General features: G+C 33.7%; 1 protein-coding gene across 1 annotated transcript; it reads left to right on the forward strand.

Moving 5' to 3' along the window:
• The first annotated feature begins 5,941 nt into the window (after positions 1 to 5,941).
• Positions 5,942 to 34,452, forward strand: LOC149532350 (putative ADP-ribosylation factor GTPase-activating protein AGD8). The gene is made up of 7 exons (XM_089806929.1): positions 5,942 to 6,113; positions 6,292 to 6,410; positions 7,993 to 8,449; positions 8,719 to 8,979; positions 10,119 to 10,244; positions 10,614 to 10,715; positions 33,814 to 34,452. Exons 1-7 carry the CDS (start codon positions 6,042 to 6,044, stop codon positions 33,919 to 33,921), a joined length of 1,245 nt encoding a protein of 414 aa, XP_089663055.1. The 5' UTR covers positions 5,942 to 6,041; the 3' UTR covers positions 33,922 to 34,452.
• Positions 34,453 to 72,089: the final 37,637 nt, after the last annotated feature.

Raw genomic sequence — 72,089 nt, forward strand, 5'->3', positions numbered from 1 at the left:
CATTTTAGACTTTTACCTGTTTCCTTTTCAACTCTTGCTAAGTACCATTCAAACATTTGAAAAGCATTATATTTCTATTTCAAAATCATAACTGTCATCAACAAATAACATTATGTACTTATATCCCTTGAAGCTTTGCACTTCAATTGGTCCACACAAATTAGTATCAATAATCTCTAGTAGTCTTTTAGAGGTATAGGTTTTACTCTTAAAACTTAACCTCGTCATTTTGCCTAACTGACATTGTTTGCACATTACATTTTCAAGCTTTTTAACATAGGCAAACCTCTAACTTTCTTCATGTTACCGATACTAACCAAGTTATCAAAGTTAACATGACACAACCTCTTGTGCCATAGCCATACATCATCAAATTTTACAACAAGACAAGTAACATCTTCTATATCAAGATAGAATAGATTACTTCTAGTTTGATCACCTTTTCCACTCAGTTTCCCATTAGTGTCATATATCTTAGCAATCTTATTTTCAAATTCAAGCTTGCATCCCAGATTATTCAGTTATGACACACTCAACAAGTTATAGTTTAGTCCTTCAACATAGTAAGCATTGTCATGTGAAATCTTATTTTTGAGTTTGATAGAACCTTTTCCTTTTATCAAACATGGTGCATCATTACCAAATCTTACACTATTTCCATCATAACAATTCAGGGTAATGAACTTACTTTTGTCTCTAGTCATGTAATATGAACATCCGCTATTAATGATCCATCTATCATTCTTGTTCACACAAGTCACAAGTGCAGTTGCCTCATCTTCATCAAATTCGTCCTTTGTTGCAACATATACCACCTCATCATCATGTTCATCAAAATCATTCTCCTCAATAATGTAGCAAGACTTCTTGCCTTTGTCTTTGTAATCCTTGTTGTCTTCATCTCTTCTACTCTTGTATTTGTCACCACCTTTTTAGTTCTTCTTCTCTGGGCATCTAGCAGCAATATGCCCAACCTCACTACAATTGAAACAAATGATGGATAACTTACCTTTGAACTTGCCTTTACCTTTACCTTTATAGAATCTTCTTGCTAGTAGTGCTTCAAGTTATTCAACATCCTCTTCATCTATATCACTGTCACTAGACACATACTTCTTCTTTCTTCTTCTTCTTCTTCTCTTCAGGTTCCTTTAATGACACCTTTTCTTTGAAAGAATAAAGAATATTCAATCTTTTAAGGTTTGTAATTATCAAAGGCAGTGAGTCTCCCTACCAGACGTTCAAGTGATAGTTTATTCCCTGGAATACATCTTAGTTCTTGAATTGCAAAAACTCTAATAGTATATATAGGTAGCAGTGTTCTTAAAACTTTGCTTAAAACAATTTCATCATCCATATTATTAGTAGCTCCTCTTATTGCACTAACAACTTATTTTATGCTTTTAGCATATTGAGCAATATTCTCATCTTCTTCCATTTTCATATCATCAAACTTAACTCTAGGACTTTTAGCTTTGGCTCTTAGAACATTTGCATCTCCTCCATAGATAGTGGTTAGGGCATCCCACATTTTCTTTGCACTGTCAAGTCCTTTGATATCATCAAACTCAACATAACTTAGGGTAGAGGCAATCTCCAACATTGCCTGGTTGTGTTCTTTCTTCTTTCTCATATCTTCAGCAGTTGGGGCACCATCAGGATCAACATGTTCCACAGAAATGGTAGATTGTGCATGATCTCCAAGTCCTCCAAGGTGTAGCTTCATCAAACTTTGCCATGCAGGAAAGTTATCTCTATTGAGCTTGGGTACTTCTCTTTTACACATCTCGATCTTTGTGCTTCTACTACTTTCAAACTAGTTCTCTTAAGCAAATAGCTCTGATACCAATTGTTGGAATTCTTTAAAATAATTGTGGGGGGGGGGGGGGGGGGGGGGTTGAATCAGTTATCCAAGGTCCAGATGTATAAATAAAAATTTTCATAGCTTAATGAACCCATAAAACATTCATACTCATGCATGCATCCATAAGATTATGTGATCACTAAAACTTGTAGGTTATTATCAAATCAACTTGTGGAAATGTAAAGCATGAAACATAACAGATTCATCAACACATTTGACACAATGATTTATGTGGAAACCCAATTTGGAAAAAACCACCAGTAACATACTACTCTTTTTCACTCTTCTTAAGTGATGCCTTGTGAAAGGTCAACCCTATCAAAGGTTACAATACACACTATTAAATGTGACCCGATTAAGGGATTTTAATCACCTTGTTAGAAGTGAGCCTTGTTAGAGAACTTTTGGTCATTCACTTGGAATGCCACCTAATGAAAGGATTTACAAATGACTATTAGGTCAACCTTAATCCAAAGGATTTACCCTACACTTATACAATTGTTAAAGAGTAACAATAGAGCTTTGATTTGATACAACTTACAACTTCTCTTATAGATTATAGATCTCTGTTTAGTCCTCAATTCTGCTTGGCCTTCATACTTTGCAGCTCTGATAGCTTGTTCACCCCTTCAAGCATTCATCTCTTTAAGTCTTCTTGCTTAGCATGCCATTGCAGACTCTTCTTTTAGGTCACGTTGATGAAGCAAAAACCCTTGACTCCTTGTCTCTCTTAGGTTCTCGAACATAACAACTTTGCTTCATGACCAAACATTCATATAAGTAGGAAATTAAAATATTTTTCCGCTCATTTTCTATTTTCAAAATTTAGGATTTGGATAGATTAGGTAGGATACAATGTATCTACCCCATATCTCATATTTCTTCTAGAAACTTCTCCTAAAATCCATTTGAATTTTCCCTAAAAATAATTTATCTCAAATTCTGTCCCATCGGCTCATCAACCTTATCTTCCATTTGGTTCACAAAATCCAAGAAAACAAACTTGTCAGCTCAAATTCATTGAATCTTTGATCTTTTAAATAATGTAGTAGCTTGATATTATCAACCTTCTGATGCTCAACACATACTGCGTTGCTTGACATCCACTGTGAAATTACTCAGCACTTACTAAAGGTTTACCGAATGCTCGACATCAACTAAACTTTACTCGGCATCAACTATTTTTTCTTGACATACACTAGAATGAACTTTTACTTGGCTCCAACTAATTTTCTGTTCGGCTTGCACTAACTTTGCTTGACACCTACTATCCACTTAGTCAACCTTGGCAGACAAACTATGTGTAACTTGTTCTAGTAAACTTTCTAAGTGTAACCAAGCCTTTGTAACCTTAAGTAGATTATCAATACATCATGTCATCATTATCTTAGCTGATCCTTGTATTTCATTACATAATCATAACTCAACCTTTCCTCTAGGTGCTATTGTTACCTCTTATTGATCAAATCCTCTTCATCAATCAAATAAGTGATAGTACTTGAATCTTATAAGTAATTGTCTTACCAACAAATAGTAGGTTTGATATTAGTGACAAAACAATGATTGAAACACAGTCTTCTTCAATAATCTCCTTCTTCCAATCATCTTTCTCACCAATGATCTTTTCAATAAGATCTCAACATCTCACTCTCTTACATATCCCCCTTCTCTCTCTCTCTCTCTCACACACACACACACACACACACACACACACACATTCCATATCATATCCCTAATCTCGAGCTCTCTCACTATTTCTATCATATCCCCTAATATATCTCTCTCTCTCTCTCTCTCTCTCTCTCTCACACACACACACACACACACACACACACACATTCTCTCCACCTCTCTCACTCTTTCTATTTATCTCATATTTCTTCTACAAATTTCTCCTAGAATCTATTTGAATTTGCTTAAAAATAATTTACCTCAAATTCTATCCCATCAGCTCATCAACCTTATCTTCCACTTGGTTCACAAAATCCAAACTAAACAAACTTGTCGGCTTAGATTCATTGAATCTTTGATCTTTTTAAATAATGCAATAGCTCGATATTATCAACCTCCCGATGCTTGACACATACTGCGTTGCTCGACATCCACAGTGAAATTAGTCAGCACTTACTAAAGTTTACTGATGCTCGACATCAACTAAACTTTACTTGGCATCAACTGTTTTGCTCGACATACACTAGAATTAACTTTTACTCAGCTCCAACTAATTTTCTGTTCGGCTTGCACTAACTTTTCTTGACACCTACTATCCACTTAGTCAAGTTTGGCAGACAAACTATGTGTAACTTGCTCTACTAAAATTTCTAAGTGTAACCAACCTTTGTAACCTTAAGTAGATTATTTATACATCATGTCATCATTGTCTTAACCGATCCTTGTACTTCATTACATAATCATAACTCAACCTTTCCTCTGAGTGCTATTGTTACCTCTTATTGATCAAATCCTCTTCATCAATCAAATAAGTGATAGTACTTGAATCTTATAAGCAATTGTCTTACCAACAAATAGCAAGTTTGATATCAGTGACAAAACAATGGTTGAAACACATAGTCTTCTTCAATAATCTCCTTCTTCCAATCATCTTTTTCATCAATGATCTTTTCAATCAGATCTCAACATCTCACTCTCTTACATATCTCATCTCTCTCTTTCTCCTATCTCCTTCTCTCTCTCTCTCTCTCTCTCTCACACACACACACACACACACACACTTTTCATATCATATCCCTAATCTCTCACTCTCTCACTCTCTCACTCTCTCTCACTCACTCACTATTTCTATCATATCCCCTAATCTCTCTCTCTCTCTCTCTCTCACACACACACACACACTCTCTCTCTCTCTCTCTCTCTCTCTCTCTCTCTCATATCCTCTAATTTTTCTCTCCATCACATCCTCTCTCTCTCTCTCTCTCACACACACACACACACACACACACACACACACACATTCTCTCTTTGTCCTATCCCTCTCTCTCTCCCCCCCCCCCCCTCTCTCTCTCTCATTCTCTCCATCTCTCTCACTCTTTCTATCATATCCTCTAATCTCCCATATTCTCTCTCTCTCTCTCTCTCTCTCTCTCTCTCTCTCTCCCTCCCTCCTATACCATAATCTCTCTCATATCCCAGGTATCCTCTTTCTCCTCTCTCTCTCTCTCTCTCTCACACACACACACACACCCCCATTCACTCTCCCTCTTTGTATCCCCTTCTATCTCTTTTCCTTATCCTCCCTCTCTCTCTCTCTCTCTCTCTCTCTCCCTCCCTCCTTCAATCTACCTTTGTGTAGTAGTAAACTAGAACCTGATCAAGTTTTGTATAACCCAATCGAGTTATTTGTCCATATGGACAATGCAATTAGAACTCAATAACCCGATTGGGTTATACACAACCTGATCAATTTATTGAAAATTGCAAGTAAAACAACATGCCAATGGTTATTATGTCGTTTTAGTGCAGTTTGGACCAGATTCTACTGCTATTCACATTTATTTGTATACTAGGTATGCAAGTTTAAGTTTTTTTGTGCTTGGAAATGCTAAATTTGATATTTTTCATGTGCCAATTCTATGGGTTTCACCTGCCTGATCCATTAACAAAGGATGGGAGTTAAGTAACTATAACGATAGGTCGCCTTACTATTCTAGGGGCAACAACTACAGAAGATTGAAAATGGAAAGAAATATGGAATTTGTTTAGCACATTCTGCTGGTCCCATAGACTGTTGTGGTCTCATAGAAATCATTAGAATCACATTCATTCATTCATATTCCCTGGCACCTCCTCTGATGCAAATGCTAGTTATTAGAACATTGTAATGTTGCCTTGTAATGACCAAATCAGTATAAATACATAAGAATAATATACAAAATTGAACTAAATAAAATAAACACACCATCAGATTCCCAAATACAGCTAGCACGTAGCACAATATGAATGAATTTTTAAATCATGAAGAATTAATTACGCCAAAAGCAATGCACGAACAACAGTGAAAGCAACGCAATAACGCGCTGAACAGCTACATTAAAACAATGTATTTCGTCAGAACAGAATGCTCGGAACTGAGGAGGACATAGCACTTTAACGGTGTTTGTGGACCCTTTCAACAAGGGCCGAGATACAGAGGCGGAGCTGCAACCACCATTCTTCGTCGATGGCTAGCATTGAAGATTTCAGTGACAAAAATGCTGTATTCCGAAAGCTCAAGGCAAAGTCTGAGAACAAGGTACGATATAATCATATGCATGGGTATAACTTATTAGCTGCAATTCGCGGAAATGGTTTTCTTTTAAACCTTTTGGACCCAAATGGGTTTCTGAATTGGACGGTTTGAAATCAGATCCATCGACATGTAATGTGTAATTGTATAGATCTGATCTGATCTGTGGCATCTACGTGTACAGATGTGCTTCGACTGTAACACAAGAAATCCTACATGGGCATCCGTCACATACGGGATTTTCATATGCCTGGACTGTTCTGCGGTCCACAGGAGCCTTGGAGTCCATATCAGCTTTGTCAGGTATAACAAATCATTATGTATTTTGGATGCTGATTTGCTTATGGCTTTCTTTTGTTATAACTAATTGCCTCTTAGGAAAAATCTTAGGGAAAGAAGTCCGATGCGATGTCCAGAGTAGTCACAAATGGGATCTTGATAAATATCCCAAGCCGTTTGTAATGTCAATTGAAATGCCATATCATATAGATCCCAGGGAAATTGTCACCTGTGTTGAGATAAAATATGCCTGTTTTCTAAATATTCGTGAAAGCTAGTCTGAGACGGTATCGGATTACCACATTACCAGATTAGTCACAATTGGGATCTCGGTAATTATACTAAATTTGGGAAAGTCAACATTAGTGCAATAGTTAAAGTGGCCAGATTTGTGAATCTTAGTTGAATTGGTCTTATCCATTGTAATCACATTATCAGATAAGTCATGAGTGGGATTTAAAAAAATATTCCAGCTTGTGTGAAAGCAAATCTTAGTGCAGTGCAAATTCAAGCTGTCAGATTTGTAAATTTTACTCTTGATGATAGCGGTAAGATAAAATTTTGCGAATATGCAGATGAATTGCGAGTTTTCCTACTAATTGAATCTTCTTTAAAATTCCAACCCCAGTGAAATCAGAGACGGTGTTCCTACATTGTCGGATAGTCACAAAATTTCTAATTAATTTAGATTTTGGCAATATCCCCATTTTTGAAATATTAATCTTAGCCGAATTTCAGAAGAGGTGGCTTGATCTGTATAATTCAGTGAAACATTTCTGTTACATTGTTTCAAAAGTGTTAGATATATAACTCGTTTTCTTATAGATTGGGATTATATATCACAATCTTAGCGTGGGTAAATCTTATTGAAATGGTAATCAAGGCCATCTGATTTATAGATATTACTGAAAGAACTTGAGTACAGTGTTAGCAAAATATGGTCGAACTCACACATTTTCAATAAACTGGGTTTTTAACAATATTCCTACCTTGATAGGAGCAATTCTTAGTGAAATATTAGACAATGCGGTTTAATTTGGACATCTCAGTGAAATTAGGCTTATACAGTATTATCATCAAATTACAGATTTTCTGTTTACTTGGGCTTTTCAATAATGATCATAATGTTTTGAAGGAATGTCTTTCTGAAATATCAAGTAAAGAGGTCTCATAGTGAATCCTGGTGAATTGTCAACCTGATAGTATTACTATAAGCGATAATGTGAAAGAACGTAATGTTTCTCACTAACTGGGGTTTTCTGGGTTGAGAGTTGAGGCTTTGAGGAAATCTGAGCATCTCCCGACATAATCAGGAAATATTCTCCTTTCTTCTGGCAATGCACTTAGGTGCAGATCCCTTTCTTGGGAGATGTACTCATGTGCTAACTTGGATGTATAATCTATAATTTTATAAATTACATATATGCTTCTGAGACCTTACTGCATGATGTAACCCATGTGGATGATATAAAACTGGGGTTCAATTACCAAATGCAGAGATCAGGAGCAAAGCACACCACTTTTCAGTTTTGCAGTTTAAGCAGTTTTTCTTTAATTAAAGCAATATTTTGCCTGAAATTCTAATATTTTGTATTATGCTCACTAGATCTACAAATCTGGATTCATGGACTCCTGAACAGTTGAAGATAATGAGCTTTGGGGGTAATGGTCGAGGACATACATTCTTTAAGCAGCATGGTTGGACTGATGGAGGTAGAATAGAAGCAAAATATACATCAAGAGCAGCTGAACTTTATAGACAACTTCTTGCAAAGGAAGTTGCTAAAAGTGTATCAAATGGAACAATCCACTTATCTTCTTCATTGCCCAAAGCTTCACAAGCAAACCACGAGGCTAATGGATTCTCTGGGGAAAAGATGTCTACCTTGACAAATGATTTTTTCTTTGACCAACAACTTGCTTCACCTGAAGTGACCCCTTCAAAGCCTGAAGTATGTGTCTCACATCCAGTTACGACAAACACAGTCAAGAAACCATTGGGAGCAAGGAGAACTGTTGGAAATAAGACTGGCGGACTTGGTGTCAAAAAACTTACAACAAAGGTATCTGTATTAATTTAAAGGGCATGGAAGCTAGGTTACTCGATAACTGTAACAGTTTCATGATATTTATATATTTTTCTCTTCAAAAAGATATAAATGATCATGTTTATTCTTTACTAAGAAAGATATTAATTAATATGTTTATATCTTTATTTAGAAAGATATAAATTATTTTGTTTTTATCCTTATTCAGAAAGATATAAACATTCCTATAACATTTTTCAGTTTGATGTTAATTGTTTTGTCTACTGACTTGATATCCATAACAGCCAAACGAGAACCTCTATGATCAAAAGCCAGAGGAACCCACATCTACCCCCATTCCATCAACTGCTACTACAGCAGCACCTAGTGCATCTCGGCCTTCTCGGTTCAGCTACATGGAGAATAACACAGAAAAAGAGTCAAATGGTGGAGGAAGCCAATTTTCTGGTCATGTCCCTCCTCCTGCGCCTACAAATTTCTTTGCTGAATTTGGAATGAATGCGGGGAATCAAAAGAAAACAAATGCAAGCCGATCTAAAGTACAGGTAAACAAATTTAATATATCTAGTTTTCTTTTATCTAATACCAAAATAAGAAGGTTTATTATTAAATCTATCATTTAATTTTTTATAATAAGAACTTCTAACCTGAAAAGAGCCATAAATTTAACTGTTTGTCTTGTAAGAAACACTTGAAAGTAATTATCTTATTCTTTCAATATGCAACCTTTAGAACATTAACCTGAGAAGAACCGTGATTTTAATGTCTGTTTTTTAACAGATTTTTTCAGAGTAGACATCCATGCCTCCATATATGATGTAAACAGTTATTCTTGGAGGAAATGTAGTGATATTATCTTGAAACTCAGACTGTTATATCTTTATCTTGTCCCCATTCAGGTACCAAGAAGTTTGATTCATGCATATGGGCATGAAATAAGAATAAGATGGCATCAGTGAACCACATGATACAACCATACAGATTTTCCAAATTTATTTGGAGAACAAAGATATAACTTCTCTGTTTAGGTTTCGCTTTTGTCCTTATTGGTGATTCCTAAAATGATGCCTTGGGTATCTAGGAGAGGCTTGAGAAAGTGGGTGTAACTTCTAATCACATATATACATGTATTTTGTCAATTTTGTGCAGTGGTGCTTGTTTTCAGATCACCCACATGTATAGTAATTAGAGTAAGTAGTAAATTGTTTTTGGAACAAGGGAATTTTTTCCTGGCCATTTTCTTTCATTTTTCACAAAAACTCATCGTTTAATCATATTATGAAATTTTATCTTCATATATTGTGTAATATTATTGACTAGGATCAGTGAATCAGCTATGGAAAGCTTTGAGGATGAAACTATTATTGTTAAAAGTGATTTGCTAAAGGAGGCTAGGGACTGACAAGTGGAGGCCAACTCTCCTTATGTAAATTTTTGTCAGTTGCAATAAAACGGATTGGGATTTGCATAATTGACATTGGATTGAATAGTAGACAGATAAAAGAAAGTGATTTAAGATTTTGGTTTTTAGCCTTTTAAATATAAAAGGTTTCCTTATAATTTCTTCTCCAATAAGCTATAATATGTTCATTGTTTTCTAATAGAAAGTAAACTCAAAGCTTTTGTACTATTTTCAATTACACATTTTTTAATGTCCTTGTAAGCCTTTATGCTTTTTTGGCAGATTGAGGAGACCAATGAAGCAAGACAGAAATTTGCAAATGCAAAGTCAATATCGTCTTCACAATTCTTTGGTGACCAGAACAAAGCAGGCGATCCAGAAGCAAAAGTTCGCTTGCAGAAGTTTTCAGTAAGTTTTTCTAGTTTCTCTTTGTTCTTGTTGGTATTTGAGAAAAGTTGCTGATTAGAGTATTGTTTGTAATCCCAATGGTATGGTTGTAGTTTTGAAATCATAAGCAAGCATGAAGATGTGCATGGCATATTCCTATCCTTAGTTGCTTCACATTTTTTGAGCTTCCAGTCTAAAATAACCATGGCAATTTTTTTGAAATGCTCTAGGCCTCGTTTTTCCTTTTTGCATTTGCTAATTGATATATTTTCACCTCAGTAGAAACTAACTCTAATGATCTTAAGATGTGAATTTAAAAGTTTTTAACTACATTTTTTAGTGATATGTACCTATAGGCTAAACACTAAACAGCCATATTTCTGTTTGTAGGGTTCAACTGGCATATCAAGTGATCAGTTTTTTGGGCACGATGAAGATGATTCTCCACTGGATCTGACAGCAAGTGAGCTCATCACAAGGATATCATTCCAGGTACAATTTTATCCTTTCGAAAAATATTTTCTTCCTGGATGGAATTTTTACTAATGTCTTCAGTGAGATCTTAGAATATAAATAATATAAGCTTTATCTTCATTGGTTTTTTAAAGCATCCACAGAAAAAAATGTCACTATTTTAAACATTCTATGGAGACTGTACATAAAACTTTGTAATATGTTGTCCGTTTAGTACTTCATTTGAATACGCACTAAAAGTTTCCATGGAAAAAATGTGTTACTATACAATAAATTTTAAACCAGCTATGGAAATTGTATAGAAAACTTACGATAAATGGTTCTTGTGGTACCTCATTCGAATCCATATAAAAGCCATTGGTGTCATGGGCAGCTTCTAAATAAGGAAAAAGCTGTTGAGTAATTGAACTATTTGCTGCAAAGTTCAAGACCTAACTAGATTGTCGGATTCAGTTTAAGAGGTTATGTTTAATGATCGGTTTCACCTTCAGTTTAATAATTGATGAATGAAATTCTTGTGGGAATTTTATTGATGCAAAGAGTCAGATTTGGTATTTTATTTTCTCTGCTTCATCTGATGTAAAGCTGATTTTCACTAATCGTTATCATATATTATGTGTTGTGCTATCAATTCACAACCTACATATTTTAATGTGTTTTCTGATGCATTCTACAAATTGATGCCTTTGCAATTCTATACATCGAATTCAGATGTTTTCAAATATTGGCAATTTATGAATTGGGTGCTAACCTGAGAAAGAATTTGAATTCCTTGTGACTGCTGGGTAAATTTGAAAAAACAAAAATTACCATGCTTTTCACAATATTAGATCTGTCAGCATGATGAGATGAGTTCATTTTTGAAAAAAATATTTCATATTTTCTAATTCTGGGAGTTCCTTCAGAGACGAGAAGTTTACTGGTTTGCAATTTATTATTTTTCCTAAATATGATATAAATATTCTTGACGAATTCTCTTTCCTGAAAGTATATAACCTATTCATTCCAATTGGAGAAAGATTTGATGTAATGTGGATTGTTGCCTAGAACTGTGGCTTGAGGCTATTCTCCATTCTAAGATTACCTATTCCCCTGTGATCAAAACAGTGATTAGAATTATGCGCTTTTTCATGTCTTACAGATTCACATTACAAGAATCTGACAGTCTTCTTTCAAGACATTTACTCACAAAGAATTTTAAATATATTTTTAATACAGGTCTAGGTATTTTACCAATTTCCAGAATCGATTGAGTTCAAGGTCCTCCAAACCTATCCTTTCCATGAGATGTCTCTCTTCACTCTTCTAGTATGTATGAACACTTTAGAACATAGCATAAATGTGGGATTCAAAGCTGGGCTGCCCCATTATTACCTCTGCTTATATTGTTGATATTTCCTTCTCATTCCTTTCTAAAAGTGTTTGGGGACACTCAAAAAATCCTATTTTATATTACTGGTTTTTTGTCTATCACTCCTACATTAGAATCTATCATCCACATTCACTTAAGTGAAAAGGAGACCAAATCAAATGGAAGAAAGCGCCTCCAAGTCCAGTACAGAACAGATCATAACAACAATCAATAAGGCGTTATTTCAACAGAATTGCAACAATGAACAGTCCTTGAGATTGCAGCAACTGTACATGCTGCTGGCTCATCCTTGTTATGTTTGAATTAAATTACAAAAGATATAGGAGTTTTGCCATTGAAGTGAAACATATGCAGGGATGTGTACACTATATCAGAATATATAGAAGCATTTAGTAAATTACAATAGTTCATGCAGCCACCATGTGATTGTCTCATCGACTGTAAAATCCAAAGGTCAGTTATCGATGCATCCCACTGTAGACCTTGCAGTGAGAAAGGTGTTCTAGTGCAAGGTGATGACTTGGCGATGGGAAATAAAAAATCCTGAAATCACCCATGTTGAGGTTCTCAAAAAGGGATGAAGTTCTATTCTCTATATTAAAAAATAGATATACAAAATAATTCAACATTTTATCACAAGATTAGAGGAAATGAACAAAGCAAAACAGGTGTCTTGGGTTCTGAATAGTCTCCTCTCTATCATATCTGGTTCTGAAAAAACAAATCTTTTAGTTTTACTGCAAAATTTCCTCTCAGCTCCATGTATATGGCGTCCATGATGCACTTAATGCTTTTTCTTATTCCATTTTCCATGTGTCTCCTGCAACAATGCATATATTCATGATAGGATTTCCATTCTCAATCTCTAATTGTAAGGATCTACAGGGAGCAGAAAATCTGTCAGTTATACTTCATTTCGCTGTCCTGTTGACCAAATTTTCAATTTCTGTGTTTCTCACTTGTTTCATTAGGAAGGATCCACATATGAATACCCAAGTTGCGCAAACTTCCTTTTCCAATCTTTTTCAAATTTTCTATTCTTTTGCCTGATTTTGGTTCTTTTGCTGCAAATTCTGTTTGATGGAGAAAATAATTGCTTTTGGCAGAATTCTCAGAAGAGTTTCATTTCACATATCCAATTTTGCAATGGCAAGTCGAGCCTCAAGTGTTTAAATTTCTAAACAATTCCTTTTCTTTGTTATATTATTCTTCCACGCCTTGCAAAATAAACCTCTTTATATTATTTTTAATGGAGACCAATTTTGAGGTTAAATTTCATTTGTAACCTCTTTCTGGTTGATTCATTTAATCTCAGAGTTTATGAAAACACTTGGAACATCAGCTAGTCCAGACAAGAAGACCTTTTTATATACATATATTCAGTACACATCAAATTGTTTTTTAAAAGCAGTCCACAAGTGCAGAAGTTATAATAATATGTAAGAATTAAACATAAAAGAATATAAAGCTGGTAAGTTATTCAGTAAGAGTCATGTGAACACCATCAAATAAGTTCAATATGGTGTATTTTCAGTTACATTGGAAACACCTGTAGAAAATACGAAAGCATGTCTGCAGTACCATATTGCATTTACATGTAGATGCATATAAGTTTCAATACTATTATACCACAATAGCAAGATGATCATAGATGAAGGATTTATATCCTTTGTTAATTTAGCTTTCTGCATGCAATTAGTGAGAGTGAAATTGAAAGGCACCCTGCCCTTGAAAGAGGAATATTAATCCTCTGAAGGTTTGGGATATTTTTGACTTGGGTTTATTTGATGGAACAGCTCAAGTATGCACTCTAATACAACAAGAGATCTTGGAAATATAAACTGGGGCAGTTATGCCACACTCTAGTCATCTCCAAACAAATTTGAATGTGTAGTGCACAAACTACCTCAATCCTGCACCAGTGATGGATGACAATCTCCATGACTTGTAATTAAGGAGTCAAAATAAAAAAACTTTTATAAACATGCAGATTATAAAAGAATTGCATGCCACACAACATTGGAGAAGCCCTCAACTGTGCAAAAAATTTGAGGAAGAGTGAGCAAGGCTCATCATCCACAGTTGTACATATTCTACAATGCCTTAACATGTCTTAGAGTTGCAACACAATGTAGATTGTCTTGAAGGTAACATGACTTGTGGCAAACTCACAACTGTGTAAAGAGGAAGGACAACCATATTCAACTAGAAAGAACCAGTGTTACACTGGTGCTGGGAGATGTCGGGACGAATTTCGAGGATGAGGGGACAAAGTGCCTCAATTTTGGATGGCTAGGGGGGGGGTGGCGGCGTAGGAAGGGGGATGGGGGTGCATTCTATACATATAGAACTTGAAATGTGAGTTATGAAATGATGTTTTAGTATAAAATACCATATTGAAATACTTAAACATAGCAAAATTGCAACACAGACCAGAACCGTTGAACATTCAACATATTAATATAGTGCATACTTGATAGTAACATTCAAAAATCAAATTCAAATAGAAATTTGGATTATCAGCAAATAGGATTTATCTTAGTTCTATCAAATACCATAAAGATGATCAATGAGTAGGATCATGCATGAGATGAATAATGATTGATATCAAAATGAGTACAAAATCATGTCAAAATGTAGTGAAGGGAGGCCTCTAATTATCCCCCAAGCCAAAGTCTGCTTCATTGGAACTACTGGACTCCTCATGCTCAAGTTCCACCAAAGGAATGCCAACCAGCCCTACATATGTTTCTGCTGCAATCTCCTGATCAATCTGAAATGGATGCTTTGGCTTTACATACCATTGTGCTGATGGGCTCTCCTTGTATATGTGTGTTGTGAGCTATGATGCACAAAGGATTGTGTACAACTAGCTTCTCCGCTCTTAGAGGTGAGTTTGTTCCTCTTAATAGAATGGATGAAGCTATAAGTAGACCATTTCCTCTTTGCAGCCAAGGAACTAGAAACCTGAGATAGCAATTAAATGGCCAGTGTGAGAAAAGTTGAAAACCTATGCTCCACGGAGTTTCCGGGGTGGGGATGTTTTAGAGGACGGGAACGTGTTTTCAGAACGGGTACAGGTTGAAGCAAAAATTTAGGGGACGGGACCTCAGGGGATAGCGATTAAAAACATAGGGGATTTTTTTTTATATATAGAGACAAAATTCGAATATGCGTATCATAACATTGATAAATCATTCACCATAGACAATTTAGAAGATCAATACATGGAATTTAATCAAATGGCAAATACTAAATACTTCCATTATAACAATATGTCAATATCACATACATATCTAGCAAAAATCAAAATGCCTAAAGGCTCCAAGTACCATGCTGAAATCAGAATGAAATAAAGAGAAGTCCAACTAAAATAGATAGTAAATACTAAATGCAATCTTTCTTCACTAAGAACAATCTTTCCTCGCTAAAAACAATCTTTCCTTATTGCTGCTATTGCTCTTATGTTTTTTTTCTTCCACTTAGCAAGTATGTCAAATTTAAAAATGATTAGAAGAGTTAGTGTTTTAATTGACCATATATGGGTTGCATATTTTTATTATGTCTTTAAGAAGACTAGGGGCCATGCAGACAGAAAAAATTAGAAAAAAATGTTTTTGGGTGGCATTTTGCCTTTACCAGATTGGCTGGAAAAAAGGGGACGGCCAGCAGTTTTGGGAATGGATAGGGGACGGCAATTTTTACTATTAGGTATGTTTATGACATGCTGTCATGGTTTATGTTCAATGACTTTGGTTTACAAAATTTACAGGTTACTCGGATGTGGCGAAGATGGATATCAGAACTATGGTACAAAAGCATCTGAATTTGTGGTGGAAAACCATCCCTAGTACTGTTGGCCGTCCCCAATTTTTCTTGTCAAAAAAATGGCTGTTTCGAGGACGTTTCCGAATTTGCCAAAAAGGGGATGACTCAAGGGACGGTCAAAATCTGTCCCCGCGTCCCCGTTTCGTCCCCCGTACAGGTACAACCCCAAAACCATATGGGATGCGTCCTTGTGGAACATAGTTGAAAACTCTTAAGTTTCCTTGAAACTTATAAAGTTTAAACATTTCTTGAATACACAATTTAATAAATAGGTTCTAAAGTTGAGGAACTAGAAAATTGAGATAGGAAACAAATAGCCAGTGTGGTAATCTTTGATCTCTATAATCCATGGCATTTCCACCACAAATTCAGATGCTTTTGTACCATAGTTCTGATATCCATCTTCGCCACATCCGAGTAACCTGTAAATTTTGTAAACCAAAGTCATTGAACATAAACCATGACAGCATGTCATAAACATACCTAATAGTAAAAATAAAGAATATTGAATTGCCAATTACTTGCAAGAGCAGCAAATTCCGTCCGCTCAAGGCAAAACTTACCAACAATATCATTAGTAAACATCTTAGCAGTGCACTTGAAGAAACCTGCCTCCACCTCATCATCCTCAAGTGGTGTAACTCTACTATGCCCAGCCATGTACCACTTAGGATTCAATGCATAGGCAGCCATGTGCAAAGGAGTGTTCACCATCTCCCATTTGCGGTGAATGATTGACTAAAGGTTCTCATTGTAGAATGTTAAAATGGAGGCCCTCTCTCGCACAACCCTCATTTGGCCAAGCATAGAATTGATGCACTCATAAACCTCTCGAAGGGTAGGTGCATCCCATCACTATATCTAATCACCTCAAAAACCACAGTAATGATGGAGACTATGTATTTGGCATCACTCCAAAATTGAAAGCTCTTCATTGTCTCCTTCACCCTCTTCCCATGCTCTATCTTGGCCTCAACCCACCAATTTCATTCTTGTGTTATAACCTAAGTTACCGATGCTGATGCAAGTGCGGGGTGCTGATGCATAGATTTTTTTTTTGGGATTTTGGATGCATTTGGGTGTGTCCATACATATATGTATGCAAAGAAATACAAGAAATATACAAATATAAACCATTGTGTAGCAATTAGCATAATCAAATTTGTTTAGCGTACTGGGTAAAGAAACAATGCATACAGATAGTAGAATAGAATAATAGATAAGAATAGCAAAACTGCTTTGATTATATTCGCATACGCCAGTATATTACATTAGGTTCTGATATATGATGATTACAATGATCCCGAAGGGAGATATAAATACTATTCGAGGAGCCTTCTCGAAGGTATCTGTCGGCCACATACAACATGTCAACTACAATAATAGAACCTTCTGGATACATCCCGATACCTGTCGGCCTGACGGCATACATACCGATACATTGACAGAACCCTCCCGATGCCTCGTTGGGAACATCTTGGTACACTGTTGGGAACCTCCCGATACCCCGTCGGGAACATCCGGATACACCATCGGGAACCTTTCGATACCCTGTCGGGAACATCCTGATACACCGTCGGGAACCTCCAGATACCCCATCGGGAACATCCCGATACATTGTTTCCTAACGACAAAATTGAAATAACAGCAATAGGAGAATGAATGGCCTCTTTTAGGGCCATTTTAGGGTTGTGAGACAAATAGGAGAAAAAATATAATAAAAAAACTTATTAAACATATGTTTTAATAAGTCACTTAAGGGATGGGGTGCTCAAAATAGTTGGATGCTCAACGGATTCTCTCCCAAGCATCCTGCGCACATCCATAGGAGGGAAGCAAGATCTCTGGTAGCATCCATGACACATCCTAACGCCTCCGAGCATCAGAATGCACCTGCTTCTGCCCTATTTGCAAATGCATCGGTAACTTAGGTTATAACCATGACTTGCAATTGTTATAAGATAGGGTTGCCATTGTACCAAAAGATGAACTTGTCAATGCCCGATACAACCACTAGACTTATAGAACACAGGAGGCGGTTTAGCCATGTGACGAATCTCGAAGGGGAATGTTCGAGGTTAGTCCAACAATCCCCCCCCAACATTACCGAAGGAGATTCGAACCTATGACCAAGCTCTGATACCACTTGTTACAAGCTAGGGTCACTGTTGCACCAAAAAATCGATTTGTCAATGCCCAATACAACCATTAGACTTATAGAACACAGGAGGTGGTTAAGCCATGTCATGAATCTCGAAGGGGAATGTTAGCGGTTAGTCTAGCAGTAGTGGCTCTTGCAACTCAAGCATTCTCTCCAATAGAATGCTATATGTTACATATCTAGTCTCAATTGCTTAAAACAACTCCTTTGCGAAGCTCCTAAAGAGTGCACGTGAAGTGTGGTCGCTGTAGATTAACATATCTCACATCATTGAAAACTCCTCTAATCCAGCCAATCTTCCCCATCCTTGCGTACATTGTTGATGGCATGCACTCAACATGGAGTTTACCGAATATTCTATAGGCTGCCTCAAAAAGCCTCCTTGCAGCTCTGTACACATGTTGCATCTGCCACTACTTGGACCACATTTTGTGGCCCAACCTCCTCAATAGCCTCCCTAAGGATGTGAAACTGAAAATCAACATATTTGTGATGTTGTGAACAAACAATTTCCTTTAGAGAGTATGGGCCCTCTATGCCTGTAACCATGTTGTCAATGAGTGGATGATGGCTAATGGCTGTCCGCCCATCTAACTATGCTACAACCAAACTCTATCCATCACACATTCATCTGCTCCATCAAAACATTGACTTGGTTATACTAGTTATCCAAGATTGTGTTCCTCAATTTGTATTCACTTGGTGGCACAAATGATGCCTCCCCCCTCTTTTGCCACCAAGGACATCATCTCCTTATAATAAGGAGATTGAACTACATGCAATTGTATGCCATGGCAGAGGAGAACCTACCAAGGGCAACATCTCACTGATCCTTCATGTGCATATTAACAATCAGCTATGGGGTTACTCGAACTTCCTGCCTTGCGTTTCCCCTTGCTGCCCTCCCATATTGAGCTTGAAATGGACGAAGGTCCAAAAATTGATTTTGACACAGTTCTTACTCTTTGATGCATGGTATGAGTAGAAGTATGTTGTTGCCTTTGTAACTATTGTATTGCTTGAATGTGTTGCATAGCAGCCAAAGATTTGGCACCGAAACTCCATTATCATCAAGAATGCCCCAAAGCTTGTTTATCTCAATTCTAAACTTGACATTTTTAGTTTGTAACAAAAATTCGCCTTTATTCACATCATATCCTTTCCAAAAGAGCAAGTGCGCATTAACTCTAGCAAACCATTATGCGCCACAATAATTGCATTTCTAGTTTCTTGTGCCACCACTTGTAGGCTTTTGGGCTAAGCCTAGTACTCTTATTGCAAATTGTTTAAGAGGAGACTTCGGATCATAAGGATCCTTAGAAAATTTTGCCAAAATCTTAGAGAGGCAATTTATAGAAGGTGGTCTTGCCACAACGTTAGTAGATTCGGCTTCCGGATCAGCCCCATTGTAGTTGCCTCATGCTTAGGTTCAAACTCTAATAGACTTGCACCATCAAAATTCATTTCCATCTCATCTCCACTATATTCTTTGCTATGAGAGGCCATTTTGACATTTCGCAAAATATAAAGAATCTGCCTAATTAGTAATTTAAAAAATAAAAAATAAAAATAAAGTGTTAAGAAACTAGTTTAAACTTTGAAGTTTCAACCTGATTTAGAAATTCAAACTTGTTACAAACTTCCAAATTGAAGATAGTACACAAGAAAACTCAAACATTGAATAACAAAAATGAAAATAATTTTAACAAGAAACAATGAAACAGAATTTGGAAACAACAATGCATTCAACAATTACTATTTAGTTTTAGAAATAAGTCCAAAAAATAAAAAAATCTAAAACCCCTACCTTGTGCTTGATGATTCTTCTTACTCTTGATCTTCTTTCACTTGCAATCACTTGTCCAATCACTCTCCAGTCACCTTTTGGACCCCTCTCATTCTTCTCTCAGCTGTAACAAACAATACCAAATCCAAATGTGAGATAGAAATGAAGTTTATGGGGCTTATAAGGGCTTAGATGTCCCAAAATGGGACCCACAATATTTTAGGGTTCAAACAGAACCAATTAAGAAAAAGTAATGTTTATTTTTTAAAAGAAACATTTTTTTTTTGCTTGACATGGGCTACCAACAGGGGCACACCCAGATGTCCCTGATGCATTCGAGGGACTCCTGGGAGTCCCCCAGACACATTGGGGACATCTAGGCGTCCCTGTCTAAAGTGTGTCTCGGCAGCAACCTGGTGGCAGAGTAGCGGTACTTGGGTACTATTAAGTACCCCTCCCCAAGATGTCCCCGCTCTAGGTACTTTTGGGTTTGACCTTGCGTGCGCATCCCTGGGTTTCATTGGAAAGAACGAAGAGGACTCATACCCCTAACTCTATAGATGATGAACTCTCACATTTTCCATTACAAAGGAGAGTAACCCAACACAAGGCTTAAAAAGGTAGAAAGCATGTCCCTTTGGCACTCCTGGAGCCCTCTCTCACCTTCGGAGCTTGCATGGAACATACAGCTACAACTACTCTCTAAATTAAAAGAAAAACTGCAACATACATACACAACTGTCCTATGATGGAGATGATGAACTCTCACATTCTCCATTACAAAGGAGAGTAATCCAACACAAGCCTAAAAACTGGCAGAAAACATAGAGTTACACATTTTCTTGTTTCCAGACAATTAATTCAAAATTTTCAGATTCAACAAAATGGAAAATTATGTAACAAACCAGGATTATGTAATTATTTTTGTTACATAATTAATCCTACTACCCCCAGGATTATGTAATTATTGTTGTTACATAAATAATCTTACTACCCCCAGGATTATGCAATTATTGATACAGCGACTGAGAAAGCAAAGTGAACAGACCAGACTAGTGAGATTGCTTGTAATTTTACCTAGCAACAACATTGTGACCCTGTGCTCTTGTAGAAAACTTGTTCAACTCATCCTCCTTTTGATAGAGCATCAACTATCCATCTTTGCAAGCTCTCTTGGCTAAAATCCTCTTCTATATCCTAGTTCTCTAAGCTTATTTCAATTTAACAAGTAGATCATATATTCACAGACATAGCTTTATTGTTTGTGGGGAGGCCAGAATTTTTATTTATAGCCTTTAACCAAGGGGCCAAAGAGAATTCTATGGGTGTGCCAGGAATAGTAGGAGTCTGGCTTCTAAGTACCATAAAAGATGAAGCAATAGGAGACATGATAATTAGCAGTGGGGGTTAGCTAGGTAGTTGCATGTAGCTTAAAGATTGGAGATACAAGATGGGCAAGCAATGGCAATGCCAAGGCAGAAGTAGAGACCTTTGAATATGCCATTTCTTTATCTGAAATGCAGGTACTAAAACCTTGTCCTGTGCTGAAGTTTTTTCCTTCGTCCACATTGGAGTCTAAGCCAATAACATGAGAAAGGTTATGAAAATAATTCTCCTTCAACGGAGAACCCATGTATCCTTACGCCATGGGTTCTGCAACTGGGTTACTCATTTCAATTGAAGGCTTATTAATGAGAAAGTAACTCAAGTTAATGGAGGTGTTATGGATTTCAGTATTGCCACAATGACTGTATGAGTTTATGCAGTAGGATTTGGTGTACTATTAATATCCAATTGCAATTTTGATCACTTTCACAGTGTATTTGCAATCAACTGTGGCACCAAATGCCACCTTGCTTTTGATGAAGTCAATTAGTTATGTCCTCATCATTTATTGCAAATAAATAAAGTTCAGTATTGCCCTCCCAAGGTACATGCTCCAGACTTCCCTTTTTATAGAATTAATAAATCCAACCAAATGTCTCTGCAGGTTTCAAAATCAGAAAACATCCAACAAAAACAAATATTCCCTGATCGGTGCATAAGCTGATAACAAACCAAGATATCGAAGGGAAGAATGTGCTCTCTGATACTCCTTGGAATATTCCTTGCTTTTGAGCCATTAGCTTCTCTTTTTATAGAATTAATAAATCCAACCAAATGTCTCTGCAGGTTTCAAAATCAGAAAACATCCAACAAAAACAAATATTCCCTGATCGGTGCATAAGCTGATAAAAAACCAAGATATCGAAGGGAAGAATGTGTTCTCTGATACTCCTTGGAACATTCCTTGCTTTTGAGCCATTAGCTTTTCCGATTCTCCCCTAACAAATTGTTTGCATGCCTCTATGTTGGCTAATGTGGAAGTTGCATACTGGGTAAACTTACAAGGCAACTTTGACCTGGATAACTAGGTATAGATCATATATCCCCCACCATACAGCTAGCTTTACTTCATTGGCCTACTCTAGTGGAAAACAAGGTATTGTAGCTGCTTTAACCTGAGCTTAAGTTGTTGGCTACCATTCATTGTAAATCAGACATGCATTCGTAGTCCACTTCGGCAGAACCAATTTAAACTGATCTGTCACAAATTTAATATTCTATAAGTAAGAAACATGTAAAAATCACCCATGGCTTGTGCATCGTCAACCTGTTTTATTAGAGGTCAAGATTAATCTACCCTATTTAGGGACATTTTCCAGAATTATGATGAAGGGTTTTACGAACTGAATTTACATGTCCAGTGATTCTAAATTTATAAACTGTTAAAAAAATTGTATCATATGATTAGATAGGGACAAGAAATCACATCTTATAAGACAACAAGCTTTTCCGTTCATTTATAGTTTAAACAAGAGCTCCTGTGAGAGCTGGAGTCCCTGCCATGTAGAAAATGGAGAATTACAAAAAAAATGGGTAATATCTGTGATGTGAAGCATGAAGGAAAATAATCAATTCTTTCCACGGTGCATAGAACTTTAGAAATTCAATCAGACAAGGCTAAGAAACTATGAACAGAAAACCTCGCCTAATTTGAAGTTGTCAAAATAGAGTCCCCTGTAGGTGTCTTTATTCATATGCCATCTGAGATATAAGATATATTAATTAAGCTAAATAAATTGCTCTCAGATATATATAATTTAAAATGGTAAGAGGAAGAAATCATCTCATAATTATTAAAGAAATATTATTTAGAAACAACATTCATTTCATAAGCATAAATATTTTATTGTTGAAATGAATTAAAATATATAACACAAAAAAATAATAATATTAAATTTTTGAAAAACTATAATAAATATTGATTTATGTAAATAAGAATATTTGAAATTTAAGTAATCAATATTAATGTTTCAACATATTTTTTATTATGTTTATATCAATTACATAAAGAGTCTGAAAATCTAAAGCTCTATAAGTTTCGTTAATTAAATGTTCTAAAGAACAAAAACGTAAAAAATGAAATAATATTCAATAAAATTCCAGGAACAACAGTAATTTTTTGAATATGCATTTTAATGTAGTCCAAATATCAATTAATAGATTAACTGTTAACCATTCAGTATTCGGCAGCGACCATACTTTATGTTTTTAACGATTTGTAATGTTTGTGGGTTCTTGATGTGTGTCAAAAATGGATTCTCTGTCTGTTTCTTTGGTAGCTAGAGGACACATGAAGTATAGTACATAAATTTAGTGACAAGTGTCTTCTAAATCCTTTATAGAGTTGTGGCATGTTACAGACAGATGTCTTTAGCCCCTCTTCAACAAACATTTTTTGGCTGTCATTTTTCTCTTTGTTCATTTAGTTCGTCATTTCGCTGTTTTCACTCCAGATGGCCTTGATTAGATTCTTGCTCTATTGGAGTGCTTCAATTTTTTTTGAGTTGAAACCCAAAGTTTGGGTATAGGCATTCGGTACAAGGGAGCCGATCTGAGGACATTATCAATTCCTATAGAGCTCATGCATTTCCATGATGTGACAATGTGTATTCTACTGCTACTGGATCAAATGCCTTGCTCTTTCTATCCTCAACTCTACCGAAAAATTGGATTACCATTCGTCTATAATAGATATTGAACTGCGTACATACTATTGATTGGTTTTTCCAGACTATGATTTATTTTACTCTTTTTTCTTGTTCAATATGAATGTTAAAGTCTAATGCAAATCGGCAATTTTGAAGAGCTCCAAAACATTTCATTTCAGTTGGAAGGTAATGGGCTTGTACGGTTCTAATCCATTCAATTGGGGTAAATTATGAAAAATCAGCCTTGAAAAGACCTGCAGAGAGTGTAGGAAGGAATTGCTCCATAATTAAGTGAAACAGAATCAAAAATCTGGAAAAGATGTGAGAGGTTTTCTTCTTAGCCTTCCATTCCTCTTGAAATTAGCTTTTTTAATGTAGTGTGTATAGATACTGTGGTTTTCTAGTTACCCTTCCATTCTCTTTAAACTAGGTTTTGTTGCCAGCAGAAAGTACTGATCAAAGAATATTTTAGACTGCAATCAAATTGGAGATTACAAATGCTGTATACAAATTGGCATACTGTTCTTTCAATGCATTAAATGAATGATTTCATTGAAATGAACCATTTTTTATGCTACCTCCATCTCCATCGCTGCTGATACGTCACTAAAGACTCAACATCAATGTCTCCAGCATCAGTAACATAGGATTTACTATAGTTTGCAGAAGTTACAACACAATATGCCAGGAAGTTTTCTCGTATGACTCGGATCTGGTTGCTATAGAAGCTAACCGTTCTAATGGTGCTCCAGAGTTCCTAATTATTATGATATAGTTTTGCAGGGGCATTCTTTAAAACTTTTATCATATGAGAAAATATGTAAAATATTTTACATCAAATACTGCCAAAGTTGTTAATTCAACGGTTCCATCTCCAGGGCATGGTCTGGGCACCCATGAGAGGATGAGGTCGAGCCTGGGACACCCAAGAAAAAATTGTAAGGCACAAATCTCTGCGCTATAAACAAACAAATCCACATTCCTGGACAATGCCAAACCTTGCTGCAGACTTCGCTTGCCAGTAACTGCTATACACTGTCTATGCCAGAATGAGAAAAAGATTTTACACCGACTTGCAATTTGAAGTTCTCCATGTCGGTGCCTTCCAGTGCTGTATTAAAGCCACTGACAAGCTTTAACTGCTCTTCCAGATTTTTGCACGGGTGTTTAATGCACAGTAAATGCATGCCTATCTGTCATATTGTTTTTTCCCTCAATTTTCGTCTCGAGAAAATCATTTTCTGCCCGGGAAATTAGCTTCTACCCAATCACAAATTACAAAATAACCGCTAATAATGTAATTATTAAATCAGACTTTAGATTATCCAAGATACGATGCTTCCAAGGTGTGGAAAAAAAAATCGAAAACGGGTCATGTGGGAACATTAGTTCCCTGCCTTAATAAGGCAGGGACTAATAATAAGTACATTTATTCCACCTGTGCTATGGTTTATCTTTAGAAATGTGTTGGTTTCACACTGTAATGGATTTCCCTGAAAGTTGCATAGAAAAGTTATGAATCTCTTTATGATAACTAAGTTGCATGCACATTAGAGGTCAAGTACAATTGCAATATTTGCAATGCAGTTATTATATCAGGTGTAATGTCCCTTGTTGGGACCTATAATATATTTCAATTCCTCAATCTGAACTTATAGCAGACCAAATTTTATATATCTCATTTTTTCTTGTATATATTGTTTCATGATTGATATTTTTTAATATATCTTGATATGCAAAATGATATGTATTTCCATTATATAATTTGTTATTTATTTTTATTATTAATAATTTTATTAATATTAATATTAGTACAAATCACTTTATAATATGATTATAAATATTATATTGTTTTATATAATCATATTTTAATATTAATATATTTTGCAATACTATAATACGATTAATGTTATATTATTATTTTATTTATTTACTATTTATCTATATTTTAATTAATATGAATCTTACATTGACCGGGATATCACAGTTCTCCCCTCTCAAATTTTGCTCGTCCTTGAGCAAGATCATAAATTTTCTCATAGAGCCAATATCCAAAGCATATAATTGGATGCAAGAAGACATGAGGGATTCATGGACTATGCATGAAAACATGAAGCATACACAAAATAAACATGTAGTGCATGAAAAGACAAAGTAGATAGATGAATGCATGAAGACATAAATAGACAAGATGCAGACATATAATGCATGCATTTTTTATTAATGCCTTACAATTTGCAATAAGCTAGGGTCAAGAAAAAGATTTACAAAATTTACTTCTTCAATAGAATCCTATAGCCACAAGTGAAATTAGTATATACATGTATGTATAAGTTTCAAAGAAAATGTGAGTTATGATAAATTACTCCAAGAAAATCCCATTCTAAGTCCAAGAGCGGAACTTTGGCGCCGTTGACCTCAGCGGCAGTGTTTATGCATCCACACGAGGTGGCCTACTTAGTGGGATGCTTGTTTTGTTTTACTCTTATTATTATTCATAGTCGAGAAGAATGCTTAGGATGTAAATAGATTGCTTAGGCACCAAACTCAATGGTTTCCCTCAAGGCTTTATGGATCAAAGCCCCTATGCCTTTCTTGGATGTGTCCGCAAGGCGCTTGGGGATGTTGATCGTATCCTTTCTGGGAATAACTGATTAGCTGGATTTACACTAGCCTCTCCCTAAATACACTTTTGTTTTCCCTGCTAAGGCTACCCGTATAGGCAAGTTAATAATCAACTATATGTGAATTGAAAAGGTCGTGCTATCTCTGTTATAACTCCGGCATCGAAGGAATAAAGAGATACAATAGGCTGCTTTGACCCTTGTGAGTTGTCTATTTATATATAAATAACGTCATTATAATTGTATTCTGTTGAACTGAATAACACAATTAAATCAATAGTAAGTTTTGGCAAGTTAGGAAAATTCATGCTATTCTGATTATAAGTCTGGCTTAGAGGGAATGCTAAGATATAACAGGTCGCTTTTAGACCAAACTCAACAGTCTTCCTCAAGGTTTTTTTGTAGATCCAAGCCCTTAAGCCTTTGTTGGACATGTCCTCAAGACACTCGGGGATGCTGACCCTTACCTATCTTGAGATAACCTATTGCTGGATTTGTACCAGACTTTTCCATATTGTATCCCTATTTATTCCTTCTAGCTTAGACTTATAATGGGACTAAGCATGGATATTGTTTAAGTGACCTGATTCTAATTATTATAATAGATAATATACTTACCTCAAAGATGCATAAAGTCTTGTTCTGCCAATAGAATATCCTTCCTTCTGTGTTGGTAATTTATTTTATGTGTGATTGTAGAGTTATTCTTATTTGTTTATCCCCTTCAAGGGTACTGTGTATAGTGGTTTGTTGGGTTACCTCCCGATGGTGCTTTCTGTTATTTAACAAAGCCTTATGCCAATCCTTTTTAAATTTTATGTCCTTATGTTATGGAGTGATTGTCCAATATTTATGGCTGTATATGCCGTTTGTGCAAACAATATTATGAATTCCTTTTTTGATTGTTTCTTATCTGTGTGATAATATTATTGTTTTTTCCTTGTATATTAACTTGTTCCTCTTATTGTTGATCCCTCTTATATTATCATATTTTATTAACGGCCATGTATATACTCTCTCTCCAATATCCTCTACTTGGTGGGATCCTCCAATTCAAAGCTCTTTATCTGTATGGGCTACGTAATATTCAATTATTTTCATTGATGTTTCCAAAGTCCCTTTTTTCACATCGGTTCATTGTATTCAAAGCTTTTTTCCACATCGGTTCGGTTACGGGTTGACAGAAACAATCATGAATTGCATTTGACAAACAAAATATGTTGCCTGTTCAAAGCATGGTGCATATTCAGAATCATTTTTGACACATGTCGAACCAAAAAAACAGTGACTGAAACACCTGTGGTTTTCTCCATACATGATAATTGGAAAGATAGAGTTGTCATTTTCTTCAAGCATGATTAATGGCGTGGAAAGACAAAATTGACTCTTAAAGATTTGGATGTTGTTGAAATATGGTCTTATAAAAGAAATCATTTTGTCTTGTCTAAGCCACATTGAAACAATTACAGCTGTCCATACACGCAAAAAATATGGAAGAAGTCTAGTCTCTATATGTTAAGATATAATTATGTTTATCAGGCTTCTGCCTGCTAGCATATTGTTCATATTTATATTTTGATGGAGAGGCTTGAAGACAAAAATGATGTGGCTAAATCAAAGTAACGAGTATCAGAATTGGATCGGAATCGGCAAGGCCGAATCAAATCGTGAATTGGCCATGAATCGCCTATGAATCGGCAAATTTTAAAAAAAAACCCTTTAAATTTAGAGATTTTAACAATTTAAAACTTATTTCATGCACCCTTTATTGAATATAACTTAAACACACTATAACATCATCAAATAGAAGTTAGAACTTAACATACATAAACATGGAACATAAATGATAAATCCATCACATATGTAACTATGTTACATGTAAAATGTAAATTGTAGGCTAGCTGAAGTAAATAGAAATCATATGATCATAATGATTCAAATCATAGAATGTATGTAAGATTAAGATCTATAAGACATCAAATCATAAATGTCTGCAAGAATCTAAGATGAAGATCCATGAAATGTATGTCTATTAGTAGTAATATCTGTAAAAAAAAAAAAAAAATAAGGCTCCAACTCAAGCCTCATCATCATCATCGTCATCATCATCCTCAAGCTCGGTTGCAACTTCGGCCTCAGCCTCTGAGTATCCAGTATACCTACTAGAAAGGTGTCTAAGGTAGGTCTTAGAGGACTATTGAGCCATATCTCCTACATGTAAGATGGGCTCACAAACAACATCACTACGACCTATGTTTACACGTGTGCATTTACTAGTGCCTGAACGTGCTCTAGCTGCCTCCTCTGCCATGGCCATAGCCTCAGCCTCTAAATCCACCTGGTCAACCCACTCATGGTCTTCCTCAGTGAAGATTAGATCCACAGCCTTAGTGAGCCATTGATTCTGGATCAATCTCCTCCAGAATGATTAGAGAGGAGTTAGTGTCCAAAATCTGTTTGATCCTAAGACGAAGGTTGTAATGAAGAAAGATAAGATCATTCAATCTCTGCACAGTCAACCTATTTCTCCTCTTCGAGTGGATGTGCTCGAACATGGACCAACTGCGCTCACACCCAGAAGCGCTGCTTGGTTGACTTAGAATATGGATGACAATTTTTTGAAGTTTTGGGGTTGTAGGCCCAAACATCTGCCACCATTTATTAGTCTCATTTACAATTTTAAAATTACATAATCAACAATTAAAATGTACAACTTATAAGTCAAACTTTAGATTCATGAATATATTATTTAATTTTTACTTGGCTATATTGTTGTCCGAGCATCTATGACCATCTGGCCAGAGAAAAGTGGCCCTTCTTTATTATTGAACTTGTTGAGCTCAATGGTTGCAGCTGCACTATCCTCATCACTACTTAATGTTTGGATCACTGTATATAACACGGTGAGAACCTCCTCATCCGCCTTGAAGTCAGGACGGAAACGAAATGTCGGATTCAAAAAGTAAGCTACTACATGGATGGATAGATGAAGCTGATTCTACCATCTCCTATCAATGATATCCCAAATAGGGGCATACTTCTCCTGCACTCTTGCATACTGGGCTCTAATGGTCTCCTTGGCTCTATCCATGCTCTCATATATGTAGCCCATAGAGGGCTTCTCCCCATTAGTAGTTTGTAGGAGAGATACAAGGGGCTCAGTGACCTGCATATAAAGTAAAAAAAAAATTTGAGTCAAAACCTAAATATAAAATAATATAACTTAAAGTAAAACTAAATCATTAAACAATTAAATATTAAATATTAAATGCTAAATAGTAAAATATTAAATGTTAAATTGGAATAAATTTACCTCAAGGATTTCTTTAGTAGGTTTCCAAAAACCATCATCATCAAAGATGCAATTCACCACATCTACCTTTGCAATGGTTGTAACATAGGAAGATGAAATCCGCTCCCACCCAACAAACATGCTCCTCAAATCTTCCCTTGATGTCAACAAAGACTGCAGTGTGATGGAATTCGAGGCAAACCTTGTGATGCCTGGACGAGCTAACTCCTTGCCTCTTACGTACTTCCTCATTGTGCTAAGGACAAATGAATGATTATAAATAAACTCACATATATTTTTTGCCCTTTAGACACATGATTTGACCCACTCAAGCTTGCCAATTTCCTCCAACATGAGGTCAATGTAGTGTGCTACACAAGGGGACCAAAATATGGTGGGGTGCCTTTCCATCAAAAGTTTACCTACAACAATTTTAAGTTAATTAGAAATTCAAACATATTAGAACTTAAGAAACTTAGAATTATAAAATGTTCAAAATTAAAAAAAAAAACCATTTTAAAACTTGGAAAGTTAAAGTTTACCTGCAACAACATAACTTGCTTCATTATTTGTCACCACCTACACCACATGTTGTTATCCCACCTTTGCTATGACTTCCTCAATAACCTCACATAAGTATGTGGCATTTTTTATATGAGCGGAAGCATCAATGGATTTGAAGAAATGGTATATCCTACAAAACAATGAATTATAATGGATCATCAACAAATAAGCAATCAACAAATCAAACTTTGAAATATTTAATCGTGATTCACAATTATGTATGTAGGAAAGTAGAATGATCAATCACCTCCATAGGAAACAAGAAAATTGAAGAATGTTCTATTTCCTCTTATCCGTCCAACCATTAGTCATGATGGTGCAACCCTTTTCGATCCACTCCTTTCGGTGCTCCTCAAGCTCAACCCTCCTATCCTCTACCATTTCATCCAAGAGTTATCCACTCAACTCAGCCTCAGTCGGGGCTTTAAACCCTGAACAACAAATAGCAACTGCATCTATTATGTTTTGCCAATAAGGAGACTAGAAATTTAGAAGTCAAATCATTATGCAAGCTTGTAAAGCGAATCTATGACTAATAAATGAATCATAAAACAAGTAGATATAATTAATGTTTTACTTTAAGTTTAACCTTAAAGAAAACAAAGAAAAAAGAATGAATTACTTGGCTGCAACAAATGAAATATTGCAATAGTACCAAAATTTGCAAATTTCTTTTCTGGCAGCATCATGAATCTCCTTGTTTAAACCCATGCCCTCAAGCGTGGGTTGTGAGCCAGGAGTGGTGTGGGGCACAAAGTCACTATCCATTTTGTTTTTCTGCACTCTAGGCCGCAATAGGTTGGAGTTGGGCTCAATCTCAGTGTAAGATTGACTAGCACTAGCACTCACATGAGCACTAGAGCCAGGACAAAAATGAGGCCTGGAAGAACCCTTTCCAACACAACTTAGGGATGCGGAAGCTGATGCAGATGTAGATTCAGCTACGGGAGCATGGGAGCCAATAGCCCTTAACCCTTCAAGTTGCATTTTCTTATTTTATTTCTCTTGTTTATATTTTTCTAATGCCACTAAACAAGTGCGTTTTGCCTCAGCAGTTTGTTGAGTGCAAATTGTAATATCATGTCCAGGTATAGCATCAATGAGGTATTTGAATCTGTAAATACCACCAGAATTTATTTCTTTACAAAACATACATTTTGTTTGAAATTCGTTTCTTCCAGGAAACTCTTCGGTATATTTCTAGCATTCATCTTTTTAACTCATTGTGGAAAATGAAAGCAAAGGGTTGCTACAATAAGAAAATTCAAGTAAAATATCAAAGTTTGAAACTAATAAACAAAAGCTACAAAACAACAAACCCTAGTTTGCAATTTAGTAAAAGTAAAAAAATTCAAGATTTGCAAATGAAAACTAAACAATTTAACAAAAAATACATAATACACTAACATGCAAAAAAAAATCAGCACTTACCTCTTGCAAATGAGTTGAGTTGTGTTGCTATTGACTTCTTAATACTCCCAATGCAATTTATGGCCTCCTCAGATGGACTTCTGATCTCTTTGGTGCTCTTCCTTCTTGCTGATTGGAAACCTGTGGTTTTTCTTTTCTCTTCTTCTCTCACTTTTCCTCTCTTCTACTCATGCTTAACAATTATAAGGTCCTTTAGGGTTAAAACAAAGAGGAAAAGTAAAAAAGAAAACAAAAAGAACACATGTTTTATTAAAAAATTAAGTTCACTTTATGGCTTGCCGTGTGGCCAATTCAGGGGATTTTTTCCATGAATTAATCGGCCATTCATGTGATTCATGGGAAAAAATTGGCTGATCTGATTCACGACTCATGAAAAATTGCCTTGGTTGAATCGAATCGCCAAACCGGCAATTCAAGTGATTGCATGGCGATTCTCAGAACTTTGGGTTAAATTAATATTGAAAATAGTCAAGATTTCAAGAGAATTGGTTTATATGACAAGCGGCTATGTTGTTTGTCTCAGTCCGTTTGTATATGAATCTAACATGTTCAATGCTAAGATAAATAAACCTTTGGTTTTGCAAATGTACACTGATGAGTGTCAGTTTGAAAATCGACAAGGGATGAGGAAAACTAAGTTGAAACGACCTAGTTATTCTAGCTTCCCGTTGGATAAAGATTGTTATAAATATGTCTTGCTTGGAGTTCAAAAGCATGATTCCTCTGAGTAATAAAATAAAGAAGTTGTAAATATCTGTTGAAAAGAAAATCAGTTGCTGTTATTATATTGATGATATGTATGTTGGAAGAGTAGCATATGATGAAAAATCTGTAAAATGAGTACGACTCTGAGTGTTGGTGTTGGAAGTAATATAATAAGAAGTTCCACCCAGTTGATCTGTAATTACATGACTAGCAGAGGCTGTAAGTGTTCAACATAACAGTTGTTTTAGAATCTGATATAGTATATTATTCTTAGAGAGTGCAGTTGTTTTCAAGATAAAATTCAGATCTGTTATATTTCGTTCTTGTATCCAAAGTCTATTGACCTTATTGGCTGTGTATCTTTTCAAAGTCCCTTCAAAGTTTATCGGCTGCTACCCCATTTTCCACTTACACTTAATTTGGCTTCTATATCTTCCACGTGCCTTTCCTTTATCTATTCTGTATGCAGCCAAAATGATTTCTTTGCTCTTTCATGTTTACTGATTCCATATATTCTATGTCTGCAGGCATCATAGACTATACATAGACTATATGTCTTATGTATTTACATGGTGTCAGGATGCTAGCTCTGATACTATTTGTAATGTCCTTACGTAATTTATTTTAATTTTTAAATATGAACTTTTTGCAGACCAAATTTTATGTATGTCATTTTCTATGTATGTTTTTGAGTGATTGATATTTCTTAATATACCTTGATATGTGAAAAGATGTCTTTCCTTATATTATTTGTTAATATCAATTTATTACTATGTTATTATTTATTAATAATTTTATTAATATTAATAGTAATACAATTCACTTTATATTATAATTATTAATGTTTATCATTTTATATAATCATATTTTAATATTAATATATTATGCAATACTATAGTATGATTAGTATTATATTATTATTTTATTTATTTATCATTTATCTATATTTTGATTATATGAACCTTATTTTGACGAGGATATCACATTAGGATGCTTTGGAATATCATTCCGTTTTCCTTCCTGTTATTTAACCATATGCGGAAGGGTCCCTTAATTTGATGTTTTTATTATTGTATATGATGGATTTAACTTTGAGTCTTTTGTAATAAAATAATCTATCCATGTAACAGTTGAAATGAATGATCTATCATTTATGCAAAACAAGAACTTCCTAGTTTCAGTGATAATTATGATGCCCAGGCAAGCAATATCTAGCATCAATAGAAGAACGTGCCATAAGCAGATAACTTTCTTCACTTTTTTATATATTGTCACTGGTTATGTCACTTACTATCCATTTTGATTGCTACTTCTTTCAGGCATCCCAAGACATGTCAACCATAAAGAACATAGCCGGTGAAACAGGCAAGAAGTTGACTTCATTAGCATCCAACATCTTTGCAGACCTTCAAGATCGTGTTCTCTGACCAGAATCTTGTTAAGGCTTTGTGGCTGTGACTATTATGTCTTTTGTGGCTATAAAGTTCCAGTGTTAAGAGTCTGAAATTTTCATTGTGTTGTGTTTCTTGTGGCTGTGGCTATTAAGTCTCTTGTCTTGGTTGGCAGTAATATTCTTAGGGTGGTCTACATAATTTCTTAGAATAATGTATTTATTCATTCTTTTAAAAAGAAAATAAATGTCGCCAGAAATTCCATCACATTTAATATTTAGGGTTGATTCGGTGGGAAATTAAGCCATTCTTCTGTGAATGATTGATAAATTAGCATGGAATTGAGATGTAATAATGCTAGGTAAAATTTTCTACTGTACCACTATTAGAGAATATTTTGATGTGTGTAAGAACACTATTGTCAGTTTCCAATTTGTAATAGTGGAAGATTGCATTCTTTCCATGAGCTGTTATCATCATGACCAACTGTGTTGGTTTCTCGTATATTGAGTTTCCTATTGTACTTCTCTTCCATGAGGGTGGTTAAATATTTCTTCCATGTTAGAATCCTTTTGCGTTATGAGGTGTTATATGCATCAAAAACTGTCAGTTGAGAGTTCAGCATTGGATCATGCACTCGAGGTCAATTTTTTTTTGAGTGATCTCTTCTATAAATATATTACTATTAGGCTGGAGTTTGATGTTAATTTTTTTGAAGGAATCCTCCCGAGTTATGATTGGATGACAATATAGTAATATTCGAGCTTATTGTTGGCATTCTTTCGTTGTCAAGATTTCAATAAAAAAATGCCTTTGAACTGATTTGATTTATATTTTATAATCATGAGATGTGGTCTGTAAACGTTTTTGGGTTTTTATTTGGCAGTAACCCTTTTAACCAAAATTTGTTTTCTTAAGCTGGAGTTCTTTCAAAATAATAACAAGAGTTCATTGTGAGTTGTAGTCCCCACCTTTTGGATATGGGGTTGGTATCTTTCTTTTCTAAGATTTTGAAGAGCTCCAAGTTCAAATGTATTCCGGAGAAGTATGAAATGTATTATATGAAGCAATGAAGTTGTTGCTGAAATTTTCAGTGTTATGTTAAATTTCTAATTTGTAATGCAGCTATTACTAAGAAGTAGGCTATTTAGAGAATTTACATGAAGCAGTTTCAAACTATCAGAAATACAAAATATCAATGATGTTTTTGAGAACCGTATTTTCAGCAATAGACGTCTCAAAGAGTGGAGGTTTGCAGCAAAGAAAATAATAAAAAAATTATATTTTTTATGATTTTTTTCACCAACTCAACTCATTACACCCACTCTCATCTGATTAATAGCACCATATGCAGCAAACATGAACCAAGGAAATATGATCACTCATGATTCTACAGTCAGCAATCACACAGGTAAACTTTAGACTACACAACATTAATTCATCTAAAATAAAACAGTGCATTGACATTTGATTCTATTATTCTTAGTTGCACATCTCAAAATCAATTACCCCTTTGGCCATTACCAACTGAATGAGATTCCCCCATTTGAACACAGTATACCAAAAGACTTACTTTTCAAATGTTTAGCCTACCATTGACTTCCAGCGCTATCTACTTTTCAAATGTTCAGCCTACCATTTTTTTTGAAACACATACTTGGAAAAGTAGTTGTCCACTACTATCAAACATAAAAACAAAGCTTAAATTTTTTTTCACATTTCTTTCCCACACAAAAAATTTCACTTCAATTGAAGACTCTAGTGATAACTCCCAGACTCTATCCAAAACACCTGTGGCCTCTTTTTTAGCTTCTTTTAACAGTGCTCTCTAACAGATATATAAATATATTCAGCAGCAGACAACAATAGGAGAAATTAATGCAGATTTTTTTTTGAAATAAGATAGTAAAGATTGAGCCTTTCAAACAAATTATCAATTTAAATTTTAATTCCTATTTTAAAATAAAATAAAATAAATAATTTGAAATTAATAATGAAACTATATTATAAATTGACAATTAAATTGAAATTAATTAACAAGTTGATATAATATTTTTAATACTATGTTATAAAGTAATATATAAAGTGTAATTTTGACACTTGAATGTTGACATTTTCTTTCTAAAATCTACTTTACACCTCAAAATGATGCATACTCAATCTCATAAACATGTCAAAATGGTCAAGAACCATGCAAACCTGTTATTTTGAATGAAGATACAAATATTTTGACAAACCAATGCAACAATATCAAACCAACTACCAACTACTATTCTTCTTGAAAGAAGTTTGATTTACATTCAAGCTTCTTTAACAATTATTAACCTCTAATGAAGAAGGGCAACAATTGATCTCATTCATAACATCAAAGCCATCAGTGACTACAAAATTCCACAAACATTTTGTCCCAAAAAGAAAAACATTTATACGTTAAATGACATCTAAATAAGAGAAAGGCTACGAGGCTCACAAGATTAGATGCATTGAACTTGATCATATATAATATTGATTTGTTTCTAGATTCGATTGTGTAAAGATTTTTACCACCAATGTTTCAAATCACACTACGTGATCCATCATTAGGATGAAAAGAGAGCAAGAGATGCAAAACAAAGTCTTTTCATCTTGATGATGGATCACGTAGCGTGACTTGAAACGTTGATGGTAAAAATCTTTACACAATTGAACCCAGAAACAAATCAATATTATGCAATGGCTTGTGGAAATTTGATCTCTTTAATTGATCATATATATGTTCGAAATATAAGGTAGGCAAGGTTACTGAGAGGGGAGCGGTGAATCAGAAACCAATAAAACTTTTATTGTTACTTCACCAATCAATCCTTCATATAATATTTTGATCTAATTGCGTGCATGAAAGAATGAAAGCAATAAAACATTCATAACACTTTGATACAAGAGATGGTGACCTTGAAACCTTCCAATTAGAAAGTAAAATTGAGGTGAGGATGATACCCACAAGCTTTAGTGCTGCAGTATAAAGTTAACCTATTAAGACTTATAATTGACCACCTTTGGTGATCTAACCTGTTAGGAGCAATAAGGACTGTGAGGTCCACCTTATTAAAGGATTTACAAACATATAATGAAGTATGCACTCAGTTAAGAGATTTAGCGAAGATTGTTAAGTCTATCTTGTTTAAGGATTTGACTAATGCACCTGTTAGGATGAACCGGTGATTGATCTTTGATCTTCAACTATGATTTGCTAGTTGAGATTCCTTGTATTGCAATGATCACCTGACTGTGATAGATAAGACTTTGTTATCTCTTATACTACTTGTAACCCTCTTTAATTCACACTTATGCTCATATACTCTTCACATACATATTTGGATAAGATACAATGCATTACATGCAACTTACTAGAGTCATCTACAATACCAATTTCATCATAATTCACAAAGTCGGCCCAACTGTTGTAACTCAGGTTTTGAAGACAAACTCGGTGATGTTCTCATATATGACAAACATTGTCAACACTTAGCAATCTTTGGCACTCGGTTGAACTTGAAGCTCGATTCATACTAATCACTTCCAAGAAGCTCGAACTCGATTAGCACTATGTGACTCGATGAACATTGAGAAACTCGGTAGCAACTAGAGCACTTGGTTGACACTGCATGACTCAGTCAACACTAGATCAACTTCGTTAACCTTGTGAGTTCGGTAGACACTGTTGGACTTGGTTAACACTATTGAGTTTGGTTAACACTACGATCTTCTTTGCTTCCATTTAATAGATTGATAATCTCTACTACACTCGGTTTGCACTAAAATTTGTCTCTAAAGCTCGGTAAAACATTGTGTAGCTTGACAAACATTGCAAACTAACTCAAGTGCTTAGTAGACACTATATTTTGACTACTTGGCTCAGGAACAACTGATTTACTTGGTTAACACTTTAAACTAAATGATAAGTTCGGTCGCAATGTAACCATTTAACTAAGTGTTAAGTCATTGATAGACAAATTGACCTTAATGTCAACAATCTCCCCCTTTGGCATTAGTGACAAAAACACTTATCAAACCAAAAATCTGAACTTCAAAACTATAAGTCAAAAACTTCCTTTGCCATCATTCAGTGTCTTTAACTCAATTTTGACTTCCAACTACTGTAGCTTGGTAATATACTCCGTTTTTTTGATTTTTCAAAATTGCTTTTGTAAAAAAAAAAATTCTGCTTATTTGTACAAGTGTTTGCATAATACTATACCACTCCCCCATACATATATATGTCCTATATACATACAAATGGAGTATAGTATGTTTCTCCTCCTTTACATATTACTTCTCTCTTCACATATTAAACATATTAATTTCTCCCTGTTTTTTATGTAAATGTTAAAGTTGTATAATATCTCTATGTTAATACCAAAATGTGACCAGAAATCAGAATGTACCTTTAGAATAAGTACCATTGTCTTGTCCCGATTCTCTTGTAAAACCTTGCTTGCATGCAATGCAATTTGAACTTATGTTGATAATTCCATCATGCGATCAACTATGGAGAAGTTGTTATCATGGATGAGTGTCTTTGCATGTGCAATGTGTTTATACAATGCATCCATGCTTGGAAGAATCGTGCCCTTGATTTCTACAAGTGTGGCCCGAATCCTGGCTTCTTCCTTTAATAATTCTGCCTACAGATTTCTTAGATATCTTATCTTTGAATAATGTGCAGAACTGTGACTTGGGTCAAGTGACAACTACTGTACACTTGCCTTCATATATTCATCTATCTTGGACAATTTATCCTTGATATCCTTTGTAAAGATAGACGTGCCACTCAGTTTGACAAATAATGAAACAACATTATTAATAGAGGTTTCTAGTGAACCAAGAATAGTAGCTAACTCTACTTGATCTATGGCAATTCTCTGTGCAACTTGTTCCAATACTTTGTTCTCAAATTTTCTTTCAGCTCTTTGTAGTAGTTTATCCTATCCATTCAAGTCTTCATTGTATTTGTGAACAATTTCTGCTAACTAGTCCATAATGGGTTATTTTCTGTCAACCTCAATACTCAGAGCATCAATAAATATGCTATTTATGTCTTCAAGAACTTGATTTTCTTTCTTATTTTTTTCTCTAAGCTTCTACTGCTTAGCTCTCTTCTTCAATAGTTCACCCATGGTATCCATTTGATCAGGGGTGAGGGTGGAAATATTCCAATTTGGAATAACTATATCCTCATCTAGATCAATTGCTTCTACTTCTTCTTTACCCTTTTCTTTTGGAATGGTAGAAGCAATTTGTTTACCTTTTTCTAATACTTCAATATCCGGTTGAGACTGGTTCTCAACTATCATTGTACTAGCTATGGTTACATTTGGAATAGAAACAATTGTGGAAATTGATGGACTAGCAACAAATGTAGAAATGGCACTAACAACAGGAATACCTTGTTGCTACTCGGTCAAACTTGATGATGGAGGACCTTGTTGCTCGACAGATGAAGTGTTGGGCACTTCAATCAATGTAACATTCAACTGAATAGATCCAAAACTTGGTTGGGTGCTTGGTATAGCAGTGGTATCCACAACTAACTCGGTAGAAGCTATCTCTAAGCCTGATCGCGCTAAGGTTGTGTTCGAAGAGTGAGGGAATGAGGCCATGACTGCTGCTACAATTGTCTTTGCATCAATTTACTCAATTATCTCTAGAAGGCTTCCTCTAGTAGCTTCCTGTTCTTTGTCCTCATCATCCAAATTGACATTATCTAACTCATCATCTTTTATTTCTACATCTTCTTCCTCATCTTCATCATCCTTGTCATCAACATGTGCAACAAAGTCATTGGGTTGATGCAAATGATATATGTTCTTCCATGTAGTTATAGCTGCCTTCACCATATATTCAATGTCCTTAAGTAATACCATGCATGTGTTTAACTTGAGTGTGAACTTCTTCTCATTTTGCTTCAAGGATTTCTTTACCTCCTTCTTACTGAGATTTGGCATGAGTCGTTTCAAATTTTGTTCAAAGATCTCCTTGGCAGTCTTCTTTGCATTTTCCCATCTAGGCTTTCTTGCCTACATAAGTTCATCAGGAATTTGTTGTGCAAGCTCATCTAGTGAGTACTTCCATTTACCTAGTTTGGTTACAAGAATATCCTCAATCTGTCTCTTCTCTTCCTCATTCCTTGTCTCATACTAGAGAAATTTGAAACATGCCATGTCAGTTCCTTCTTCCATCTTCAATCTTTCTTGAAGTGTAGGTGTAGATCTTTTAAAGATAATTTGTTCGGCTTCATCTTCACCTAACTTCAACTTCTTCCTTGACTTGGTTTCCCTTCTTGTGAATATAGCAGGGGAGGACTTGGCAAGTCTGGTTAGGATAACCTTACTTTTCTTCTTAAGAGGCTCTTCTTCCTCAGATTTGGCTTCCTCTGCTTCATCCTCTTCATCATCATCTTCTACATCATCACCTTTTCCTTCAGTAAGCATTAGAGGAGAACTTTCTTGCTTTGTGCTTTTTAATAGCTTCTCTACTCTTTTCCTTCCTTTATTTACTACTTTAGGCAGCTTTATCTCAAGATCAATTCTTGTCTTTGCCTCATCATATGTTTTGAAATAGGTGGCTTTGGGATCCACAGGCTCATTTAGCAGAGCCTCTATGATATCCTTAGTGTCATCAATGTTAACCTCATAGTCTAGAGGCTTAACCCATGCCACTCTAGGTTTGATTGCTTGAATATATACTTTGTTAGTAGTCCACCATGAAATAGATATCATCCTTGTAATCTTCTACAAGCTTCTTAGGGATCCTAAATCTATTTTGCATCTTTTCTTTAAATGTTTCAAAGTAGTTATCCATGATGCTATCAAAACTTTCACCCATTTCTGCTATATACTCATTGATATGATATAAAGAAGGAACATCCTTCATCCATACTACTGAACCTTTGGAGGGGAAAAATTTTGAACAAAGAAGAATAAACATGTCAAGAGAGATCCCAACTTACATGGGTTATTCTTTGACCCTTTGATGCTTTCCATGTTCTTGTTGAATTGGTTCAACAACAACTCGGCAAGGTGAAAAGGATAGATTATTCTTCACTATCTTGTATGCAAGATTGACGACTTCACATGACACGTTTAATCGACTAGGGATGTATATTTTGTGTGCAATTACATGTAGGCTAAATTTCAACTCCATGTCTGTTACACCATTAAGCTTCATACCTCTTTCGTCCTACTCAGCAAGAGTCTTCTTGGTTAGTTCTGCTTGACCTAGGGTTTTGATTGTCTTAGCTTTGTTTAGCATTGGAAGCCCAGTGATTTTGTGAATCATTTTCTTTGTAATCTGAATGGGTTGGTCTAACCATAAGTGCCCATTGTGAACATAGCTTAGAATAAATCTAATCCATTTGACCTGAAAATCTCTTGGCATATGTGAAATATGCATCAAACCCTTAGTTTCCAAATGTTGATGCTCGAGTTTTAATGCACCATTCACACACAATTCATTGTACGCTTCATTCATCTCTAGGGTTGTGAGTTCCTGAATAGAACAGTGGTAGAATGAACATATGTCATGCACGAGTAATACCTTGGGTGGAATTTGAGATTGTGCACCAACTGGATCGAGTGCCTCTGCAATTGTTGGACTCAACTTAAAATTAGGTGCCTTGCAGTCAACTCCACGAACCAACATTTCAGAACCTTTCTTCACTTTGTTGCTTGAAGATGCCATGCTTGGTCAGGGTTCTGAAAACTCGAGAATTCTTCAACAACAAATGCTCAAATCACTTGGGGGCTCTGAATTCACTCTACACAAATAGCTCTAGAAATTTGCAGTGAAACAATGCATTCAATTTCTTCCTTTTAACAAATTTCCTCTTTTAGATTGTCATTAATGCTTCATATTTCATACTCGCTTGATAACAGACTATCCTCCACTCGACTTATTCTTTAATGGTTGGGAGACATCTACAACTTGCTTTAATCACCAACACTCGGCAGGAACTACCAACTCTATTTCTACAACCAGAAACAATATGCAACCCAACCTTGCTCGGTAAGGTCTTGCGACCGTCTTCTACTTTCTATCATGCTCAGTGATTCCTATTCATCTTGAATGCTGATTGGATTGTTCTACTTTCCAGTTGGAATTGATGTTGGATGTCTTTTTCTAAATCATAGTTCCAGTGATCTCCATAAGGAACTAAGTTGAAATGATTGAGCCACTCAACTCATTGACTTGGGTGTCAATTACTTCAAGATTTTGGCTTGCATTCTCTAGAGATTTTGGTACCCATTGCTGCCTCATTTGTTTTATGATATTGTTAGCTTTGGTTTTCTTTTCATCTTCAATTCTACCTATGTTCATACAGTTTTTGGCAAGATGACCAAGTCCTGTACAAATAAAACATCTTTTTGTAGTATCTCTTTTTGTCATGTGATGTTTCACACAATTTGCTCCAATGTGCCCAAATTCACCACAATAGTGACACCTACACCATGTATTGTAATCCCATCCAAATATTGCTTTCACAAATTCTTCTAATGGGTTCCACTTCTTGGTTTTGCACTCTGAAGATTTGTATCCTTGTTTCTTGCTATTGTGACATGTACCTTCAAACTTAGGTTTCTCTTTACATTCATTTTCTCTATGACCATGCTTATTGCAACTGTAGCACTTTCCATTGAATTTTGCTTTTCCATTATTCCAACATTTGCTTGATGTATGGCCTATCTTACCGCAATGATTGCAAGTAGACCTTTTATTCTTTTGAGCTCCTTGCTGAGATGATTCACCTTCTTTTGTGTATCCTATTCCAGATTTGCCTTTGTGCCTATACTGACTTTGTTCATTCAATTAATTCATGCTTTCTTGAGATTTCATCATTCTTTCATAGGATTGCTTTTCAACATTGAGATCATTCTATAGTATTTCATTCTCTAATCTTAGATTCACAAGCTCTTCATTTGTATTAGTGAGTTGATCAATGAAGTCTTCTTGTTGAAGGGATAGTTGTTGAAATTCACTATTCTTTTCTTCTATCTCTTCTTTAGCTTTGTCTTTTTCTTCCATGACTTCACATAATCTTACTGATTGGATTTTTTGTTCTCTTTTCAACTTTCTGATTTCTTCTTGAAGATCAGAATTCTTTTCTAATAAGTCTTTGATTGCTGCATCAACTTCATCTGAATTTCTTTTTGGTTATATGTTTTCAATTCTTTCTTCAGTGTAGAGATTGTCATTCATTTGTACTACAAGATCTTTCCTTTTTTTCAATGATTGAGAGAGTTGCTCCTTTGCTTTCTTGAGTTGTCCAATGGCCAATTCTAGATCCAATTTTTCATTGTCAATAGTCTTATATAACTTATATACCTCCATTGCCTCTGATATTTTCTCAAGCTGTTAAACTTCTGATGTGAGAACCAAAAGCTCTAATACCAATTGTTGGAAATATAAGGTAGGCAAGGTTACTGAGAGGGCAGGGGTGATTCAGGAACCAATAAAACTTTTTGTCTTACTTGACCAATTAATCCTTCATATAATATTCTAATCTAATTGCATGCATGAAAGAATAAAAGCAATAAAACATTCATAACGCTTTGACACAATACATGGTGACTCAAAAACCTTCCAATTAGAAAGTAAAACTGGGGTGGGGATGATACTCACAAGCTTTGTGCTGCAGTATAAAGTTAACCTGTTAACACTTACAATTGACAACTTCTAGTGATCTGTCCTGTTAGGAGCAATAAGGACTGTGAAGTCCACCCTGTTAAAGGATTTACAAACATACAATGAAGTATGCACTCGGTTAGGAGATTTAGCAAAGACTGTTAAGTCTACCTTGTTAAAAGATTTGATTGATGCACCTGTTAGGATGAACCAATGGTTGATCTTTGATTTGCAACTATGATTTGCTAGTTGAGATTTGTTGTATTGTAATGAGCACTTGGCTGTGATAGATAAGACTTTGCTATCTCTTATACTATTTGTAGCCCTCTTTAATTCACACTTCTACTCATCATATACTCTTCACATACATATTTGGATATGATACAATGCATTACATATATACCAATCTAAATCATAACTTACTGGAGTTGGTTACAATACCAATTTCATCATAATTCACAAAGTCGGCCCAACTGTTGTAACTCGAGTTTTGAAGACAAACTTAGTGATGTTCTGATACACAAAAAACACTGTCAACACTCGACAATCTTTGACATTCGGTTGAACTTGATGCTCGGTCCATACTAATCACTTTCAAGAAGCTCAAACTTGGTTAGCACTGTGCAACTCTATGAACACTGAGAAAATTGATAGCAACTGAATCACTTGGTTGACATTGCATGACTCAGTCAACACTAGATCTACTTTGTTAACCATGTAAGCTCAGTAGACATTGTTGGACTTGGTTAATACTATAGAGCTTGGTTAACACTAGATCTTCTTCACTTCCATTGAATAGATAGGTAGCCTCTGCTACGCTCGGTTTGCACTGAACTTTGTCTCTAAAGCTCAGTAAACTTTGTGTAGCTCGAAAAACACTGCAAATTGACTCAGGTGCTCAGTAGGCACTGTATTTAGACTATACTTGGCTTGGAAACAAACGAATCACTTGATAAACACTGCAAATTGAATAATAAACTCAGTAGCAACTGTAGAGCTCAGCAGAAATGTAACCATTTGACTAAGTGTTGAGTCACTGATAGATAAATTGACCTTGATGTCAATAAAATATGTACGTTAGACATTAGATCAAATGAGAGAACAAATACATTGAACTTGGACCTTCATCGAATGACGAAAAGCTAAATAGGCATGATAGAATGGCCACAAAAAAACTTAAATTAATATTTATTTAACAAAGACAAAAAAAAACCATTAAGGGAAGTTGCATATAGAGTGGGGCTCAAGAACAGCTAGATAGTTATTCAAATTGCACAACCCAAAAACCCAAGACCTAAAGATACACATATAAAATGGCTCTTAAGATAAACAGATACATGACCAAAGTTAACCCTACAAAACATCACCAAAAATGGTATAGTTGAATATAACCCAGCCTAATAATTAGACAACATTGGGATTCGATACCCAAACTAGAGACACAATGCATCATAGTTCCTGCCTAACGCATAATGGTTGTAGAGGTGTAGATGAGTGAGAATCTAAATTAACATTATGAATGCATTAATTTTTGCCTAGAAATGTACTTGTGATCTGATATGATTGCTCATATTTTGTTGTTAAATTCTCGTCCTAGAAATGCACTTGTGATCTGATAGGATGGCTCATATTTTGTTGTTAAGTTCTCATGTTATATTATTATATCTTTAGGCATTTAAGCCCAAGAATAAGAGGCCAAAGTCCCCAATATGGCACTAAGTACTTAATATCATACTACAATCAATACATATGCTTTAGACAAATTTGCACCTTCTACAATGACAACTTAAATTATGTGCAATGAGGAACGATATCCATACCAATATTTGAATTATAGAACTTGAAGAAGTGATGAAGCATTTGGAGTATCACATTATATGTTTAAGCATACCATGCATGCTACTAGACAACCATAAGTAGTTGGAATAACTCCCCCAACTATGTATTATTCTCATCTTGATTATCAAATGGAATTCACACTATTTTTAATCATTAGCACTGAACAAAAACTAGGATAGAGATATAGATAGAGATAAATAGCAATATACAACAATAACAAGATAAACATATATGCAGAGGAAAAAAAGATAGATAATATAGAGGAGAAAGAAGAAGAGAGATAAAATAGTAAGATAGAGTGATACCAACATAAGTTGTGTGTGTGTGAGAGAGAGAGAATTAAATATAATTATTTTTCTTGATAAAATAAATAATTAAAATAAAATCATGGTTATAATAAAGAGTTAAAATATATTATATTTTAATTAATGAAAGTAAGAATTTACTTTTTATATTAAAACTCACATTTCTATAAGAAAAAATGAAATGTATTGAAATATAAAAATATTTTATAAGTAAAACTAATTATTTAATTTCATACAATTAGAGAAGGTTTACTATTTAATATTTTGTATTTCCAAAATTTTCATAAAATTAAGTAATTTTAAATTATGAAATAATATCTATATAATTTAATATGTACATTTGTAAATAATAAATAGATGCAATACATATAAATTTGATGTTGATGAATAAATATGATGTGATAAATAAGAAACTAAATATAGGTATTTAATTTTAATACATAGTTTATAAAAATCTAATAATAATTTATATATCTTTTAGAATCGAATTATTTCTATTTTGTGGTTATTTCTTTAGTATGTTTTTTGATATAGAACATAATTACTAATTGAATATTAAAAATATATATTTAAGTTTTGAATGTATTTAAACTAAATGATAAATTGTTTAAATAAAAATATTAATAATAATAAATAATATAATTTAAAAGTTGTAACACTTATCAATTATACATATTACAAACACTATTATTAAATATAATTAAAAAATAATATTGTTTAATTTATTTTTATAAAAGTAAATAAATAGTAATAAATTAACTACTTTTATTAAAAAAACAAAGCTTAAAAAAAATTAGAAATTCAAATACAAAGATATAACATATTGAAATTATATTAAAAAGATATATTTATTAGTTACATATATAATTTGAACTTATGCATTACATGAAGTTTTAGGAACAAGTTATATCAAATAGTCAAAAATAAATATCAATGTAAAACTAATAATAAATATATTTAGAATAAGAAATTAAAAATATTTAATAGATTGTGATAATTAATATTGATTAGACATGTTGTGTGAGGGGGAAGATAAAATGATTGAAAAAATAAAATCTTATCAACTTGGAAAAGATAAAGTTATAGTTAATATATTTATTAATGCAAGATGAAGTTGTTAAAAAATATTTGTATTTTTTTTTTGAAGAAATTAATTTTCTCCCCTAGCAAAAATAGTCTAGACCAATAGAACGGATGAAAAATATGATTTATAAAATAATAAAAAATTAGAAAAGGATATAAACATTTGAAATTTCATATAATTTTTTTAATTCTTGAATTTAATTGGTTAGTGTTAATGTCATATTTAGATTGACATAAATGCATAATTATTCCTGCCTTGACAGGAACTAACTAGAAAGCACAATATGAAAAAACATACAATGTAACCGAGTAGCGAAGTGGACAAGAGATGCAATGGTCATAGTTCCTGCCTAATGCATAATGGTTGTAGAGGTGTAGATGAGTGAGAATCTAAATTAACATTATGAATGCATTAATTTTTGCCTATAAATGCACTTGTGATCTAATAGGATTGCTCATATTTTGTTGTTAAATTCTCGTCCTAGAAATGCACTTGTGATTTGATAGGATGGCTCATTTTTTGTTGTTAAATTCTTGTGCTATATTATTATATCTCTCGACATTTAAGCCCAAGAATAAGAGACCACAGTTTCCAATCTGGCACTAAGTACTTAATATCATACTATGATCAATACATATGCTTTAGAAAAATTTGCACCTTCTAAGTTGATAGCTTAAATTATGTGCAATGAGGAAAGATATCCATACCAATATTTGAATTATAGAACTTGAAGAAGTGATGAAGCATTTGTAGTATCACATTATATGTTTAAGCATACTATGCATGCTACTAGACAACCATAAGTAGTTGGAATAACTCCCCCAACTATGTATTATTCTTATCTTGATTATCAAATGGTACTCACACTATTTTTAATCATTAGCACTGGACAAAAACTAGGATAGAGATAAATAATAGTATACAACAATAACAATATAAACATATATACAGAGGAAAAAAAGATAGATAATAGATAATATAGAGGAGGAAGAGTAAGAGAGAAAATAGTAAGATAGAGCGATACCAACATAAGTTGTGTGTGTGTGAGAGAAATAATTAAATATAATTATTTTTCTTAATAAAGAAAATAGTCAAAATAAAATCATGGTTATAATAAAGAATTAAAATATATTATATTTTAATTAATAAAACTAAGAATTTAATTTTTATATTGAAACTCACATTTCTATAAGAAAAAATGAAATGTATTGAAATATAAAAATATTTTATAAGTAAAACTAATTGTTTAATTTTATACAATTAGAGAAGGTTTACTATTTAATGTTTTGTATTTCTAAAATTTTAATAAAATTAAGTAATTTTTAATTATGAAATAATATCTATATAATTAAATATGTACATTTATAAATAATAAAGAGATGTAATACATATAAATTTGATGTTGATGAATAAATATGATGTAATAAATAAGAAATAAAATATAACTATTTAATTTTAATACATAGTTTATAAAAACCTAATAATAATTTAAATATCTTTTAGAATTGAATTATTTCTCTTTTGTGGTGATTTCTTTAGTATGTTTTTTTGATATAAAATATAATTATTAATTTAATATTAAAAAATATATATAAGTTTTAAATGTATTTAAACTAAATGATAAATTGTTTAAATAAAAAATATTAATAATAAAAAATACTATAATTTAAAAATTGTAACACTTATCAATTATACATATTACAAACACTATTATAAAATATAATTAAAAAATAATATTATTTAATTTTTTTTAAAAAGTAAAATAATAGTAATAATTTAACCACTTTTATTAAAAAAGCAAAGTTTTAAAAAAATTAGAAATTTAAATACAAAGATATAACATATTGAAATTATGTTAAAAAGACACACACACACACATAAGCATAATTTGAACTTATGCATTACATGAAATTTTAGGAACAAGTTATATCAAATAGTCAAAAATAAATATCAATGTAAAATTAGTAATAAATATATTTAAAATAAGAAATTAAAAGTATTTAATAGATTGTGATAATTAATATTGATTATACATGTTCTGTGAGGTGGAAGATAAAATGATTTCAAAAAATAAAATCTTATCAACTTGTCACAAATGTGAAATAGATAAAGTTATAATTAATACATTCATTGTTGAAGAGAATTAATTTTCTCCCCCACCAAAAATAGTATGGACCAATAGAATGGATGAAAAATATGATTTATAAAATACTGAAAAATTAGGAAAAGACATAAACATTTGAAATCTTATATAATCTTTTAAATTCTTAGATTTGTTTGGTTAGTGTGAATGTCATATTTGGATTGACATGAATGCATAAGTATTACTGCGTTGGCAGGAACTAAAAATATGATCATCAACATGTGGCTATCGATTAGAGTTTGTAGAAACCCTGTCCGTGGTCCAAAAGTAAACCCTTTCCATGGTCTACAAGTGTGAGAATGGAGGAAACTCTCGAGCGAACACGGTCAGCCATTTCATCACAGAATGCCAGTGAATGCCTATTGATCACAGTTTCCAGGGAAGAGAGTTTTCAAGAAAATTGAGACAATCCGTGATGGGAAAATTAGCCTCGCTGGCTGCGGGTAAATAATTTTATCACCAATGAAGCATTTGATACTTGGGTTGTACTGGGGAAAGGGAAATTTCTGTATGGGTATCTTTTTGGTATCTGACATTGCAGACTTATACAATTAAAAATTGATATAGACATGTATTACAAATGATGTTTGGATAGAAATTTTCCAGTCAAAGGCCCAAATTATATGAAATCACACGTCAAATGAACTGCTAAACTTTTGCACGTCAGGGAGGAATGGGAGTGGGAAACTGGGCAGGGATTAAAAATGCAAGAGAGTTCATTATGAGATGACAGTCCCATGCCTAGCGAGAAGAAGAAGATGGAAATAATCAGGAAAGAGGAGCAAATCCCAACAACATATTCATAAATATCACTCCCTCTTCTCTTGAATCCACAACCATTGTTGCTAGGAGAAATAACTTGCGTCAATGCAGCTCCATTCCAGCCAATCCTTCATTTGCAGCTTCTCCAATCGCATATGTCATCAATGGCGGTAGGAAGCAGTAGAAAATATAAGAAAATAGAAATTAAGCTTGATGAGTAGGAGAAACCACTTTTATGCCATTTATCTTGTACAATTGTTGCCTAGTTAAGCAATATCATTGCATGCAGACGTGCTAGATCTACAATTAAGAAAAGTAAAAAATGTTAGGGTCCAATTTTATTAATTATGAGAATAGTTTTAATGAAAATTGAAAGACTACTTAGAAAAAACTCTTATTAGCCAATAAAAAATAACAAAGATTATTTAAAATTCAAGTTTAATACCAAATTTTTTTTGACTAAGGATAAACTGTGCCTGGACATTTCCAAAGATTCAAATTAATAAACTCAGTGAAAACTTTACTGCCTAATAGGCAGGGAATTGCCATGGGGCAATTATAGGTGTTGCTTGAAGCAACCATGCGCTGACTTATGCAAACATAGTCATCAAAGAGCATCAGTGATAATGTTTATCTCCTGTTGGTTGCATACAAAGCCTCCTGTTGGTTGCATACAAAGGATGCAAGTAATTTAGAAGGAAAAAGAGACCCTGTAAATTTCATGACGAAGCAATATATTGTGTGACAACCCTGTACAATGATAAGAAAAAACGTAAGTACTTCAACTTTTACCTTTGACTAGGGCCATCAACCATTGGTAAGAACCATGGATACTAGATAATAGAATTTGTAAGCATAATCATCATAAAACATGTCAAAACATAAGACATGTTCACGGTTAGCATAAAATGCCAGCGTGATAAAATGCCATTAATGTTGCTCCTAATCAAAGGAAGCTTAAACAAGAAATTTGGAGTAGATTTGCTTACTCAATCACCTCCAAACACACCATCGTGAAAGAATAAAAGACAACTAGCCGTGGGCTATTATGGTAAATGATATTGTAGAGTTGTATCATGTAATTGGTACTTGTGAAATGATCGCAAATTTTGTACAAGCAAACATAACTATTTATGCAAAAATATCACTCGTAATGAGTATTATGAGTATAAGATAATTAAATGCTCTATGAGAATGTTGTGTATTAGTACATTATAAATAAGATACACAATGCGTCAAAGTTCAAGCCTCTCGTTATAGAGGCGGGATAATATAGTGGTCACACTTCATCTAACTAAGCAAAAGAGGGTATGTGGGACTGATATACAAAGCTTTATCATACATCAATTATAAGACAAGAAAGTACTGAAAAGGAGAGATCAACATGAATAGAGATGCAAAGTTAAAATTTCAATATTTCACAAGTGTTGCTGAGTTGCCTTCAAATGCCAAGTAAAATCCTAGTACATGTCAAGTTATTTTCCTAAATCAATAGATGCTGAGTGGTTAGTTATAGCCAAGTTAGTAGTGGACATCAAGCAAAGGGAAATTTCAGTTGAAGCCGAGTAAGGGAAACTCTGGTGTATGTCGAGTGGTGGAAATACAATGGAAGTTGAGTAAACTAGAAAAGCTTAAGGAGCCGAGTGGACAGCTGTAAATGCACTAAGCATTAAATTCTATGGAATTAGGGTATATGTTTGCATTGTGAATCATTTTTCACCATCACGAACATAGAGCATAGTTTCTTCAAATCCAAGGTATTTATACTAGTGTTGAGCTATGCAATTTCAAATTTTCTTCGTGTTTAAACCCTAGTTCAAAGAAATAGCCTCTAGTTCTAGGAAGCCTTAGGAGAAAGAGCTATTTGAAATCCAATTAGTGTCAAATGAAGTTAAGCAACCTAATTTTAGGCCTATCCCTAAAGTTTCATACAAAAATGACCTAGCCAAAGTCCTATCCATAATTTCTCCTAAGGTAGTAATGGTGCAAGATGTTATGAGATGTTATAACTACAAGATAGGTACTATAGAAGATATGGAGATCATAGAAGCTTATGATAGATTGTTTGAGAATGGAGTCTTAAAGGAAGAGTTCCAAATTGTTGAAAGGAAGGGTTTAACCCATGCCCTAGAATTCCCTATTGTTTTCAAGACCAAATGGATCAGAATTGTGTTGAGTAGGATTCATGATGGAAGTTCATGGTTAGAAGATGGCCCAGTCAAGATATCAAAAAGGATTGTTCATAGGGTAATAGGGTATCCAACCATAGATCGGAAAAAAACCTTAAGGAGTGACTCCAAGGAAGCCATTGAGAAGAATACAGGAGTCAAATGGAACCAACGAGGCATGACTATACATACTATTCAGGATCCTCTTGTTGATATTGTTGTTAGAGTCATTTCCCATAAGTTTTATCAATCTAGCAGACTCAATAGTGTTCCATGCATTCCAGTAGATGTAGGCTACAAACTTGTTAAAAAGGATCATACCTATGATCTAGCTGAACTTCAACTGCAAAAAATCAATGAAAATCTAGGAGCTATAAGAAGAACAAAGGGAGCCCAATGTAAATTTGGTGCAATTTTGATTTGTATATTTTTCTATGTATAGAATGAATTCCCATCTTTTGGAAAAGTTAGCTGGAAGACAAACAGGACCATTGTAGCCTAGGTAAATGAATACATTAAACAAATGGGAGCTAATTTTGAAACACTTATGACCAACTATTTTGAAGATTTCAAGAAATCCATGAAACAAAGAATGATGATACTTATTTCATTAGTTGAGTAGAATGTAAATGATGTTTGTTTTCTTGTTGACATTGATTACACTTACATTCAAGTAGCCATACAAAGGGTTAGATGGCTTAGACCTCTTGGTTATGAAATTAATATTGAGGAGGCATCTATAGTCATAACAACATTGTTAGTAGAGGAAGTGGATAAAAGTGCCCCACATTTTTGGCACATATGATGTGGTGAGATCAAAGGTAGATATGGAGTTGAAGACTACTTCCACATTGAAGAAAAAGGACAAACTAGTAAAAAAGCTCAAAGAAAAATTTGGAAAAGGTACAACAGAGGTAGATGATGATGTAGAGCAATAGAGGCAAGGGCCACTAGCATTAACCCAAGGAATGGGTGAGGATGCGAAAGAAGAAGAATGTGTCAAGCATGAAGCACCAAAGGTAGAGCCCAAAAAGAGGAAAGCACAAAAGCAACCTACTAAACAACCTAAAGGCAAGAAGAAAATGGCCAAGCCAAGCCCAGAAAAGCCTACCACAAGGGTAGATACAAAGGCTACAACAAAGGTAGCCAAAGAACAATAGAAAAAGAAAGCTATAGAACAAGGAGGGCTAGTAGAGAAAAAGAGAAGAAAATATGTGGTATCTCTAGAAATAGATGAAGAGAGGACAAAGTCAGATGACAATGAACAATTTAGAGTGGTAAGTCACACTACAAAATATGACTTATAAAATGTTTGTGACAATATTAGGGATAATGTAGATTTGATTGGATTGAAAACTATTGATTTCAATAAGCTAAGTAGAGAGGAGCAAAACATAATGGAAGAATCAATCTACACTATGATGGCTAAGTTCAAGACTACTCCACTTGAACTTGACAATGCTATACCTAAGGATCTATACTCCATTGTTGAAAATAAATGGCATTACTACCTAAACATGGAGAAAGAAATAAGAGAGTCAACTTTGGATCATGTAATGCCTGACCTCACTAAAGGTCAAATAAGAAACGCTAGCAAGAAACATGGGAGCAAGTTTACACCCAAATATAAAGCCTTTAGCATTTTGTAAAATAAGATTAAGGATGTTGTGTAAAAGTCCACACAAGTGTGGAAATTGATTCATGGCCTAACTATAGTGAAGGAAGGACAAGAAGATCCCTTTGAGGGAAGAAATAATGATGAAGAGGAAGAGGAAAATTAAAAGGAGGAAGAAGGAGCGAAAGAAAAGGAAGAAGTAACAGTGGAGAAGGAAACATAGAAAGGTGATGAGGCAATAGCTGAGAAACAGTAACAGGAATAGAGTGTCCAAGACACATAGTTGCCACCACCTAGTCCTCCACATGCTACACCTACATCTACAAAAAATAAAATTATGAAGGATGTTCCTGATAATTCAAGTTAGAAAATTAATCCATTGATTGTAGAGGATCTTAGAAGGATCCTTCACCAAACAACTTTACAATCATAGTTATGTACCAATCTAGTTTTGGTGAGTGTAGAGGAACTACAAAAGGCAGTAGCTAAAATTACCAAGGAGAAGATGAATCCACAAGAACCACCTTTAGAAACTCCAATAGCTATAAGTGTTGAACCACAAGAGCAACAAGCACAAGATGCATCTGCTAAGGTGGATTCCATAGTGAAAATAGGACAAAGGGATACCTTTGCTCCTACAACACAAAGCCAAGGTGCACCTCCTTTGTTCACTGTAATTGATCAAGGTAGATCTAAAGAAGACAAGGAAGAGGAGAAGACCCCTAAGGAGAAAGAGGCAATACAAATGTGTCAATTTGCCTACTACAAGGAGCAAGCAAAGGAGAAAATAGGACAAAGGGATACCTTTGCTCCTACAACACAAAGCCAAGGTGCACCTCCTTTGTTCACTGTAATTGATCAAGGTAGATCTAAAGAAGACAAGGAAGAGGAGAAGACCCCTAAGGAGAAAGAGGCAATACAAATGTGTCAATTTGCCTACTACAAGGACTCCTACTAAGCAGTCAAGCACTAATGCAGTACCACTGCAAATATTAGCACGAAGCTCAAGCTCTACCAAGGTAGCAAGGGTAATTCACTATGGACACCCTACACTTGATGAAGAGATAGTCATACCAAGTTATGACTATAAAACAATGAACATAGCATAGATCAATGAAGAACAGTTAAACCTTTCCATGCCAACCTGTATGACCATTCAATCAATAACTCTTGAAATGATGCATTTAGATATTCTTAGGAAAATTGGATGTTTTATTATTAATTTGATAGGAATAGATACTTCTTATAAATATTGCAATAGTGTTAAATTTTTGATTAATGATAAGAATAAAAATTTGAAACACAATACGATTAAGTTAATCTCAAACAACTCTATATATAAACTGAAATATCTTAGATTTGAAGGGAAAATATAAAAATAATCAGAGTAGACAATGAGAGAAAGATAACAGTTAAAAATTTTCAACCAACGTCGAATCTTAAGGATATCTTCCCCATGAATAATATTAGAAATAAAAAAGAAAAATAGGGGAAGATAAAAAATTGAGATATATTGTCTGGAATCTAGTAAGGTTACATCAAGGAAAGTAGAAATGGAATTGGAGGATGGGGAAAGCAGATTTGGTAAAATAACAACTACATTGCTACTATAGAAATGGGTAATAGTTTAAAACCGACTCCCAAAAAATATCAGAAGAAAGAAATGAAAATACTACAAGAATCAAAAGAAAAAGAGGCTCAAAACATAGAGAAGGAAAATATCTTAATTCCAAAAATCAATAAAGAAACTATTCAATTGTTAAATATAGAAGAGGATAAGGGCTCTACCCCACAGATGACACTAGAGCTTATGTATGCAGATCAAAATGATAAAGAAATCAATAGGAGCAAAGAATAAATAATAGAAGTTAAGATTTCTAAATTAAAGAAGCTAAGGATAGTCAACAATAGCAAAAGATTAAGCAAAAAAAAGAGGAAACTACTGAAAACTAAGAGTAGAAAGGATATAAATGGGAAATGGAAAATGTTAGGAAAGGAATTGAGATTCTAGGAGGAAAAGATATTGGAGAATAACAATTATAATCTTGAAGAGGAAGAAAAAAAAATTCTTTTTTTCTGAGGAGTCTCCAAAACAAAGAAATGCTAAATGCTTAAAAGGAATAATAGAAACACCACAAAAAAGGACAAAAGAATTGGTGAAAGAGAACACATCAACTAAAAAAGAAGCAATAAAATGGTGCACCAAATTTTGGTAGGCAACAACCACAACTCAAGAATCTCTTTTCTATAAGACGAGTGAGCCCAATACAAAGGGAAGGGATCAAAGTAAGACAAAAGGAATTATTATACAAGATTTTCATGACTTCTTGAATAATGATGCACCAAAGAATGAAGATATGGAAATGAAAATTTCAGATGAGATAGAGAAAGAGAACCTAGAACTATTAATAGATGAATTGATCTAAGTTTTTAACTTTAACAATATTGATAATAGTAGTGACTTAGATAAAGAGGAGTTAATACAATGAGTACTAAAAATAGGCGCGACAGAGATAATTACACATTTGAAGATTTGAGAAGAGACATGCTAATCATTGAGGATAGAGATAAGAGAAATAAAGTCTTACAAACAACCAAAAATGAAATAATAATAGATCAAGGAGAGGGTATAGAGTTAGATAGAACATGGTGTAGTACACCTTTAGCAAATGATACTCATACAAGGAATAAAATAAGAATGGCAGAACAAATAATGAAAGAATTAGAAAATGAAGAAAAATGTGAGAAAGAGGGAAAGTAATCTAAAAGTGTTTTAAATGCACAAGAAAGCATAGAGAAATTAGGTATTTTGATGAATTAAGAAGGAATAAATTCTCCTAAATATGGAAAAGTGAAAGCTAAAAGAGAAAGAAAGTTGCTGAAAGAACTTAGAGAAGCAGATGGTCAGGCAAGAGAATAATAAAAGATAAATTAGTTACTTAATACAAGGAAGGGGAAGATCCTTCCCAAGGCAGCATAAAGATCACTACCTAGAATGGGAGGGGATTAAATGCACCTACCAAGAAATGATTACTAAAACATAATTTAAAATAATTTGATTCTAAAATAATAATGATACAAGAAACAAATTTGAATAAGGAAGAAGGAATTAAGCTAGAAAAGATATTAGGTAATTGGAATGTCAACTTACTTGAATCCAAAGGAGCCTCAGAAGGATTAGGAATGATTTAGAATCCTAGAGAGTAAGTCTAAATGTAATACACTTGAATAATTCTTGGATGAGTAGCAGAATTAAAAGCATAAAAATAAACTTATAGTTATTTTTAATAAACATATATGGACCAACTAAGAACATAGATAATAAAAAACTGCCATGGGAAGAAATAAGTACATTTATAAAAAACCATAGGAATGAGTACATTCTTATAGGTGGAGATTTTACTACGATCATAAATTTAGATGAAAAATTTAGAGGCATCCAACAAAGTTTTCAAGCATAAATGGAATTTTAAAAATGGATTGACATTAATAATCTTATTGATATTCCTATTAACAACGATAAATACACATGGAATAATAGAAGTAAAGACTTTGCATTTATAGATGAGAAACTTAACAGATTCTTGTTCAAAGGTGAATTAAGTGAATTAGAGTTAGACTTGCCAGCATCAATACTACCTATACTAGGATCTGATCACTATCCTATCAGAATTGAATTTAGAGAGCCTATTAAACCTGTTAGAAATCCTCTTAAATGCAAAAAATGTGGTTTTTAGATAAAAATTTCATGGAACTCATAAGAAAATGGTAGAATCAAGGAAATTTTAAAGGCTCTAAAATGTACATATTTGTACATCTAAGATGAAAATTATTAAAGAGAATATACCTAAGTGGAATAAAGAACAATTCAACAATATATTTAAAGAAAAAATAGACATCGAGGAAAGCCTAAAAAAATTAAACAGATAAGTAATTTAAAAAGGTATGAATAACAAGACCCTTTTCTCAGAAAAAGATATACTAGCAAAACAGGGAAACATTCTTACAAAGGGAGAAGTCTTTTGAAGGAAAAAATCAAGAGAAAGATGGTTAGAAGAAGGGGACTGTAATACAAAATATTTTCATAACAACACTATATACAATAGAAGGAAAAGAAAAATTATAAAAATTAAAGATGCATCAGGTTTGATTACTAAAAATTTAGACAATAGAGCAAAGATATTTGTAGAGCATTTCAATAAGCTATTAAATAATTTTGATAGTTCAAACATGATAGGTTGAGTTAAAATGCTTGGAAACATACCAAAAGTGGTTTCTATAGAAGAAAATAAAGCATTAAATGCACCCATATCCTTGGAAGAAGTCAGAACTGTTCTATTCAACATGAATCCTGATAGTTCACTAGGTCTAGGTAGATTCTAGGCTTTCTTCTATAAAAAAATGTTAGGATATTATCAGAATTGATCTCTAGAAAGCCATTGAAGCTTCAAGAAATGGTGGGTCATTACTTTCAGAAATTAATAATACCTTTATCACCTTAATACCCAAAAGAGATGATTTTGAAACCCCGGGGGATTTTAGACCTATAGCACTCTACAACACCATTTATAAAATCATATCCAAAATTTTAGCAAATCGAATGAAACTAATTTTACATAAGATTATATTAGAAGAAAAAATGAGTTTTGTACTAGGAAAATCAATTCTAGATGGGATATTCATTATACAATAAACATTACAGACAACGAATAAGAATAAAATGGCAAGCATGTTCATGAAATTGGATATTCATAAAGCATATGATATGGTTAAGTAGATGTTCTTAGGCAAAACACTAGAAGCCTTCAAATTCTCTAACCAATGGATTAATTTTATATACCAATGCATTTCAACAAGTAAAATTCTAATTCTTATCAATGGAACTCGTAAAGGATTCTTTGATACATCAAGAGGAATAAGACAAGAAGACCCCCTATCTCCATTCCTGTACATCATCATGGCATAAGCCTTTGGTAGATCAATCTCCAAAGCCTACTCAGACAATAAAATTAGTGGAATTTCAGTAATTGACAATGTTCCTAATATAACACATCAACAATATGCAGATGACACTATTCTATTAAGAGAAAGTACAATAAAAGAGGCCCTAAACTTGAAATCAATCATTCAACAGTATAGAGAAGCTTTAAGGAAAAGAGTGAATGCTGAAAAATTAGAATTTTTTTTCATTAATACTAAACCTGAAAGAGAAAACAAGATTTGTAATATTTTGGGTTATAAAAGAGGAACATTTCCATGTGAATACCTGGGAATAGAACTAGAGAAAGGTAGTTAAACTAATAATGGTTGGCATAATATTTTTGAAAAAATGGATAAGAAGATAAGAGGTTGGAAAGATAAATGCCTAACAAACACTGGTAAAGCTATAAAGATCAAAGAAGTCTTATCGACTCTTCAAACAGACCCTCAAGTTCATGCTTACCTCTTTCTAAAAGTCTGAATAAGAAGATTGAGGAAAAACTTAAAATTTTCTTCTGGAATGACATGGAAGAGCATAAAAATAGGCTTTTATAAAATGGGAAAAATTATGTAAACCTAAGGAACTAGGAGGTCTGGGTATCAAAAATTTAAGCTAGCAAAATGAAACATTAGAGGCCAAAAATAACATGGAGATTATTCATAGAAAGAAACCAAAAATGGGAAAAAAAAATTGTTTAACAAATACCTAAATGGATTTGATCTTTACTCCTTGTTTAGAATGAGGATCCTTCCTAACAGATCCAAGCACTAGGATCTTATAGTTAAAAGTAGACCCCTAATTAGTAAATATCTCACATGGGATGTTGGTAATACTAAGAAAGCTCTCTTTTGGGAGGACTCTTGGGATGTGCATCCCCCAGTAGATAAAATGAGTATCCAAGTTGGTTTTAAAGACCATTTAGTCAAACTCTGGGGATGCAAGGTCAGCAATTATAAAACCAAAAAATATATTAATGGCAGTATAAGCTAGGAATGGATATAAACCAATCACCCAGTCTCAAATATGGGAAGAATTTTTCATTCCCCTTAGACTTTGTTGGGACTCTTCCTATCTACCAAAGGCGGGCTTCTTTCTATGGACCACCTCTCAAAATAGGATTCTAATTCTGAAAGACTTAGAAAGATGGGTGTTGAGGGGCCTTCTAGATTTGTGCTATGTAATACAGACAACGAAGACACATATCATCTATTATATAAGTTCCTATATACAAAAAATAGTTGAGAATGGCTTAGACATATGCTAGGTTGGACCACGCCCTTGTTTGAAACTCTGAACAATCTACTCAAAGGTTGGCCCACAAATAGTAGTAGTTGTATCTATGGTAACCTCTGGAATATTTGTCCTTCTATCCTTGTTTGGGAAGTATGAAAGAAATGACTAGGAGAATATTTCACGATCAAGATATAATGGTTTGTGAGATTACTAATAAAATTAAAGCTTGTATAGTTGAAACGTTAAACTCTCGCCTTAGGAAAATTTTGAAAGGGGAAGGATCATTTTCAGAATGGGATTGTTTTATGAAAAAAAGATAGAAAAACCTAATTAACCCTCCACTTATGTATAAAAACAAGAATAAAGAGGCAAGGAAAAAATGTAGGTGGATCCCACCCCTGACAGGATGGACCAAATTAAATTTTCATGGAGCCTCAAGAGGCAACCCTAGTACTGCTGCAATAGGATACATCATTAATAATGACTCTGGCAATTGGATCATTAAAAGGACTAAATTTATAGGATCAACTACTAACAACATCACTAAATTAGAAGCCCTTCAAGAAGGTATCCAAATTTTCCTAGATCTAAGTATATCAAAATTGATTATTGAAGGAGACTCACATATTGTCCTAAATGCCATCAGGAAAAGGGAGACACCAAATTGGGTTCTAAATCTTAATTGGAAGAAGTACTATATATTCTAGACCATTTTGAAGAAATTCAGATTTGGCATATTTTCTAGGAAGGTAATATAGAAGCAGATTAGTTAGCAAATAAAGGAGTTGATGGCAAAAATTTCTTAATATTTAACTATAAGTAAACTTGTCAAAAAGCAAATAGAAGTAATAAACAAAATTGGATAATGTAACTTTAAGTCCTATTAGTTAAATTAGCCCTTATGAATAATGTAGATAATAAGGATACAAACAATATAATATCATCATAACTTTTAATATATGTTAGAGTTTGAGGGAGATCATTCACAAAATTTATGAATGATTTTAGTAATCTTATCCATAATGTTAAATGAAAGAAACATAGTGATTTCCAACCAGAAAGTCAGGGATATCTAAAATGTTGTTTTTAACTAATAGTACTAATGGTCATTTTGAGTTGCATCACTGATCAATAGGTTAGCAAGGAGTAACCATCATACAAAATAAAAAAAACAAGAGGTTTTTTCAAAGTATATAAAGATCTTGTCAATTTTTCACACTCATCTCAGATAATGAATAGTATAAGTGATCATGATAGAGATCATTGGAGCTTACAAAATTCAGAGAGGATATCTAGTCATTTATTTTGTATTTAAAAAAAAATGTTGAAATTTGGTAACTGGAGTATGCCCCTTTTAATAATGTAATAATATAGGACCACAGTCCTGGGCATGCCTGGAGATTTTCTTCTCCATTCTTTCCTATCAGTGCCCACTTGAATGGAGATATTTTGATGTTTTTTTATTAAATTAATATAATCAAAGGATTTGGTTGTTTACCAATAAATAAATAAATAAATTAAAAAAAAAAAAACTTTAACTTTCAAAAATAAAACTTATTTTATTGAATTAAATATAACAATTAAAAAAATAAAATTTTACCTTTAAAATAAATAATCTATTTTATTGTTGAAAGAAGATAAAAATATTGAGGTCACACATGTGACCTTGTGCTGATGAATTTTTGGTCATATCGATCCAGCCGGATCTAGTCTAGTCAGATTGGATCCGAATAAAATTGTTTATGTATCAATCGATATGGCACTTTCTTTCATGTTTTTTGCAATTCTGAAGAACTTAACACTTTAGAGACCAATTTCATCATTAGAATTAGGGTTTCAAAAATAATAATTTACCACTAGATAGAAGTTGTAATCAGAATTATGCCAATATAATTTTTTATATAGGTGACATAATATTGATTACAATAATTGTAAAATAATGCAAGTAAGTATTTCAACATTGAAGATGACGCACATTTGGAAAAATATAAAAATTAGTAGATGATACTAAAAAAAAATTAAAAGGATGAATTTTTCTAGAGGAGAGAGTCCTCTTTGATAATATATAACATTTTTAATGGTTAACATAGATTTACTAGAGAAAAGATGGTGGGAACAAAAAACTATTAAATTATGAAAAGTTCAAATTAAAATAGCTACAATAGACAAAATATATAATTTTATTTTTTATTTTTTTAAATATTGTTCTAGATACATATGTCATCAATAACATACTTCAAATTTAGATGAAGAAACATTTATTTGTAGTTAAATTTGTGGTGGGAATTATAACCCTTAATTTGCTTGATTTTTAACACTTTCAAAAAAGGTCATTGAACATTATAAAAGTATATCATTTCTATTTTTTAAAATTTTATAAAAGTAACATACATAAACTTTATCCTTTTATACATATTTCATCAATTTACACCAACTTAAATTTCAAAACAAAAATATGACTTTTACATTGTTGAAGTTTAACACATTTTTTGATGTTAAGATTTTCCTTTGTAAAAAGGTGACACATGTTTGTACTTTTACCCACTTAAACTACATAATTTTTCATATATTCGACTGTAAGTTAGTCCATAGATTGGTTCTCTCATGATGTAATAAAAATGATCTATTTATAGTATGAAAATTAACATGGAAGATGTTCAAATCCATCATTATACCAATTTCAAACTTTTCAGGCTTCAAATCAACCCTGATGATTCCAGATGCACCTCAAATTCTTACACCTTCTGCAACTTGCAATTGTACAAGTTAGAAAGAAAACATATGAAATAGCTACAAAATTTGTAAATTGAATCCTATGTATTTTTCATTGGATGAAGATGTTGGGATCAAGTATAAGAAGAGTAAGTGAATGACAACCATGCCAACAATTCCTAGACCAAAAATAGCCATAGTGGAGCCTTTTTCTACATTGCCCACCTTCCAAACCCCACCTAACAATAAAAAACAACAACAAAAAAGTAATTAGTTCTTCAAAATAATTGCAAAATTTCAATTTGCATAACACACTATACTTGCATAGCAATGGGGATGTTCCAATTCTTTAGTCAAATACTACTAGTAAGGACTTATTCTATGGCATTTTACAATTACAATTGTCTTAAAATCCAATTGAAACAAAGTATCCACTAAATAAAAAATGTAGTATGTTTACCCATTGTGACCCCACAGCTAAGAAGACAAACTTTATCAGGAGGAGCCATTGGATTTATCTTGACAACAACATCAAATTCTAAAATAATGTATTTGATGGTGCTGGAAACACCCAAAAAATAGTATATAGGATTCCCATTGATGTTGAATCTTTTGCCATTGTCATTTACCATGGGTTCTGTAATTTTACTCTCTTATCTAGAACATATATTCTTTTGGTTGACTTGCAATCCACACACTCAGTGCAATGTGACATGAACACGGGTAACACCAGATCTCCCTCCTCAACATCCTTCACATTCCCCCCCACACTTTCCACTCCTCTACACCATACAAACTCAAAATGTGATCATTTGACAAAAAATAGTGTTATTTGACATAAAAACATGAAATTTAAAGAGAACAACATACCCAACTTCCTCTTAGCAAAAAAATTGAGGATACCTTGTGTGATCATGACAATTCCACATCAAAAATTCATACTTAGCAATTACCGAGGTGTGCTAAAAGAAAATTGGAAATGAGAAATGATAAAGCAGAAACCTATTTATTACTCTAAAAATTGACATCAGTGTGACACAAAGAAGTGCATATGATTATGATGTGAACTTCAAGAGCCTGCAGAGGAGCCACTTGAATTTCCTCCATTACCAGAGCTTCCCGAAGTGGGGTAATGCATGTTACTAAGATTAATTTGAGGCTTCCTCATTTTACTTAAGGAGAGTACTGAAGAGACTATGGTGTTATATTGTGGTGACTTATTATTAAAGTACTGTACATACTCCATAATTCCTTAATGGGGTTCGGGGCTATTTTATTAGCATTTTATGACTAACATGTTGTAACTAATTTTAACCCTAAAGTTATAAAAAAAATTGTATAAATGGTTTAGGGTTAGGGATTTTTTCACTGTGGGTGATGCAAAAATTGCTTCTTGTGGTAATATTGAGTTGTAAAGGATTACAAATTGTAATCAGGTTGTAATCACTAGATCGCAATAATATTTGACTTATTGTTTAGTAGACGTAGCCCAAGGTTTGGGTAAACCACATTAAATCTTAGTGTCTTGTTCTCTTTTGTCTGATCTATTATTTTTTGATATTATTTATATTTACATATAATTTTTATTTATGTCTGAGGTTAATCCTAACAAGAAGTATTAGAGCAAGGATGTTTTTCAGTTATCCTTTACAAGAAAGTCTCATGGTTGAGTGGGAGTGATGGTAGATGAGGGTAAGTTGAGGGTTGACAAGTTTAATGGTAAGAACTTTTAGTTATAGAAGATGCAAATAGAAGACTATCTTTATCAGAAGGATTTAAGGAAGCCATTGGAGGGAAAAACCAAGAACAAGGGAACTATGACAAATGAGGATTGGGATCTTTTAGATAGAAAGGCACTTGGAAGCATTCAATTATGCTCAGCACCATTAGTGACATTTAACATTACAAAAGTGAAGATGATGGAAGAGTTGATGAAAACCCTAGTGACACTGTATGAAAAGCCCTCCATTTCAAATAAGGTATTTCTCATGAAACATTTATTTAATATGAAAATTTTAGAAGGTGGATCTATTGCGGATCATTTAAATAACCTTAATACTATTACTAGTCAATTATCTTCTATCGGTATTAATTTAGACGAAGAAATTAGGAATCTCTTGATTTTGTGTTCTTTTCCTAAAAGTTGGAATAGCTTGGTAATGATTTGAGTAATTCTATCTCTAGATATGATACCCTACAATATGATGATGTAATCAGTGTTATTTTGAGTGAGGAAACTCATAGGAAGACCTCAGGTGGATCTACATCAAGTAGTGCTTTGAATGCACAAAGTAGAGGTAGAACAACTAAGAGAGGAAACAATTCTCAAAATTGTGAAAAATCAAGAGAAAAATAAAAGGGGAAAATGTATCAATCGAGAGGACCAAATGACTGCTAGTACTGTGGGAAACCGGGGCATAAGAAGAAAGATTGTTGGACTTGAAAGAAAAATGAAAGAGAAAAGAAAGATGGAGACAAGGAGGCAAATGTGGTAAGTAACAAACTAGAAGAGGATGATTTTCTTCTTTCTTTAGAAAGTGTTGATGATTTAAGGGTTTTATATTATGGTGCTTCATTTCATGCTACACCTCATAAAGGTTATTTCATTGATTATGTCCAAGGAGATTTTGGGCTTGTTTATTTGGGGGATTATGAACCCTGTCAAATTGTTGGAAAGGGAAAAGTTAAGATTAAGTTGTAGAATGGGAATCATTGGATACTACATGAGGTAAGACATGTTCCAAGGCTGAGTAGGAATTTAATTTTAGTAAGGCAACTAGGTGATGAAGGTTATGTAGTTACTTTTAATGATAAAAAGTGGAGGGTTTCAAAAGGTTCTCTTGTAGTAGAAAAAGATGTGAAATTAGGCACCTTATATCTTTGTACAGGTCATATTGTTCCTTCTACTTTGACTATTTCAAATAAAAATGGATGTTCAGGAACAATTGTTGTCATTGAGTAGGGAGAACAATTTGCTGCACTGTAGATTTTGATATAGCATTATGACACAATAGACTTGGGCACATGAGTGAGAAAGGTATGAAATTACTTCACTCAAAGAAATTTTACTAGGTCTAAAATGTTTTAACATGAATTTCTATGAAAGTTGTGTGTATGGAAAAAAAAAAAAAAAGAGTGAGTTTTATGAAGACTGGGAAGGAAAATAAAAGTGAAAAATTAGAGCTTGTGCATACATATGTATGGGGACCAGCTCAAGTATCTTCCCTTGGTGGCTCTCATTATTATGTTACATTTATTGATGATGCAACTAGAAAAATATGGGTTTATTTCCATAGACATAAATCTGATGTATTTCATACTTTTTAAGAAATGAAAATGCTTGGTTGAAAATGAGACTGGAGCATCCATAGCATGCATCTTATAAATGTCTACATTTTTGGGGCTCTACTACTAATTTATAGGGATATGTTGACTCAGATTTGGTAGGGGATAATGATACCAGGCAGAGTACTACATGTTATGTATTTATTGTTGGTGGGGCAATAATGAGTTGGATTTCTAGATTACAAAAGGTGAAAGACTTTATCCACTACACATGTAGAGTATGTCATTGCTACTAAGGAAACCAAGGAGATGATATGGCTTCAGTTCTTCTTGAAAGAATTGGGACACCCTCAGAAGGATAATTATCTATTTACAAATAGTCAGAGTTTCATTCATCTTGCAAAGAATTCAGCTCTATATTCAAAGACGAAACACATACAGTTGTGGTACCATTTCATTCAATTAGTTTTTTTTATGATGGATAGTTAATGATGGACAAGATATATACACACGATAATCCAACCAATATGTTTACAAAGGGAGTGATAAGGGAGAAGTTGAACTCCTCTTCAGCTTCAGTTGGTATTCTAGACTAAACAGAATAAAAGAACATCAAAGTCCAAGGTGGTTTGATCTAGTGGGAGCCTCATGGAGTAGCAACATAGCTATAGAATCAGTCTCCAAATGGGACATTGTTGTTTAGTGTGGAGTCTGATCAGTCCTCAAGAGGGAGATTGTTAAATTGTGGTGACTGATCAGGGAAGTACTACACATACTCCATAATTCCTCGATGGGGTTCAGAGCTATTTTATCAACATTTTATGGCCAACATGTTGTAACTAATTTTAATCTTAAAGTGGAAAAAACACTTGTATATAAGGGCTTAAGGTTAGGGATTATTTCATTATGGGTGATGCAAAAATTGCTTCTTGTGGCAATATTGAGCTATAAGGGATTACAGATTGTAATTAGGTTATAATCACTAGATTGTAATAATATTAGACTTGCTATTTGGTGGATGTAGCCTAGGGTTTGGATGAACCATGTTAAATCTTGGTGTCTTATGTTCTCTTCTATGTGATCTATTATTTTTTGATATTGTTTATATTTGCATGTAATTGTTATTTATCTCTAAGATTAATCCTAATATATGGGGCTTTTAAGGTTGCTCCACAATAGTATATAATTAAGCAAGTATGGAACACTAACATGTTAATCCCAACTCTTTGGTCACGCTCCATCTTCATGGAAAAAGGACTTTTCATTAAGAATATGTTAAGTCTAAAGCATTATTTATTTATGTCTAAAACATTAACAATAAATAAAGAATACACTCAAAATACTAACAAAAATTTAATGAATGCCTTTACATTAGAATATTTAGTTTTGGATATTTTACCACTACCATTTATTTGAGTAGCACCCATTTATTGTCTGATTTAGATTGTGTGAAAATTTATGTAATGAATACTAATTAGAATATATGGTTTTTGAAATTTGATAAATTGTTAATCCCCAAAAACTAAGAATCTAATTTATATCAGTTCAAAAGATTCAACTGATACAGTAAGACAAATGAACAACCATTTTCAAGCATGGCGTTTAAATGCATTACTAATCTTTAGGTCTTGTTAATCTGGAAGATATAATAACCATTTAGCTACTGCATATTAATTTCTCCCATCTAAACATTCATTGTAGCAAATGTCAAGAACTCCATGCTGCCATATTTTACACAATTTCTTTCTATTATTATTTTTGGCTAATAAGCATGAAGACTGAGTCAATATTAAATGCACTTGATTTTTTTTTTAATATGATATTGCACAGAATGATCATAGATTTTGAACAATGAATATGTGACTAAATTTTAGATTAGACTACATTGGAGTACAACTTACTATTTCACGTAGTATACAGCCATCCCCATTGAGTTGAAGCAATTGATTGTCATGAATAGACTTCTGATAAGAAAATATAATTATCATAGTACATAGAATGAGGTAATTTACATAATCATTATAATAATGAATAATAGAATGAAATGCTATTATCTTAATCTAGACTCCAATTTTCATCTAGCAAATGAACAGGAAAGGAGTTTGAATGAGAAGCCATAGCGATTTCTTTTCATCTGATTAACTTTGAGAGTTTCAGATTTTAGGGTGCTTAGTGATATTTGTAAGGTCCAGTAATGATGGTAGGAGCTAAGGAATTGGTACATGTAATGATCTATAGATTTTTCTAAGATTTTCATGAAGTGACCTGGGATGCTTGCAATGGCTATCAAAACTCAAGGAGCCCTCTTCCATTGTGTAAATTTGCATGCAACCTACTTGTTCACTGTCACTTGTGCCATATTTTTAGGACTTGGATGGTTAGTATAGTCAAGTGGATGCTCACTATTTCCTGAATGGTCACTTACTACATGTGGCTTCTTCACTTCCTCATTGATATGCAAAGCTATCCTTCTAGATGATTGTGTAAAGTCCTCTACATGATCTGTGGAGCTTCTTGATTCATCATCAAGCTCTCTAGCCCTTACTGAATCTGTGAATTGAAATGTTTTTTTTCCAGATATAAAATGTTTAATATCAAGCTTCTCTTCACATGCATACCACTGTGTTGAAGGACGAATAAAAAGTGGCTCTGGGTGACCACTTTTTTTAGCCTTGGAAAACTTTGCTTTCGCTCTCTCATATAATTTGGGGAAGCCCTCACAGACCTACACATGAATATTCTAATAAGGATACGATTACTATAAAACAAGCATAATAGGAATTGGCTAGGAAACATCACATAAAGAGAAAAGACAGAAAAAAATTATTCTGAGATAATGGAACATGAACATTGAAATAAGGGTTCAACATTATATTGCTAATGTGGCTTCTAGCTGGATACAATAAACCAATGTTGAACTAATCATCTACATTGGACATCTCCTTATCAATTTCCTAGTGAGACACCTAATTAATAATAATATAACAGATATCCCTTTGAATAATCATTGCCACATGATAATTCCACCAATAGGCATCATACAAATTGCTAACTAATTAGATTACCACTACAAATGCACACCAAGAAATTGATACACAAAATAACCAAATAATATTAATTAATATGATTACCCTTAGGTAATACTTGTTAGAAATCCAAGTAGCCATGCAATTAGTAATATGGGACATTGTGATATCATGATCAGAATTTAACTATGTAATTTTTTTGACTCGAACTCATTGACCCATGCTTTATGAGTTAAATCCTAATAGAAATATCACAATTTGACTTGCTGTGGAAAATATCTCCTACTTATCAATATGGGACATGACTCATCATTCCATCTTGACTAGATATAAAGCTTCTCAATCTCATTTTGGAGAGGATATGAGATTAGACATTGGTCCCCTTTTATCCATTAGATCTATGTATTTGAACAATTAGCCATTTTACTTAACTATTGCATATTTAAAAAAGTAAGAAGTACAAAAAAGGTTAGAGATTCCAAGATATGTTCAGACAAGAGGAGAAATCATGACAAAATTAAAAGAAAATAAATCAATAGCAATCAAAGTCAACTATTGACAAGGACAAAGAAGAAGATAAGGCACAAAACTTGTACAAGATTAGATTATAGACATTCAAATATATCTAGCAATTATATTTAGAGGAGTATTTACTATTGGAGATCAAACAACCACCAACTAAAGGAGGTATTCTATCAACCATATCTAGAACAACACTATGCATAGCAACAACAAAAATCAAGAACATTATTAATTATTGCATAAAGAGTGTTGAATCTCTAACATATTACCAAATTGATCTACAAAATACCTTCACATTGATCAATATAGCTGGCATACACACAATGGTATAAGAATCAATATAAAGGACAAAGATTTAGATAATTACATCAAATCCATACATCCTTCAAATACGTACTAGGAGTAGATGAGAATTCCTAACATATTCAAAGCACCATAAGACAATATTCAATACAAGTTAATTTATTTGAGAAGGAAGTAGGCATACTTCAAAAAGAATATTAATCCCATATAAGTTCATTATAAAAAACTTGAGGACTAAGTATAAGTTACTAATAAATAATTCTATTGTGATTGAGATTTGAGATCATTATTTCAATATTCCAAGATAATTTAGAAAGGGACACCACATTCATAGTGTTAGTGTAAATAATTATTATTTACACTTTACTTATGTTTACTCAGGATAAATGCATTATTTTATTATTTATTAGGTTAGACACCTATGAGTATATGCATAATCATATGAGTTGTCATGTTGACAACATAGGATTTAGCAACTCTATTTTAGCACATGGTGTCTACAACATTGGAGTTTGCATAATTAACTAAATTTTCATGTTGGCAAGACAATTATTTGCACTCTTAATTAAGCACATGGTGTCTACAACATAATTTTAAGTGACACACTCATGTTAGCTTATCCTCTCATCATTGTACTAACTCTTGTGCATAATGGAGGACAATTCACTCTTGGTGGACATGTGCTTAGTTTTGAGACTTATCAATGTGTTGACTCCTAGTCAGTCTAGAGGCCTTTATATTCAAGCACTCCTAGTGTGTACTTCATCTAATTACATCAATTGAATTTCATATTGTTATTCTAATCATACTCTATTGGTTTATTTTGTGCTAGTTATTGAGCCTCTTGGTCTTGGGTGATTTTTCCTTAAGGCAAATTCGTACATGGTATCAGAGCCATAGAGGTGTCATTTCATAGCCATTGGAGACCATTCTTGCTTCACCTCTCTGAGGATACCTCAATTTAGATCCAGAGTATCTGTAGCTATTGGGAGCATCTAGAACCAAATTGGACCTCACCATTGTGTCTAGAGCATCGATTAGGTAAAAATTGAGTATAAATTTGCCTATGTTGGGCCATAGTCAATTTTGAGGCAATTTTTTTTGCAAACTGGCACCCAAAGGCCTAATTAGTAAATTCGGTATGGTCATTTTTAGATCTATTTAATTTAATTTCAAAACTATTTTCTCTGTAATTATTCTGCAATTTTTAGATTTTTTGAATTTGTATTTTTGAAAAAAATTTAGGATAGAGAATTTTTTTTTGTAGGAATCGGGTGGTGAAATCCTAGCCCCCATAGGATATTTGGTGGAATATTCCATCAAAAATCAATATATTCCTTATCAAATTCCCAAGTACAACATACCAAACACTCATAGACTACACCCAAGTAACTAGCATTAACACCTAAGTGGCAGTCTGTGCTTTGTTTCATTTACCGACTGCCCTTTCTTTTATACAACCACATTCATTAAATGGGGTGAATGTGGGACTAAACTCCCACATCCCCTTTCCAGCTATTTACCTTCCCTATGCCAGCCTCTACCCCCTACTAGTGATTGAAACCCTTTGGTGCCATCAAAACATCCTTTGATAGATTTTGTTTCTAACCCCTATTGCTCAACACTCCAGTGACGTTAAAGCTCCTGCTAGCCATGTCAAAGCTTGCGCCTCCAATGCCACATGGAGCCAACTCAACCTGTCAAACTCCTGCCATGTTTGTAGTAAGCAAGCCACGTGTCTTCCAACTCAACTGACATGTTAGGTGTCATGCAAGACCTCTGTACTACCACAACACAATGATCGTACAATCTATACTGCCAACTTAGCAGCCACATGTCTCGTCTATACAACAAACATTAGCAATGATGTCACCTACCACATCATCAGGGAGGACTTTTTTTGTTGATGTCATCAAGGCCCATGATTAAATTTGACATCCATTTGACCATCATCAACAGGCTAGATTGCACTACCATGATGACTGTTTAGATGTCAAATTTAACCTTGTAGTTTGCTAATTAGACCCCTCTCCTGATTTTGTTTTGATTTGAAAGTCCAACTTCAAGAGGCCATATCTCAGTCATCTGAGCTCCAAATTAGATACAATTTATTTATTTTTTGGCTAGAATTTCTTGAATTTTTAGTGGTGCTATTATTTTTTAGTTTTGGTGCACAAAATTGTCATAAATTGTAGTTTTTGGTGACTATACCTATCCAATCATCCATTTTGCAACTTCAAATCCTCCGTACGGGCTCATCTGGACACATAAACAAGTTCCATTTTTTTGGAAGTTAATTTCTTTTTGTCTGTTTTCCAACTCTATAATCAAATTATAGGCTTCTGTGGACAAAAATACCACTTTTAGAAATAGGTCCTTTCTTTCCATTATATTGCTTCAAAATTGTTATATTTCTGAGCTACATTGTAAAGTTCCAGATTTGAACTATAAAAGGAGGTTGTAAATAGAAAAGTCAAAAGTCCACTAAGTCCATTTTTACAAAGTGTCCTATTGTAATCGCACTAAGTATAAAGTGCCAAATCATGCATTAGGGGGGTTGATTGAT

The sequence above is a fragment of the Cupressus sempervirens genome, chromosome 10 (genome assembly GCF_028749045.1).
Source record: "Cupressus sempervirens isolate cs-2001-9-10 chromosome 10, ASM2874904v1, whole genome shotgun sequence".
In the NCBI taxonomy this organism is placed as follows: Eukaryota; Viridiplantae; Streptophyta; class Pinopsida; order Cupressales; family Cupressaceae; genus Cupressus; species Cupressus sempervirens.

What these genes read in the sequence shown, in the direction of transcription:
- LOC149532350 (XM_089806929.1), top strand. Translation starts at nt 6,042, where the DNA reads ATGGCTAGCATTGAAGATTTCAGTGACAAAAATGCTGTATTCCGAAAG. An exon ending in TCAAAAAACTTACAACAAAG is followed by an intron (nt 8,450 to 8,718) that starts GTATCTGTATTA and finishes TATCCATAACAG; the next exon opens with CCAAACGAGAACCTCTATGA. An exon ending in CAAGCCGATCTAAAGTACAG is followed by an intron (nt 8,980 to 10,118) that starts GTAAACAAATTT and finishes CTTTTTTGGCAG; the next exon opens with ATTGAGGAGACCAATGAAGC.